Source organism: Rhipicephalus microplus, chromosome 10 (assembly GCF_043290135.1).
Source record: "Rhipicephalus microplus isolate Deutch F79 chromosome 10, USDA_Rmic, whole genome shotgun sequence".
In the NCBI taxonomy this organism is placed as follows: Eukaryota; Metazoa; Arthropoda; class Arachnida; order Ixodida; family Ixodidae; genus Rhipicephalus; species Rhipicephalus microplus.
The window spans coordinates 60455216-60519945 of NC_134709.1; the positions used below are offsets into that span (position 1 = coordinate 60455216).

At 47.0% G+C, this 64730-nt stretch overlaps 2 protein-coding genes across 2 annotated transcripts; one reads left to right on the forward strand and one right to left on the reverse strand.

The window, feature by feature from the left end:
• Nucleotides 1–2913: 2913 nt before the first annotated feature.
• LOC119180893 (uncharacterized) lies at nt 2914–29609 on the reverse strand. Its single transcript, XM_037432031.2, has 4 exons — nt 29348–29609; nt 26286–26353; nt 11011–11140; nt 2914–3819 (listed from the first exon to the last, which is right to left on the reverse strand). Exons 1-4 carry the CDS (start codon nt 29464–29466, stop codon nt 3288–3290), a joined length of 849 nt encoding a protein of 282 aa, XP_037287928.2. The 5' UTR covers nt 29467–29609; the 3' UTR covers nt 2914–3287.
• Nucleotides 29610–47056: 17447 nt separating this feature from the next.
• On the forward strand, nt 47057–48502 carry LOC142774268 (uncharacterized). Its single transcript, XM_075874659.1, has 2 exons — nt 47057–47336; nt 47559–48502. Exons 1-2 carry the CDS (start codon nt 47057–47059, stop codon nt 48500–48502), a joined length of 1224 nt encoding a protein of 407 aa, XP_075730774.1.
• The last annotated feature ends 16228 nt before the right edge of the window (nt 48503–64730 follow it).

A 64730-nucleotide genomic window follows, 5' to 3' on the forward strand; every position in this document is an offset into this window, starting at 1 on the left:
TGTAGCAAACAATTAACTTGCTTGTGCAGCCGCAATCTGCGCCAATTTCGTAGAAAAAACATCTAAACCAAGTGGTATGCTGCAGTTTAACAATGCGATACTAACCCTGTTCGTAAATGAAACTCATTTGAAGTTCGCCCAAAGTGGTTTTAACGTTTTCCGTACCATGCGTTTCGTCCTCAATCCAGGTATCCGGTATCATTCGCAGCTAACTTGACTTTGCGACCAGAGCGAATTCGCTTGCTCACCCGGCTAGCAGGTCAAGTTTCCCGTTGCTTCTTCATAATGTTCTTAGCAAAAGCGGTAGATTTATATTCTGCAGCTTACTGCTCGTAGTAATTAAGCCACATTCAAGCTTATGCACACTGAGCGATCCACGTGACGTCATGCCAGTGAGCTTAATTGCGTCACTTAATCTGCACAGACGTTCCCGCACAACATGAATGACTAAGTGCAAAAGTGTTTTGAGAGTTTTCACAGATGTTAATACAGAATAAATAGCGACACCATGAATCGGGCTACCAGGTTCACCAAGTAGTAATTCAATTCGTAAAAAACACTTCATGCTAGCTTTAGGCGATGTTTTCTAAATAATCAGTACTCAGAAGCACTCGGCCTCACCAAGTCAATGCTAATTATAAAGGTGCATAAATTTCGTATATGTGGTCACCCAAGGCAACCATAACAAACGCTTCAAATTTCAAATTACGACGAAACCTGTTTTTTTTTTTTTTTTCATTCCAATGTCCCGGCTACCGCGATACGTAGTTTCCTATGCGTGCCTATCACGCGAGAACATTTTACTCGGCGATTTATGTTACGCATATTTTTTTTAACTTACTCTTTTCAAGAATTGAGCCGCGTAGCAGAGAGAGGGAGATTGAAAGCATTTCAAACATCCACAAGTAGGTTTTGAAAACTTTTAATATATTCTGAAGTTGACGCGCGCAAAAAATAAAAAGGTACACTTATTGCGGGCTCACCGCCGTGGTGGACAGAGGTTACATTTTATTCAACTAGAGCACATTTATCATTCACGGAAGAATGTGTGCATGTGCGGAATAGGGCTGGAGTTTGGGTCATGTCCCCAAGCATACACATCGACGATTTAATTAAACTCATGGCACTCAGGAGCACAATGTGATGACCATTATTCTACCATGGCTGGTAGCAAGTAAATACGGTTGGTTCTGTTGTTTCATTCACCATCGAAGAAAGTGCGGCGAGCACGTCACGGCAGGAAGTTTAGCCAGGCGTACATCCAGTCTGTTACCCTGAATAGGGGGAGGGCGGGGGGAAGGATGTTAAGGTGGAGAGAAACCAGCACCAATCGGTGGCGCATCCAATTGTACAGGTGGTCGCCGAGACCTTCTGGCGCTAATCACCAGCAACACCTTCACTTTCACCTGATCCATCGATGCGTGTACCGATGGTCCAAGAATTTCGGGCTCCTCAGTACGGGAGGAGCAAGTCCTCTCTTTTGGGAGAATATGGTGCGGGTATCAGAGTGACCCGACGAGAACTACTGGGCAAGACGTGCAGAATAGACTCTTCGGATCTGCATGAGTCACAAGAACAGCCATCAGCCCACAGAGGAAGGAAAGGTAACAGAGGCCCTGACGTCACTCGTTGTGAAGCCGCGATGAAGCCGGTAGTCAGCCATATTCACGGTGCGAATTCTCCTCTCTTGTTTACATCCGAATGTAAAGCAGAAGGCACGACTCTCTCTCTGGCTCTGAGCACGTAAGCTGCGCAGCGCGCGTGTCGCGACAATCCGAAACTAATGGAACGGGGCTCACTCAACACTGGGCCAGCGCGACACCTTCGGCGAAATCATTTCGTCCAAGTATTAACAGCGAGTAACAGCTTACCAACAACGAAGCAAGTACAAGAGAACGCGCGCTAGATGCACTGACAACGGCGAGTGTTTTCACGTCATTAATTCAGCAACTGTACAGACAACACGATCGGTCGTGCGCCTTCTACGGTTGCATTCCGCCACGCGGCCGACGCAGCGTCCTGCCACTGTGTCCGTGTTCCGCGTGAAACTCACCGGCGTCAGCTTTCTGCGACTGTGGTGACATTGAGCACGGTGCAAGTGATACTTGACCGCGGTAGCTGTTATGTTGAGATTACAAGCAATGCTGAAGGAGAGTATACGAAGCGGAACAGAAAAGGTGTTTCAATACGCACATGCAAGTTGTTGCTGTACACACAGAACACGAAACTACGTATGTGCACATGGTCCTCATTGCGTCTTGCTAGGCTCAATAGCGTCGTCCGTTGTCACAAGCAGGAGCACTGCTCAACCGTCACTGACCTGCAAGGCGTTCGTCGTCGTTCCGCTTGGTCATGGTGCCCAACGCAATATCGCTGAACACTATACTTGCTTCATCCACGTCATCCACCGCACGACACATGGATATGCACTCGTTCTACGCACTATTGAAGCTCCGTGATGGACAAAAGGATTTGTAAACGTTGCTAAGAGTACAGTAACTGCCAGGAGAACCCTGCGTAACCAATAACGCGGCGCAGAGCACGGATATTGCCCGCCACGGCTCAGCACGAGACCTGGGGAGGCACACATGCCGCCGCCAGCCGCGGTCGCTTATTGCTAGACCAGCTCCACTGCGAAACACGTAACCACAGCAACGCCGCCATTGTGCCCAGTGAATATGGCCGCCATGATGTCATTTCCCCCACACTTTTCACGTATAGCGCGCCGGCTGGGCATTCCCTCTCCTACCTTCCCTTCCTGCGTGCATCAGCCACTGCAAAGCGTATCGAGAATGCCTCTACAGCGAGCATAGTGGTTAGTGTCGGGGTTGTATCATCATAATCATCATTAGCAGCAGCAGCCTGACAACGCCCACTGCAGGGAAAAGGCTTCTCCCATGACTCGCCAATCAATCCTGTCTTTCGCATTCTGATTCCACGTAACCATTTTGTCTTTTTTTACCATGCAGTAATATTTGTGCACGGCTCACTAAATTTTTCGCCTCTATCGAAAATGCGACCACCACGGCCCGTAGCAGACACACGCCGAGCACCGTAACACCATTACAATAGCGGCAGCTATAAGATATCGAGAGTAAGCGGGTATTTTAGCGCTCTAGGACAGGTCTGAATGGGGTTAGATCGAGCTCATTTGCGTTTGTCAGAATTCTGTTTATTAGTATGAAGAGTACCATGTCGACAAGGGTTGAATTGTGAAAAAAAAAACGTGGTGGCTCGCTGGTAACATGTGCAATGGAAATATCCGCCATAGGCCCATAGAGACGTCCTCAATCTTCTGTCTCGGATGATTTCTTTGAAGCGCTTGCGTCAGGCTTAGCAGCTTCGTGCCGTGCTTTAATGTGCTGCCTTAGATTGTGCCTATACTTGTACACACGCCCACAGTGTTGGCAACGGAAACATTTTGTCTCCGTATGAGCAAGCTTATGCAAATTCAGGTTGCTCTCTTCAAAAAAACTACGTCCGCAAACTTCACATTTATGACCCGCCTCCTTTTTGTGCACATTAAATTGGTGCCTACGGAGGTTGTATTCCCGAAGAAATGAACGCCCGCACGCATCACACCGATATTTTTTCTCAACGGTGTGCATTCGGCAATGATTTTGATACTGGGAAGGACCTCGAATCCACAAATCGCATTCGGAACAAAGATGTCTTTCATTGGCAATGTTTTTGTTGGTGTGTTCGTTAAAGTCCTCTTCACACGTAAAAGTCTCCAGGCAAAAGTGACACTCCCAGCGTACATCATGGCTTTGTCTTCGTTGCTGCTCACTTGATGAGTCCTTGGTGTTTCCATGAGAGCTGAGGGAGAGCCAAGAAAAAGGGGTGGATGTTTAAATATTGTGAACTTAAGTCAGCACGAGCGAAAAGTATATATGTCTGATTTGAATGTGATACTGATTCCTTACAAGTACCCATGACAGCGAAAGCTTTCTTTGCGAGCTTTTCACAGTAATTTGTAGCTTTGCGTCTGTCAATGCCGAAATTGCATCGTAAATGCTCTAACGCATCAATTACTTATTCCTAGCGGAATTTATTCAATACAATTTTGCGCGACATTGAAACACCCGCCTAATTACCATAAGAAACTAGCGCCTTCGTAGAGCAGTGCCTGAGTCTACTTGCGTTCAAACTTCGGTGACGCTGAAACACGTTTTCAAATAGGGGACCCCGCGGATGGTGAAAAATTAAATCATGTGGGGGCTTTGAGCTGTCCCACTGGATGGATGGATTGCATGGATTGATTCATATGGCTGTACCTTTTATCGGACGATTGATATATCGTCACCTAGCCGCAAGCCTTAGTGAATAAGACTTAGATTTATCTCTTTTTTTGCTTTAAATGGTGAAGTTGGGAACTTCTACTTTGCAGTGAAAGATTTAATTTTCACTCGTGCCTTGATTGTAGCCACCAATCAAATAATTTTCTTCTAGTTATTTCAACCCGCTTAAAGTCTATTTTGCCCTCCCTGTCACTAAACCCCAGTGCTTTAAAAAACTGGGCGCCATGATCCTGAGCTATAGGGTGAAGCTTTTCACAAAACATTATCAAGTGTTCAGCAGTTTCTTCTTCCTCTCCACACGCACTGCATACCGTGTCTACCCCTTCGTATTCTGCCCGATATGTCTTGGTTCGCAATACTCCCGTCCTGGCCTCAAACAGTAGAGAACTACCCCGAGAACTATTAATGGTCCTTTTCTTGGCAATTTCCTGCTTATAAGTTGGACAGATCTGTATTGCCGACTTATTAATCATGCCTATTCACCACATGTTGGTCTCCGTGTACATTACCTTCTTCTTAACCGATAGTTATTCTTGGTCTGGCCCTCTGCTCTTTTCTAAGTATTTACCCGTCAATTTTCTGGTTCACTTCCTCCATTTTGTATCGACATTCGTCATGTACAAGTAGCTCAAAACCTTCCCAGCCGAACGCTCCTCCCCAATTTCTCTCAATCGCTTCACAAATTTTATCACGCTGCTAGTTCGCTGCCCTCAAATGATGGTCATCCCATATCACCTATACACTCTTAGAAAAAAGGTGGTAGTACTTGCTAACTTTGGGGTCGTAATGGTTTTGTCACATATGTTACAACCCTGGTAGTAAGCGCAGTTAGTAACGGCGAGGGTGGTAACAGTCACTACCTCTGCGGTTACTACCAGCAGTTAGTAACTGTTACTACCCTAGCCGTCACCACCCATTGGTAGTAACTTTTAAAGGATTCAAGAAAAAAAGTAGTAACCTATACTACGTAGTTCATTCATTTTGGCATATTATTTCTCCACTGCTAATGTTGGCTAATCAATGTCTTACAACTAGACAAATTCGCGTAAGAAGTAGGGTGTACCATGAATGCGCAGAAAGCATAGACCGAAAAAGTTCACAATTTTTACGTATACATGTAGCAAGCAGTAAGCGTGGGGTATATATAGCCCCTACTTAACAGGGGCATGTCTGGCAGAGGAGAGCACTTGCGTTTTAGGATGAATTTTAACAAATAAAAACCTATAGCACTATAATATACTACTTGGTTACATGTGTTTATTGACGAAGCACAAGGCTTTTAAGCAGCCTTGCTTATAAAAATCATATCTCATATTTATTCATTATAATATGGCCACAAAAAGGCATTATGTACAGTGGCCGGAGCAATGTACCGAACTCATTCTCGGTGCATTTGAATGCTTTACACGACTAATGTATCTGCTTTTAAAAGGTAATAATCGTCTAGGGTGTTTGACGCGCCAAAACAATAACAATATTTGGAGACACGCCGCAGTGGATAAATTGTGACTGTTCTCGAGGCTAATTGTGACCGCCTGGTTATTTTGATCTGCTGGTCTTGTTAATATGGGCTGTAATTCACTAAGTTTGTTGTGATTGTCTATTACAACACGTGTAGCTCTTGCTTATGGTTCGTTAACTTGTACTTCTTCGTTTCGACAATATCGAATGACGTTTACATATCTCGGTGGCGTAATTTAAAACAAAATGTATTTTCTTGATCTATGGATACCTTATGCGTCATTTTTCTGTGTAACGATTATACGTCGAGACGATCCCTCTCATATATTACCAGAATCGCATTCACACACTATATTGGAATAGATAGTCAAAAGCCAGGGAGCAAAGAGGTAGTAACAGGGCAAGAAAGTTAGTAACGGCGGCAGTTACTACCTCTTTCATTTCAGTTACTGTTTACCAACGTAAGTAGTAAAGAGGTCGCAAAAAGTTAGTAATGGTTGCATGTAGTAACTGTTTACTAACGTAGGTAGTAAACAGATAGCAAAAGGGTAGTAACGATTAAAGAAAGGTAGTAACCGCTGCAGTTGCTACTTATTAGCCTGCAGTTGCTACCTTTTCACTAACTTTTTTTAAGAGTGTACTCCCTGATTTGGTGTATTACCGTGAGCTCCTAAAGCAAGCCTACCTATTCCACGTTGCTTAATGTCTAACCTTACTTGAACCTCTGATCTCACGCACAAGACTGCATTGCCGAAAGTCAGACCAGAAACCATGACCCCTTTCCATATTCCTTTCACCGCATCATACCTATTGCAATTCCACAGTGCCCTATATTTCATCACCACTGCATTCCTGGAACCTTTAATCATTACGTGTATTTCGTGTTCCCTTACGTACTCAGTCCCTTTGCTTATCCATACGTCAAGATATTTGTATTTACCTGTTCTCTCTAGCATGACCTCCTGTGTCCTAAGCTCACTACCTTCATTATTTAAAAAAAATCATGACTGCTGATTTTTCTGTACTGAATCTCAAATCTAACCTATATCCCTCATTACCACAATCTCTGCAAATCTTCCTTGTCCACCATCAGCTCTATATCATCTGCGTACATCAATGCTGGTAGTGCCTGTTCAATGAGTTTTCCCTGTTTGACGAAAGACAGGCTGAATCCAAGTCCACACCCCTCTAATTTGGCCTCTAATACTTGTAGGTACATCTTGAATAACAAGGGTGACAGACGATACCCCTGCCTAAGCCCCCGTTTAATCTATGCGAGCTTGGATACCCGCTTTTCTCATTTTATAACTGTCTTCTACTTTTATAGATATTCTTTGAAATACTAATGACCCCATCTTGCACACATAGTGTATTCAGTTTTCCCCACAGGTCCTTTCGAACCATGCTCTCGTAAGCTCCCATCATATATCCAAAAATGCCAGCCGCAGGGGCCTGTGTTCCTTTTCTGCTATTTCGATGCACGTCGTCAGTAAGAACAGATTGTCTTCCAACCTCCTTTATTTCCAAAACCTTTTCTGCAGTTCCCCCAGCACCCCCTCATCCTTTATTCATGCCTGCAGTCTTTCCTTTATAATCTTCGTCACCAGCCTGTACACCACTGATGTCACTGTTATAGGCCGGTAGTTGTTTGTGTCAGCTTTGTCCCCCTTTATAAATCATGCTCATCCTGCTAAGTTTCCCTTCATCAGGGACTTCACCAACGATTATTGCTTTCCTCGCTGCCTCTCTGAAAGTCTGCTTAGACTTGGGTAGTAATTCCTTCATCAGCATAATTGGGGTACCGTCAGGGCTTGTTAACGTACTACTAGGAACCCTCCTCTCAGGCCTTTCCCACTCTCGTCATAAAAATGTAGCCACTGCGCCACTTGATCCATCCTTGTCTATTAAGGTGCATAAGACACTTCCTTGTTGATTTTTTTTGTCATCAATGTTCTTATATATTCAATCGCTTCGTCCCCTTCGAGTATAACACCTTGAGTTGTAGTTATAAACCTCTTCTCTAGACTTGTCCCATTATTAGGTAATTTTAGATGGTTCCAAAATTCTGTAGCTGCCTTTCTGTCCTTTTTATGTACTTCTGCCCGCCACTGAGCCCGATTTCTTCCAATGTTTTATCGATCAGAAGCGATGCTTCTCTTCTACAGTGTAGAAATATGTCCCATTTTGTTTCAGCATCATCCGTCTGTTTACCCCGCTGCTTAGCATGTCTGTGTACCCTACCATGTCCGTGTTGCCTCCTCGCTGCCTAGAGGCTTCCTGGCGTTTTGATATGGCTCTCTTAACTTCCTCGGCCCACCAACTCTTGGGTCTGTGTCTACTTTTTCGGGGTGACTTGTCACGTGCCTTAGTAAGCTCTACCTCAAACAGTCTAGCCCTCAAACAACAGAAAAGCATTCCTAACGTAAGCAGTTGAAACCACCTGGAGAGCAGCCTTGAGAGCGACAACAGAGTTAGAGGCGTGATGAACAATAGTCCCCGTCTGGTGCCGGTCGGGGAATTGTGCGCACCCCGCAATCGTTCGTAGCCTCCGCAACGTCACAAGGGCATCCTCGGTTTACGTGAAGCCACAGCAAATGTCAACTGTGCCTGAATGCTCGGAGGAACACGCATCCTTACTTTAAAACCAAATATAAAATATCGTCTTTGCAATGGTTGCCACTAATAATCGGCCACAGGTGGCCCCGCATACAAAGATATCAAACAACACAAACATCCTGGGTTCCCAAATTCGGTGTTAGCGATCCTTAAAAGTCAAGCCTTACTGCAAATGTTCTTGTAAACATATCCAGAGGTGTATTTGTCCATGAGTCACTGACGATACGCGCATTTGATGGTTACACCCAGCTACACCCATTTTTTAGCTACACCCTGTTCATGGGCTCGCCTGTATACCCTTCACCAAGATCTCCTCCTGGCAGAGTGAGCAGGAGGATTAGGAGAGTGGCACACCTTCTACAACACTAAGAAGGTCTTTTGTTCGCTAAACAGGATCTCTTGCTTGTCACACCACCGACAGAGGCACGGGATGTCACCGGGCTGCTGGAAACGGTGGTATAAGGTAAGAAGAGTAGCATGTGCGTTTGTTCACGCTTTAAAGCACCTTGGTACATTACATTGGACTTGACAGCTGCATACATCACGTAGTGAAGAACATGAGACGTCGCGTAGTAACTGTACCACTTTCGCCCTGGTATGTCTCATGGCCGTTGCGACGCGATAGATGGCCTTGGGAGACAGGTGGTATTAGAGTGTTCGCTATAACAACTTAGGGACGATAGTGTGTCACGTAAATTGGTCAAAGTTCAAATTGTGGTCATAGAGCGCAGGGATGCGGCTTAATAATATAGTGTGCGTGTATAAGCTGGCCGTAGACGCTCCTGAAGTCATCTCGAACTCACTTTCTCAAAACAGGTACCCTTATTAAAATTACGGCAAGAATGACGGTTACCAAGGTTCGGGATATACGTAATGATAAAGTAGGTAGGAATGATCTAAAAAGCCCGAAAAAAGCAAACACTAATAAATCATCAAGAACACGAAAAAAAGTTTTCGGAGGTGTGTGCAGGTGTCTCATCAAAAGGACATGAAGAATAGTCACTATCAATTGTGATATAAATAAAAAATTCATAGAAGTGTCTTATGCATCCTCAATACACCTGTGCAGATCTAGGCAGTAGTGCTTCTTTATAGTTTTTCTTGAAACTGTGCAATGTTCAAAGCAAAATGACGGAAGGTAGGAACGATGACTAACACCTAAATAAAAAAATTTGATGTTTTACTGGCTAGCTATCCTGGTGGTGGGTATTGTATTTTTCCGTGTTGTTTCTAACGTGTGGAATGGCGTATTTAAGAAGTGTGACTTTTTCTGCATTTACTCATGGCCACATCAATGCAAAAACTTGATGTTTTAAACACAGGATACCAGGCCTTAGTGGTTGTCTTTGTCTGACCTGTGAATATATTGCATGTTGATCCAGAACATTAGCACTTGTGTAAGTTCCGGATTTAGTGTGGCTCTCTTCGATAAATAGGCCTCTATTTCAAATTTGTAAGGACAATTTAATAGCCAGAGTGTATACATGAAATAAACATGAAATAATTTGCTGCAGCATATGAGTGGTGCAACAGGAACTAGAAGATAAGTTCGATGAAGTGCCCTTCCATCAGGCTGCTTATGCAGGCATTGGTGAGGATAGTTCGCTGCAGTAAACAACCATTCGGCAGGCTTTTATGATATTATATATCACAGGGTGTCCCATATTTAGGCAGCGACCATTAAAGTGCAATCAAGAGCTGCGTATCTCAAGCACCAAATATTGCTCTTGGGCCTTTGAGACACAGTAACTAATGTGTAGTTGCTGGCGTTGTAGCTTCACCACAATTTCAGGTGTTAAAAGTGTCGAAGGAATATCATTACCGGAATTCACATTTCGTTTGAAGCACTTACCTCCGTCGTCCTATATATATTACATGCGCCATTTTTCTTATCCACTGATAGATGCTCAGAATGCATTATTTTTGATATTCTAAACTGCTAGAAAAGCTAAACTTACAAGAAAAAGAAACTACTTGCCTATTAAAAAATCTAGGGCTGAAAAGAATAAATTACGTGATGCCATTGCAATAAAGGCCTACTTTATCAGGTCGCACTAGCAAGTGGCACGTCGGAAAATGTGTATGGGGGTATTTGTGTAAACTTTTAATCGATAACTTTGCCAGGCATTGTCCTTTTCGCTAACAACTCTGACAGACACCTTCTTGGCAAGAAAAAAGGGACGCACTTTCTTTTCACGTTCCGCTTGCCGACACTAGCAACGAAGCGCAAGGCCACAGGGCTTCTCTTATTTTTCACAGACTTCCCATTCCTAAAGCAGTCGAGAAGTAACTGCGTACATAAGACATGGCGAATTAAGCGTTGGAGAAGATTATCAGGTCTTAATATTATTGTTGTTGTTGATGAACAGATTTTAAGTGAGCTTCAATAAAATGATATTCCTGTGTCTCACACGCGCTGACATAGCCCCTGAAATTGAGAGCCTTCAAACCTTTGAGGCGGGTACAGCAAATTACACCTTCCAGCAAGCATTACATTACCGCACCTAAAGTGTCTGTCACGAAAGCACATATTCAGATTAGACTAAGCCCAGATAACACTATAGTGTTGTCGAACCGCATGAACGAGTTGGGGACCAACTCACTGATGCTCAACTGTCTACAAATGACTCACCTGGAGACGCTTCGTACTGCGGCTGGTAGCTGCTCCGCACCCGCGCGGCTTGTACTGGGCAGTGAATCCCAGCTGCCGCCTCTGCTGGACATGCGGCGTGAGGCGCCAGTGGGCCTGTTGTCGCGCAGACCTATATTCAAAAATACGCTAGCGTTGGTACCTGTACGCCAATATTCAGTGATACTTCTTCACACTAGAACATGGATCTCAAAGAAGGGGGCATAATAATAATAATACTATTTTTGGAATATGATGCCCCAAGGTCCCCTTGTGATAGTGAGACACACCGTAAAGGAGAGTTCTGCAAATTTGAACAACCTGGATTTCTTGTACCTACCCTATATTTCAGTACATGGGCCTCAAATGTTGAGGCTCCGGCAGAAAACTGAACGAAGTACGGCAAAGGAAGAAGCGTTAGCAGGGTTTGCTCTGCAAACAGCAGTGTTTGCCAGCTGTGTTGTTTCTTTCATTGATCCGAATTAAACACGTTTATTCGAGTATTCAACTGATATTTCCTGAGCCTAGTGATTACGAGGCTCCCGCAGGTCGTGGGATTGAATCCCGGCCACGACTCTCACAGTTTCGATGAAGACCACAATGCTTGAGGCCCGGGTGAGTGAAATTTCCGGAGTCTTCTAGAACGCCATCTTCAATAACAATATCGTTGTTTAGACCCGAATAACCCGACAAGTTATCATATTGGTTGAGGCACATCACCGTGTTTGATCTCGTTGTGTTACCCAAGATCGACGTAACCAAAGGGGTGTACAGACACCCACTAGGTGCCAGTGAAAAACTCTTGCAAGGCTTATTCCTCACAAAAGAAATACACGTTATAATTACATAGTTACAGTAGTTTATAAACGAAGCGTACAGACCCGCGTGTACATCAAAGAGAGCACTAACAGCGAAGGCCAGAGAGGGCGCACAGTTTTAGGACGAAGCTGCAGCTCTCTGGCTTTCGCTGGCCCTCTCATCTCATCAAACGGCGCGTCTGTTCGCCAAGTTTGGCAACTCCTGCAAATACGTAAATAAAATGTGTGTTCTAAGCAAGAGTTCTCCTTTCCGGGTGCCGGTGTGGCAGCCTGTGCCCGCTCTTTGGTCGCATTAACCGGTGACAGCGATGGGATCTGGTTCGTGTTCTTTCCTGGTACAATGCTGGTGAGTGCTCACTTTACCGATTTATCATCTTTGCACATAAGGTCAATGACCTTATGTGCAAAGATGATAAATCGGTTGTATCGGAGCTTGTGATTGACGGTGAACCATGCTCAGGTCCGCCACTTGCAGATAGGTTCAATGAACACTTCCTTAGAGTTGGCGATTGTGGGACTACTGCTGGGGAGATAAGCAATCATACTTATGTAACTAGCAACATTTCATCCTCTGTTTTCTTGTTTCCCACATCCGAATCCGAAATATACAAACTGTTGCAAAAATTAAAAAATAATTGTGCATGTGGCGTGGATGACTTAAAACCCCAGCCTATTAAAGCAGTTGCCCATACCATAAGTAAGCCGCTTTCACATATCGCTAACACAATTCTTAGTTCAGGTATTTTTCCTGATGAGCTAAAGATTGCGAAAGTATCTGTCATCTTTAAAGGCGGTAATAAAAATGACCTTAATAACTATAGGCCTATCTCATTATTACCTATATTCTCTAAAATATTTGAGCAAGTTATCAACCTAAGACTTTCAAATTACTTATTGCAAGAAAATGTGATAATACAACAACAATATGGCTTCCAAAAGAAAAAATCTACTGAAACAGCACTACTGGATAATAAAGAAAAAATACTTGACAATTTTGAACATAAATTACTCACCATAGGGATTTTTCTCGACTTCAAAAAAGCGTTCGATTCGGTTAAGCACCATATTTTATTACGGAAACTCCCTTCATATGGAATTAGAGGAAAGGCTCTAGAACTTATAAAAAGTTATCTAAGCAATCGGCAACAGTACACCAGTCTCGGCGACACTAAATCAAACGTAGGTAATATCATTTGTGGCGTTCCACAAGGATCAATCTTAGGGCCTTTGCTATTCTTGATTCATATCAATGATCTACCTAACATACCGCTAACACCCGATGTTGTTCTCTACGCGGATGACACCAATATATTCTTCGCCGGTAATTCCCTCAGTCACCTTGAACAACACGCAAACCTGTGGCTGACACATCTATCCGACTGGCTTAAGTGTAATAGATTAGAATTAAACACCAAAAAAACAAAATATGTTTTATTCCGCCCACGCAATAAGGCTATCACAAGCGAGCCTACAATAAAATTTGAAGGGCAAAAAATTGAACGTGTCACAGCGCATAAATTTCTTGGGATAATTTTTCAAGAACACTTAGACTGGTCCTTACACACCAACCACGTTCGTACCAAGATTTCCAGATCCACGGGTATAATCTGCAAATTGCGACAACTCCTCCCTCAGTGGTTGAAAAAACAACTATATTATTCCCTTGTTCACTCACATCTCCATTATTGTCTTCTTGTATGGGGGAATACGACTAAAGCAAACACTCACAAAATTCACATCTTGCAAAAAAAAGCTATACGACTAATATCAGGGGTGTCATTCAGGCATCATACCGCGCCTCTCTTTAAGGAACATAAAATACTTACGGTAACCAGCGTCATGAAACAAAAATTGGCAATGCTTATTTATAAACAGGTACGAACTGATCGCACAGGGTTTTATCAGAGGCATCTCCCGAGAGATCACAGTCACAACCTACGGCACAGGGTGTATACATATGAGAAACCACGTACAAATTACGGCACACAAAAACTATTGTATCAAATTTCGCATTTCTTGAACGAACAACCGATTGTAGCTCCTCTAATTGACAATACAGTCTCATATGGCATTTTTAAAAAGAAGATACAGGAACACTTCCTATTTACACAAACGTAATCACCGTCACCATCTTTTTCTCATATTCCCTGAAGTATTTTCTTGTATATATCACATTAAGGTTTGCTTATGTTATCCAAACTGTGTTTCATTTATCGATCAAACATATTCCTTATTGATGTTGCTGTCTCTTGATTGTTGAAACCTCGTATTCAAGTTTAAAGTTTCTTCAGGTATTTTACATGGCTTACATTAGTCTTTGTTTATGTCCTCTACAGTTTGTTTCATTTGTCGGACACGCATATGCTTTATAGATTTCATCTCCTGCGCAAATTTTCGCTCATTTATGTTTTCCTGTACATGTTTTGCATGTAGAAAGATATTTATGCTTAATTTCTTATTGACTCGTTACTTTACACTGAGCACTGTGTTATTTTGGTGGGTTTTGGGTTTACAGGGGGCAGGCGCTTTGTCAGGCTTTTATGCCTTTTCGCCGGTCCCCTAGGCAAATTGTACTTCTTTTTTTTTTGCTTTTGCCTGAAATAAACTTCAACTTCAACTTCAACTTCAACTTTACGTTAAGATTCTACCAAGTGTTTTCAATTGGTGGTAACGTTTGCTTAAAGGGGTAGATTGGTTGCTACTTCACGGCAGCTTGAGCAATAGAAGTCTGCATGGGTTGACCATGGAGTTTAATAAATTGAGAAAACCAGCTTTAGTGCTTTTCTGGGAGATTGATTGACTGATATGTGGGGTTTAACGTCCCAAAACCACCATATGATTATGAGAGACGCCGTAGTGGAGGGCTCCGGAAATTTAGACCACCTGGGGTTCTTTAACGTGCACCCAAATCTGAGCACACGGGCCTACAACATTTCCGCCTCCATCGGAAATGCAGCCGCCGCAGCCGGGATTCAAACCCGCGACCTGCGGGTCAGCAGCCGAGTACCTTAGCCACTAGACCACCGCGGCGGGGCCCTTTTCTGGGAGAAGCTGAGGGTTGGGGTGGTGACGACACTCCGGAAGCCACGTTTGATACAGGTGATTAAGGATTCTGGCGCACATGAAGGGGAGATTTTCTCGTGCTGGAAACTCGTAGAGGAGAGGATAAAGACGGCATGTGAAGACGACAAACGAGAGCGACTACCATTGAAAAGAGAGTCCTCTAGGCATACTGAAGAAGCTGCAGGAAGAGGAGCACTATATACTATCTTTACTGCCCTTCTCGTGCCTCATGTAAGGCACGATGTCTGTACGCCTAGTTTGTTGAAAGTCTTGTAAATATGCAACTAAAACATATGTTCTTGTAAAACACCTCCCAACAGTTTTGCTTCCTCGGCGCCTGGGTGACAGCCCGTGCCTCCTCCTCGGTTACGTGAGGACACAAGAAACAATGAACGCTCCGCAAAGACTACGCAGTACAGAGCTGTGTTCGCAGTTTTTCCTCAGTGCCTTCATCTCCTTAGAGCATTGTAACAATGTGACCACCTTGCGTGATAAAAGAGTATACCGCAGTGCGACTGACTTTTGAATCTATTTTTACACTCTAAACCTCGATGCAATGATAAGGCACACAACAGGGGAGAGGGCTCGTTGACTTTTCACCATCAGCAGTTCTCCCGCGTGCATAGAAATCGCTGGGTATACAGAATTCCAGCCTATCGCCTGCGTCTAAATGTGACTGCCACAGGTGGTATCAAGCTAGCTATACTATCTTTTGGAAAATAACTTTGTTAAGTAGATGTGCTCTTTGCACTCATTTGAATAGGACAGCCTTCCTCAAGTTGACCTTTTTCATCTTTCATAGATCCTGGTGGCTCGTTGTGTTTCAAACCTGAGTTTCGAAAAATAGCACTTCTCTTTTTACCTTCGTATTCAAACACACTGCAAAAGGAAGAAGTTGCTGCAATAAGGAAGAGAAGGCTACTCGTCGAAACGTAATCTCCCGCGAGATTTTCTGTCAAAGGGCCTCTTCATCCCACAGAGGTTCTGTCCATTGAAATGGTTCATATTCTCTCCCGATACTTCCTTGCGTCCCCGTAAGGTTTTTTACGGAAATATAAGGCAGTATGCGGCAAATAGTCCGCCTCGATGAATAAGTGGCTAGGGTGCTTGGCTGCTAGCTGACCCGAAAGTCGTGGGTTTGATCCCGGCCGAGATGGTCGCAATTCGATGGAGGCGGAATGGTAGGGGTCCTTGTGCTGTGCGATGTCATGCACGTTGAAGAACACCAGATGGTCAAAATTTCCAGAGCCCTCTACTAAGTGTCCCTCATATTAATATCGTAGCTCTAGAACGTAAAACTCTGCATAATATGATTACAGATTGAATATAAAAATATAGAATTAACGTGAGGAAACAAGCGGAATTTGTGTACGCAACGCTTTAGTATAGATATATTACCACACGTGTTTCCTTCTTTTAATATTAACACGAAAGCAGCACGCCAGGGTCTATCGTGGTTCCGCTGACGTACTTCTGTCACGGATATGACGTAATATATATACTGACTATTGCAAGAAAGAGGAGCAAAAAGTTACGTCACCGGGGTGTCGAACCTACAATCCATCGCTCCGCAGCGCACGGTGCAAACCACTAGGCCACCGACCGTACGTGGATAGATTGATTTATTGATTAAATGTTATGTGGAGTTTAACATCCCGAAACCACCATGATTATGAGACACGCCGTAGTGGATGGCTCCAAAAATTTCGACCACCTGTGGTGCCTTAACGTGCACCCAAATCTGAGCACACGGAGCCTACAGCATTTTTGCCTCCATCGTAAAGGCAGACGCCGCAGCCGGGATTCGATCCCGCAACTTGCGGGTCAGCAGCCGAAAGCCTTAGTCACTAGTCCACCGTGGAGGGACAGACCATACGTTGTTCAACTTGTTGATGCGAACTATTTATATACACTATACATCGGGAACGGCCCTCAGTGTCCGGCAACTTCGGCGTATTTTCATCATCAGTAGCGGAAGGGCGCGAAGGACACGCGTTGTGCAAGCTCTAACGTTCGTCGCCCCGCGCGTTGCTATACACGCACGCCTCCACGGGGTGTGGTCACTCATAAGCGTGCGCGCTCATCTCGTTATTCGGGCTTTCTTTGAAGTTACGGCGGTTGAAGAGCGTAACGGAGGTCACTTCGCTTGCTGCCGCGGCCGCGTTTAAGAAAGGAGCTTGCTGCTCACACAATAATGAATAAGAATTGTGACAACTGTTTGCGCTTGTTCTGTGTATACCTGTGCGTCGCGAACATGGAGTGCTTATGTATCTTACACTGCTCCTAACGATAACGCTGTAATCCTAAATAGCACGTGTGTAATTGCCGACGCTCTTCACCGCTTCACAGCTCACCCTTGGCTGACGTTCTGTTCACCGCTACAAATATGCGGCGTGTGTTGCTGTAGTATGTTTTGATTTACCGGGGTCAGCTTCGCTCGATTGATTGATGGACATGTGAGGCTTAATGTTCAAAAACCACCATATGATTATGAGATACGCTATATTGGAGGGCTCCAGAGCTTTCGACCCACAGGGTTTCATTAACATGCACCCAAATCCGAGCACACGGGCATACAGTATTCTCGCCTTCATTTAAAATGCAGCAGCCGCAGGCGGGATTCAACCCCGTGACCTGCGGGTCAAAAGCCAAGTGCCTTAGCCACTAGGCCGCCGCGGCTGGGCGAGCTTCGCTCGAATCAAGGGTTTCGACTTCAACACGCCGATTGCTGCCTTCGTCGACGTCATGACGACCGGACAGTATTCAGTCTTGAACTTCTGTCCGCATTCGTAGCTCCGGTAGACAACATGACCTACCGGTAGACAACATGAACTGATAGATTTATGCGCACGTCGTGATTGTCGCAGGCCTTCTATCACTTCGGTGGTCTTCTCACAGCCACCTTTGCCTTTTCCTAATCTCTGGGGTCTTCGGGTCAGCGCCATCGCTTCGTAACCATTTGTTGTTGGCCAAGCGGTCGCATTCATTTTTAGTAAACCAGTGGCGAGTGACTGCACATACCCCATTGATGCGGCACATACCACAATATTTAAAGTTAAGTTTCTTCTCTGAAAAAGCTACAATTTGCCAAAAAGTTTCGCTATTAACAGAGTTGAAAGAGGTGCAGCGCTTCAAAAAGCTGCGCTAATATCTCCATATTTGTGGTTGGCGATAATCATTGCGAAACATTTCTTTGCGTACCGCAAGTAATTTTGACTATCTATCTATCTATCTATCTATCTATCTATCTATCTATCTATCTATCTATCTATCTATCTATCTATCTATCTATCTATCTATCTATCTATCTATCTATGCGCCTATCTGGATGCTCTCGCAATCACCCCCTTATCATGGCATGAACCGAAATTAGTAATGGAGGGTAAGATGCCGTAATACGGAAAGACTTGCTAGTTGGTTTTGCTGCATGCTGAAGTATTAGCGTGCACACACGTGGACACAGACGAAAGGAACACTGCGCGGGTCCCTTTGTCGCCTTCACCTGTGTCCTCGTGTGTGCGCGCTAAAGCATCAGTATAATCGTAAGATGGTTCGACAAATATGACGCGCTGGTCAAGACATCAATAATACCGCAATCTCGTCACGTAGGTTGTCGAACACTACGCGCTAGACAGTGGCACGTGCCACTGGTATGCGGGTATGCGCCACAGGTGACTGACAACTAGTGGCCACCCAGAAACGGCAAGAACGCACATGGGTGATTTTAACTTGCGAGCGTTAAGAAAAAGCTGACATCGGCAGCGTTGACCCAACGAATGCAAAGAATCGTTCGGGTCTCAGCAGGAATCAAACCCCAGCATGCTGTTGGCAATCAAGTACTCTGCCGAATAGCCACGCCAGTTCTCGAAATCGCTTTTCAATTAGATCCTGATGTTCGTGAAACGCTCATTGTGGTTGCAGTGCTGGCTATGCAATTTTATAAACATTACATGTTTACTCCTATGATACGTCGACTAAATGTCCTATGATGCGCCGACTATGTCACGTCGACTAAATGTCAACTGCAGTTAGGTGCCACCCGGTGAAGTCGACTTATGTAGCAGTGTCCAGGGCTACCATCATCGCGAGCACCAGCGCTTGATATCAGCTTATCGCTATGGTGTTGCTAATACTGATTATAAAATATCATCATCAAACACTGGAAGAAGAAGAAAGAAGACTGCTGCCTGGAGCGAGCGCGCGCTACTACACTTCTAATAAACCGTATTCGTTCGAAGCAGTCCCTGGTCTCGATCGTCTTAATAATGGTGCCGTGAACCAGGATACTGCCTCCTCGCCAGCAAGAAAGGTCAACCTGCCATGGAGCAGCAGAGAAGAAAAACGGCGGAGGAGCAGAGGATCGACCTGGATCGAGCGACGAGACCACGGTGGACAGTACGAGCATCAGAACGAACGATTGACAAGTAAGGAGTCATTGTTAACCGCCTCAATATGAGCAAAGAAGTTATAACGAAAAAAAGGAAAGCGCTTCGCTCCCAGATCACGCGACTGATTAACGCAGCCGAGCAGCAAATTAATGATGGAGCTAACCAGGAGCAGCTGCTTACAACGCAGGCGCAGATTAAAGCAACAAGCGACAGTATCAAGAGCGCGAACGAGCAAATGGAAAAGTTTCTAACAGAAGACAATGCCGAAGCTGAATTCAAAAGCGTCATAGAGTACGACATGAAATTAACGACGATCTTATCTGCAATAGAAATCAGACTTCGACAGCCTGAACAATCAGATTCAAGCGATAGGACAAGGCAGGTGACGCCATCAAGTACAGGACAAGAAGCAACGGAACTAGTTAAGCTACCAAAGCTTAAAATGATAAAGTTTGGGGGAAAAGCTTTGGAGTGGAACCGCTTTTGGTCTCAGTACGAGTCGGCAGTTCACCTGAGACCGAACATGAACAAGGGACAGAAGTTCAATTATTTGTTAGCATCACTAACCGGAAAAGCGGCGCCTGTATTGAAGGACTTCAGTACTCGGCAGAGAAAAATTATGATGACGCAATCAAAATACTGCAAAAAACGTTCGGCAATCGAGAACATTCCATTGAAATGCACTTGAATGAGCTATTGAGTTTGGAGAAAGTGAGGTCTGTTCAAGATACCGATGACTTAAATAGGCTAGTACAGAGAGTGCAAGTTAACATATTGGCACTCAAGTCACTAAAAGTGAAAACCGGGAGCTATGCGCCGATGTTGTCACCGCTATTGAAAAGAGCCATTCCGCCAGAATTATCAGTGCAGTTCAAGTCAAAAGAGGCTATGAGAAACAGCTCAGCTTAAGAAAACGGCGAGCAAAACAACGCAACGGGAAAAGCGTGCGAGGAAAAGCTGGACAGGCTTATGTAATTCTTAAGGGAGCAAGTGGCTTTTCGTGAAGAAACACAACGTGAACAAGAGAGGATAACTGCAAAACCAAGAGAGAACCACGGACAGATGCGCACAACTTCAAGCTTCTATAGTTCAGCGGACAGAATATGCTTATTCTGTAAGCAGAAAACCCACGCAACCGAAAACTGTCGTAGGAGCATTCCAATGAATGAAAAGAAAGCTATGCTTACCGAAAATAGAGCATGCTTCAGATGCACGTGACCAAACCACACTGCACGCATTTGCAAGGCCCAAGTAAAATGCAAGCAATGCAAGGGACGACATGCCACGTCAGTGTGTAGAACGGTGATGCAGAAAACAAGGGCAGAGCTGGTCTCAACAGCACAAGCCGAAGCGACAACGTCTACGCTACACGCAACCGAAAATATCAAGCATAAGTTCTGCTTTTGCAGACGGCTGTAGTGTGCGTAGAAGGAGGAACATGTGGCCGACATTGCCGTTTGTTATTAGACAGCGGAAGTCAACGTTCATTTATTGAAGCGGGATTAGCGAAAGAAATAGGTGCAAAGGTGTTGCGACAGAAAAGGCTGACGATTGGTTCATTTGGAGGAGACGAAAAGGTCAAACTAATGAACGTGGTGCAAGTGACGGTAGGATCACGAGAAACAAGCACGAGAACAGTGATTGAAGCGTTACAAGTCGACGTTATCTCGCACAGTTGTATACCCACTCCAACTAAGAAACTTAGCGAGGAAATGAAACAGCTAAAAATGCAAGTGGCTGATCACAGGACCAAGACGACTGCAACAGATTCTGTAGAACTACTGATTGGCTCAGACTATTATTGGGAATTCTTTACTAGTAGAACTTAAAGAATCGAGGACAGACTGATGGCCGTAGAAACTATACTGGGATGGGTACTGCAAGGGCCGTCCGAGCAGAGCAAGACAAACCTAACTCATAATCAAGCAGTCATGGTTCTGAAGGTCGAAGCTGCGGAGACAGAACTCCAGCAAGAGCTACAGAAGTTCTGGAGCCTGGAGTCAATGGGGATCACAAGAAATAGTTTGGATAACACCGAAAATGAAGTGGTCGAAGAATTCGAGAGCAAGATTGTACAACAAAACGGTCGCAAAGGCATTGATAAAGTCAAAGTTATGGTGGAACGGTCCCGAATGGATAACATCACTGGAAAAGAACTCAGTAAGCATAATTGGCACAAATGCAGACGTGGAAGACCAGCATAAAACACAATGTCACCAATGCATGGGAAGAGCCGAAATTGCGCCAATCTTGGAAATCGAAAGGTATTCATCATACGGACGGCTTATGAGAGTGACAGCATGGGTGTTCAGATTCATAAACACAAGAAAGGAAAATCACAAAGGGCCGTTGACAGGAAAAGAGGTAACAAATACAGAGAAATACTGGATAAGACAGACCCAAATATCACTGAGACAAACAAAGGGTGAGGCGTATTCAAACAATCGATCATTTGAAATTAATAGACACGAAGTCTACCTTGATGACGATGAAATCATCAGACAGAAAGGACGATTGCAGTGCAGCCAAGAATTCAACAAGCACGTAATAGTAATTCCAAAGGATGAGCATTTCACGGAACTGCTAATACGTCACGTGCATAAAATGGTATCACACGGAGGAGTTCAAGTGACGCTAGCGCAACTTCGAACTAAGTTCTGGATATTGCAGGGTAGACAAGCAGTGAAAAGAGTTCTAAACAAATGTGTTGTCTGCAAGAGGCATAACTCCAGATCGGCGACTCAAGACATACCTCCACTTCCGGCAGACAGAGTCACTGAAGCAGAGCCATTCAAAGTTACGGAAGTTGACTTCACAGGACCTCTTTACGCAAAGGACAAGTACCAGATTGTGAAGCAATATGTACTGATATTCACCTGCGCGGTAACAAGAGGAGTACACTTGGAAGTTACCAACGATTTGTCATCGTCAAGTTTTCTACAAGCATTCCAACGATTTACAGCTCAACGGGGAATACCAGCAGTAATATACTCGGACAACACCAAAACATTTATGAAAGCTGGAAAGGAAATGAACGGAATGCTCAAAACAATTAAAAACGAGGTCTTAAAGAATTACTGCAGTGGCCAACAAATTCAGTGGAAAACGGTAGCCGAGTGTGCGCCATAGTGGGGAGGATTTTACGAGCGCCTCATAAGAAGCTTGAAGACGTCGATGCGAAAAATAATATCGAAAAGCACAGCTTCGGTAGAGGAGCTACGCACTATTGTAGCAGAAGTTGAAGAAACACTCAACAATCGACCATTGACTTACGTATATGGAGAACCTGATGAGCCAATGCCACTAACGCCAGGGCAGACATCATAGGTGGACGGCGACAGCTTCAAGACGGACAAACAAGACTGTACAACGGTGACATTGAAGACTCATGGCGACGCATATGCAAACTCGTGCGCGCTTGGTGGAAAAGATGGCATCAAGAATATATCAAGGAAATAGGAGCTACGGTCAAAGCCAAGACACGGCAAGCAAAACCACTCTCACAGGGTGACATCATGTTGGTTGAGGACAAGGCTCCAAGAACAATTTGGAAAATGTGCCGGATTGAAAAACTCTGCCCTGGGCGAGACGGAATAACAAGAGCTTGTCTCCTTCGCACAGGCAAAAAAGAGCTTCTAAGAAGATCGGTGAACCACATATACCCAATGGAAGGTTGTTTCAAATAGCCCGCGAGAGCTTATCACATTTTAACTTGGGCGGGCGGGAGCCTATAAAATATCATCATCAAACGCCGGAAGAAGAAGAAAGAAGACTGCTGCCTGGAGCGAGCGCGCGCTACTTCACTTCTTGCAATAAACCGTATTCGTTCGAAGCAGTCCCTGGTCTCGATCGTCCTAATACTGATCTTCCTGTTGTCATCGCTGCACAATTTCAAAACACTGGTTATATAAACATCGGCAGCGGTTCATCCTATGTCTGCACATGAAACAGTTATACACATATTTAGCACCATTTCATGACAAGCCGCTCAATAAAAAAATTACAACACGGTCACATGTTTGGCATAACGTCGATTTCCAAGGTACGTGGCATCTGTGAAATTTTCTTCTCCTTACTTATGCATGCCTTTGCTCGAGCGGCAGCTGGTGATTTTTGAAAGCGAGAAGGTTAAGATGCTTGATTCGCATATATTTTAGCGTCGGTGTCGGCGTTGTTCAACATGAGCAAACAGACAGAATTGATCATGACAAAAAAAAATCGAGCGAGAGGAGAAGAAAATAAATACGAAAAAATATTTGATTAGAGTAAGCAATGAATGCTGGCTGCCTGCGCGGCAAGAAGATGTTTTATTAAAAACCCACACTATTGGGCGATATCGCTTCAAAAAAAGAAAAAAAAACACTATAAATGGCATCCAGTGGGAGGATACCTTTTTAAGACCGGTAATATTGCGTGGCAGAAACGAGGCACCGAAAATGTGAATAGCTGAACTTGTGTTCTAAAATGCCCCTGATATAGTGGTAAGACATACTTATTGATTGTCAGCAAAACCAAACAATGATCACCAGCAAGATTATCTGCGTAGGTGTGCCTGTTTTAAATGCGAAGCATTTCTTAGCGAACTTCGTCGACTTTGAGCGTATCTATCTATCTATCTATCTATCTATCTATCTATCTATCTATCTATCTATCTATCTATCTATCTATCTATCTATCTATCTATCTATCTATCTATCTATCTATCTATCTATCTATCTATCTATCTATCTATCTATCTATCTATCTATCTATCTATCTAGCCTATCACGTTTGGGTGCTCTCGTGGCCATCCCCTTAACTTTGCGTGAACCAAAATTAGCATGGGAGGGTAACATGGTTTGACGAATATGACGTACTGGTCAATACATGAATAATGTCACAATATCGCCGTGTACGTCGTCAAACACATCCCGCCAGACAGTGGCACACACCCACGAGCTGGTATGTGCCGCTCGTAAGCGGCTATGAGCCACAGGTGATTGACACTTAGTATCTACAGATGATTTACAAGGACACACATGGGCAATTTTAACCCGTGAGTGCTAAGCAATACCCGACATTAATAGCGTCGACCCAACGAAGGCATATAATAAATGTCAGTGTTAAACAAAAGCTGACCTAGGCAGCGTTGGCCACCCGACGAATGCAAATAATAAATTTCAGGGTCCCAGCAGGAATGGAACCAAAGCAATCTACGTGGCAGTCAAGCATTCTACCACAGAGCTACGCCAGGTCACGGGACTACGTATCAAATAGACGCTAATGTTCGTGAAACGTCAATAGTCGTTGCAGTGTTGCCTACCCAATTTTATGAATATCACATAAGTACTCATTTGATGCAGCTGTCACGTCGGGTTAACGTAAATTGTGGTTAGTTGTCATGCACTGAAGTCAATGTATGTAGCAGTGTCCAGGACCAGCATCCTCGCGAGCATCAGCGCTTCATATCAGCTTCTGGTGTTGCTAATACGCATGTTCTAGTTGACATCATTGCGCAAGTGCAAACAACCGGTTATATAAACTTCTGCAACTCTTCAAAATAAGTCTGTACGTGCCACATTTGTACATCTATTTAGCATCATTTCATAACGTGTCGCTTAATAAAAAATGCAACACGGTCACCTACGTGCTTCGCATAAAGTTGACTTCCAGGTACGTGGATCTGCAGAATGATTCTTCACAAATGCGTAGTGGGTCCTTCGATTATGCACAAAGAAGCCATTGCGCAACCACCCTCGCAATAGGCATTCTCGGATAGGTTGAAACGACCTATGTTACACGCACACACGTTCAGTTCCTCGCGGTGTGGTTGAGGCCTACACCTAGAGCCAAAGGCCGGCAAGCACTTTAAAAAGCGACGCCCAAGTGGTCAAATCGCGCTCTCGCGTTTTGGGTTTGAAGGCAAAACTCAAGAGTCCTAGTTTTTTTGTTTTGTTTTTTGCTACACTCGGGGATAACTTATCTTCACACTGGGGCGACGCCTGCGGAGTTTCTATACATTCGTGTTGCTCCGCAAAATAGTTCGGCACCTTGCAGCCTGTTTCGGTTTCGCTCGCATCGTTGACGAGTTCAAAAAACTATATACAAGAAAATATGAATGAAAGGAACACTTCAATGGTTCAGTGTACATTTTAGTACCACATCACGAGTGATTTTTTTTTTCCCTCAGAGATATAAACAGCGTGTTCGCGGCCGCACTCTGACCCACTACGTCACGGACGCCATTTTTACTTTGGAAAACTGGCAGGCTGGAAGGGTGGTGCCGTCTAAGAAACGGAAACCATTTCTGGCAAAGCCAACAGTTACTGTATTTCAGCTTCGACTTCTATCAAGTGTTGGATTATCGTAATAAATAAAGCATCAGTTACATCAGCAATAAAAAAAGTAGAATATTACTGCTAAACATGAGTACTATTTTTTTGGTGTCGTGGATGGCTTGCGCTTCGGTTCTCTAGCTTCCACAGTGCTGTCAAGAAACGTTGTCATTAAGTATAGCTTGCTTAACAGCATAGGTGTCTTGACGGGATGCTTTCATGATTCGGTGCCAATCATTTGTGAGGTAATCTTTTGCAGTGCAGAATCCACGCTCAATACCATCTTGCTTTATTGTATCAACTGCGCCTTTGTCACCCACCTCCCACCCCACTTTCTCAGAAAAACATTCTGGATATGCTCCCAAAGGAAAGATCTTTTTAGGATTCAGCTACTTCCGCTGCCAGGAATGCTCTAAATTTCACAATTGATTGATTTGTGGGGTTTAACGTCACAAAACCACCATATGATTATGAGAGACGCCGTAGTGGAGGGCTCCAGAAATTTCGACTACCTGGGGTTCTTTAACGTACACCCAAATCTGAGTACACGAGCCTACAACATTTCCGCCTCCATCAGAAATGCAGCCGCCACAGCCGGGATTTGATCCCGCGACCTGCGGGTCAGCAGCCGAGTGCCTTAGCCACTAGACCACTGTGGCGGGGTCTAAATTTGACGAAAGCATTCGCATACATACCGGAAGAGAAAGGTGTGTTCTGGCCAGAGTCATGTTCAACGCTCGGCAAGTCAGATGATGACGAAGACCTGCAGACAGACAATTGCATTGATCTCGGACTATGTACTTCCAGCCACATTTTACCGACATTGTCCTCTTTTGCATGCTGCTTTTCAATTTCTGTTTAGCACACTTCTTGTCATAGAGCCATGGTGTGCATCGCAGTAATAGGTATCAGGTTATACATAGGATATTTCACGTAACAAGGTCAAAATGTTTATTATAAGCGTTTACCCGCAAGTAAACGAGACAAACGACCCATGACTTGCCGTAATATGACACTCGTTTCAGTTTTCTTATATTGCGCTGAATGACTTAACTAAGACCAATTACGGCAAGCTTTAATTGGGGACATTAGGACGAATTGTCTTTCGTTACATTGTAAAGGGCTCTTCAAAACGGCCTGTGAAATCAAACGGCCCGTCAAAATGGTTCATTAATACCGATCTGCGTGGAATTTTTTTCCGGCCTTTAAAGAAATCCCGGGAAATAGCTTTTCTTTTATATCAGTGAAATTGCTCAAGCTCTGCCATACTGAAGCGCTGTCCATAACACTTTCGGGTAACAACCTTGCGCACAGATTGTCAACAGGTCTGCCGTTGGGTGTACTTAAAAAGGAGTCAGAATTCAAGCTTAAATTAGCCATGCCATTTAGTTTTATCGCCAAGCTTACCACGAAATAGAAAAGCGGCATTGAAATATTAAAAAAAGAACTGGCTCTGCACTGGTAAGGCGTACCCGAAAGCCCAGCCCACCCCGGCCGTTTTTATGGTGGTCCCGGGCCAAAGTCCGGCCTGGAGCTCCGGGCTTAGGGTCAGTCCCTGATGTGAGGCGACGGGCTCGGGTCGGTTCGTGCTTGGACTGTTGGTTCCTAATCCCACGTTACTTTCTTTAAATTGTCCCATCTATGTTGTGCATACATACTTGCTCCTCAGAAAGTGTCTCTAAAAACGTTTTTTTTTTTATGTGGGACAAGGTATGTGGTGAAAATATATGAATAACAAGTGCTAAACTTTTCTTTCTTGCATATGGGACTGCTTGATGGACTTAGCATCGATATGGTTAACATCTCGTTATTCTTTCTTGTATTAATTGCGTTTGACATTATTTTATATCTGGAAAGTTATTATGTAATCACAGCAGTAAATCTATATAATTATGTAAACATTTGTGTTACGTAAATTTTTATACTAAATTTATATTTGTAACTCGTTTTCGAAAAATTGGTCATAGAGCTCCAGAATGAGGCAACTTTCTTGAAAGTTCTACCGGCAGCTAAAACTAAAGGTGTGCGCACAGTCTCGTTTCATCGAATCATTATAACCCCCCGCCCCTTTTTTTCGTGGCTTTTGACGAACCGTACCTTCATTTTTCAGTCTTCAGTAGCGTAACTTTTACGTCACGGAGCTTTCGCAACTCCAGATGCCTATGAAATTAACGGAATTCGCTTCAGCGGCACGAACACAGCCTCCAGAGATCGGCGATCGGGCGCGCGAACTTGGGAGGTGATACATGAACACTGAACTCACACTGTCTCACCGCGTCAGGCCTTGAAATAGTTTGAACGCGACTGCCCGCCTAACATACCTTAGAAGGCCGGTACGCATTGCCGCGATGTACAGGTGTTCTAAATGTGAAATGGTGAGCGCGAGCTGTGGCCAACTTACTCAAAAGTGAACGCCAGCGCGCTCCACGAAGGAAGCGATTCTGTATTTACATACAGAAATGATGATCATATGTTCTGGCACATTTTCGTATAAAAATAAATAACCTCTTCTCTGATCAAGCGCGCCGGCATTCACTTTTTCGTAGCTTGGCTACAGCTTGCGTGCTCCGTTTTACTTTTGGAACACCTGTACGTACACTGTCGTCTTTTATGTAGGAAACACACGAGCGCGTGGCCTGCGCTCGGCGACAGCTGCCTACACAGCCAACACCAACCAATAGCGAAAAAAAAGGCGTTAGGTTTGGTGTCATTCATTGGCAAACAAAACAACGAGTTATGGCCGCTGGACAAGCGCTGCAAGAGACAGTAGACAGCCGTTGTAGAGAGCAGGTCACGTGATCGCGTGTTTCCTTTAATAAAGAGCGATGGTGTACCTTGTCAAGCACATAGCGCCAAAACATACTTCTCAAGTTTGTTTTGTTCAGCCTTACATTTTATCCCCTTTCATTGTTCCTACGCTAGAAGGTTTATGCGAGGTCCGTGCGTCGATGTGGTCAAGATTACTATGACGTCGTGCCTCGCCGCTTTCCCGTGTGAATGAATGCGCTCCGTCAAAAACTATTGCCGATGTGTTCATCAGATGAACACATTGAAAATAACTCCCAGGCGCGCTGAGTGATAACGAGAAAAAACTACTCACGCTGGGCAAGCGCGCAGACGTAACGTAAAACAGCGGTGCACAGCGACATGCTATACGGGGCAGAGGAAGCGACACTTGTTGCCTAGACGACGAGCGCCGGGCTGAGCGTTCCAAAGCGTCTCGGATTATTAGAGACCCCGTACACGAACGGAACGGATAATCTCGAACCCCTGGAATTCCTTCACGTGCGCCGACATCACGTAAAACGCGGGCCTCAAACATTTAAGCTCCATCGGAATACGACTTCCATGGCCTTAGTAATATTCGTAACACTTGCAGAAGCTGGCTTCAATTGTGCAGTTGAATGGGGCTTCAGAAGATACGAACACTGTCAGTAGGGAATAGCATAATGTCAAGAGAATGCTACTTTTCTTATGTCTTTCTCGTTAGGGTTCCGTAAAATTTCATAGCTACAATGACAAGGTCTAGGTGCTTTGGTTCTAGCACTGCCCATCTTATGAATTCCCCTCTAGGTGCCCGGTAAAAAGCCCCCCCCCCCCCAAAAAAAAAGCTTTATGCAAAGCAGCAATACGGCTCCCAAGGTATACATGGGTTACTGCGCGACAAAATCCAAACTTGCGTTAGCTGCAGCATTCGCAGAGACCCTCGTGCACCCCCAAATACAAGGAAAATTTCTAAATTCACACAAAAGCTCACCCCGAGAGGTACAACGAAATGGATGTATCGGTGTCAGAACCTGCGACGCTCCTGGTCGATGGCGCATCACTGCTTTCAGATACAGAAGCCGCATTTCCATCGCCTCTTCCTTCGGCCATGTCTGAAGCGGCGACTACGCACCACCGACAGTTACTACTTGGCAGGCGAAGCCGAATCACAACAAATGCGAATTCTACTCGACTAAAGAAAGGCAAGGAGTAAATCTCGCGTAAGATGCACAAGCCTCGAATGGGATAGCAAATCAAAGTTCTTTAGTGAGATAGTGCATAATCTGCTTCGACATTGTCTGTGGTGGTGCTTGATATTCGGGGTCACGTGCTTTAACGTCAAATGAAGTGAATGAAAACGCGTCTTTTGACCTTTACTAGTTGGAGTACGGAGACGCGGCGATTCGGGTGTTTTTTTGCGGTCGACAGGTGGCAGGAATATGCGCACAGCGTGAACAAGGATAGCTATATTATGCTCCTCTTGTTTTTTTTTTGGGGGGGGGGGGGATTTTATGCTTCGAATGATCCGTCATCTAACTTAATGCCACGCGTGTTGAGCGATGCACGGTGCAGATCACGCCTCAGTGTTTGAAAGGCTTCACATTTGTAGTGAATAGTTTTGTTAAGATCGAGCACAAGACGTGAACACTCAAGATTATTGCAGAGCTTGCGCGACCAGAGGCTGGAAAGTTCGACGCGTAATGTATATAAGACCGCGCTTCCCGACGATGATCAGATTATCGGCGGCTGATGCTCTGTTCACCACCGTCATTGTAGTACACTCGAGTGCATAATTTTAAAGACCCCGGGAGCACGTGCCGAGGCGTGTCGCTGCGCCTTCTGGCGGCTGCACGGCTCTGTCCGGGAGCGCGTACTGCGCACGCTCGTCCCATATCACCTGGCAGCCTGCTCTTTCGCTCGTTTCAACGGCGCGCATCTCGAAACTATGCGGACGGCGCAAGGTGCCACTTCTGCAGTCGCTGTGCAAGCACCGGTACTCCCGAGCGATAATATAGCGGCAAAAATGCCTCTGTTGTAATAGCATGGCTCGAGCACGCCACGCAATACGCTTTCTTCCTTGATGCAGCGCGGAAAACATGCAGTTTCTCAGCTTTCCTCAAACGGAGTTGCGTGATATGCTCATCTTGCAGTGATGAATTTTGTGCTCTGTCTCGGAGACGTTATGCCAGCTCCATTTCTTGGTGCGAATATTGCGCGTGCAGTGGTATGCAGTAAACCACCGAATATCGCGCATCCAGAATGAATGAATGAATGGCCAGGAAACGCGATAATTAAACAGCTTATTCTTATAAGCCAGAAAAAAAAGAAAACGATAACTATAACTGCTATCCAGGAAAGATCACTACTTTCACTATTTAATCAAACGCCCATCGGCGGCAATCACTTGCGCCACGCGAGATGGCATCGAATTGTAAAGCCGAAACCCGCAAATGATGTGCTGTCGTCCCATTAGCGCTCGACTTTTTTCATTGTCTTCACAGTGACTACAAGAGTGACACCTTGCACCGTCCGAATCTTTTCGGGATGCACGCCATTGAAACGAGCGAAAGGGCAGGCTGCCGGGTGATATGGGACGAGCGTGCGCAGTACGCGCTCCCGGCAGAGCCGTGCAGCCACCAGTAGGCGCAGCGACGCGCCTCGGCACGCGCTCCCGTGGTCTCTAAAATTATGCACTCGAGTGTACATACAGTGTGTTCTTCTGTAGCCTTACGGGACGCTTTTGTACAGGCTGTGGTTGGGCGTGGCGTTCAACAATGCCTACGCTTTTTTTTTTTTCAATGGGATGACTGATACCGCCGCCTGAGACCGCTGTGGAAATGAAGAGTCTATTGGAGACATATTTTAGGACTACCGACAATATAGCGCACAACGACTATATCTTTGAAACGCGCTCAACAAATTAGATAATAAACCTCTGTCAGAAAAAGTTTACACCATCATCAGGATGCAACATCATAGAAGGCAGTCTTTCAAGCGCTAGTGCACTTTTAGATGCGAAGCATCTCTTGCTCGGGTCTGTCCCGTGGCGTCGGCGTCCACACTCGCACTACGCATGCGCGATTCTCCTTTCTCCTCTCCAACAGCTGGGCGTTACTCTCTCGCCTCGCAATGCTTACGCAGGGAGCGTCTACTAACCTACGCTTGCTCCCTCCTCACTCTCCTCTAGGTATTCTTCACTGCGGCGCATTCGTGTTCTCTCCCCCGGTCTCTCCTTTCCCACGCTCCCCTTTCTCGCAACGCCAACGCAGGCACCTTCTGTGGTTTGAAATGGTGTTTAATGATTTAGAGTACTTAGTACTCTACTGTGGGAAAGCGGAAGGCCGTTCCCGTCACAGGAATTGCAGTGGTCGTAACAGCACCGCTGTCGACTAGCGATTTTCTTGATTGAACAAACCAACTGCTCGCGCTGCAAAACCGTTGACTGGCCACCTTGTAGGCACTCGATGTTGAACTTAAGGTAGTGCCGGTGGAAGATTTCTCCCGTGCGTTGTTGAACAATGATAATTCGCAGCGTGCGCGTTAACTAAAAGTGGACTGCGGGTCTCTGTGTCCAATCGGAGTCCCCTGTCTGTGATTGCCCAATAGCAGCGATTGGAATGTTCCAGTAGGAAACAACGGTCCATCACTGCGCGCTTTGCGCCTTCGCAGGTTTTCTTTCTGCGCAACCCTGCGATAAGCGTCAGCGTCAACGTCGCTGACAGTGCAAATGTTAGCACCCGCTGCTTCGCACCTACACAAGGTCCCGGCCCTTTATCGTAACTATTTTGCGATCTACCGGTCTTTCTGAACGATTTTAGTCCCAATGCTGTTCGCGTGCGCGTGCGTGCATGTGTGTGTGTGTGTGCGTGCGTGCGTCCGTGTGTGTGTGCGTCCGTGTGTGCGCGTCCGTGTGTGCGCGTCCGTGTGTGTGTGTGTGCGTGCGTGTGTGTGTGTGTGTGTGTGCGTGTGCGTTCGTGTGTGTGTGTGTGTGTGTGTGTGTGTGTGTTTCTCCTTTTTCTTTTTTTCTGTTCCTATATCCTCTTTCTCGCTCCTGTTCCCCCCCCCCTCCAGTGCTTGGTAGCAAACCGGCGGAGGCTCATATCTGGTTGACCTCCCGGCCTTCCTCTTCACCTCTCTCTCTTCATCTTGGACACGCCACCTGCTACTGCCTTGATCCCCTTCACGACCACGTGCCAGTATTATTCAATAAACGTTTTCACTCAGCGAGTAAAAAACATCAATTCATTTCTAAACAGATGGATATTGCTACATTTATAGCTCGTTGTCACACTGTTCATTCATCTTGCTCATAGTCACGCGAAGTTACTAGTGACTATGAGCAAAAGCTTTTCCCGGTGGTTTGCCAGAGGGTATAAATCATAATTATTATAGAAACCCCGCATTTGGCTACTTTATTCAGTAAGTATAATTGATTCTCCCGAAATTGTTTTGTTTTTCAAGTGACCTTCTTGAAATGAGTACACTAAGAAGTAATTGGTTTCGATTAGTGAATGCTACTTCTGAATGCGCATGCATATTGTATAAATGTTTACCCAAGGCATCCATACTTACACCTACGAGCAATAATGACGAGTTGAGCTGCAGTTTTCTTTTCAGTCATGTATAACGTGTTAGAGAGTTTGCTTGTTACTATGCCTTGACTTTTCCTATGTGTGATTCTTAAAGGGACAAGAAGAGAAAAGTGAGTCCCGTAACTGTCTGCATCATAGTGCGACACCTCAACAGTAGCTCACAAGGGATGGGAGTAAGGAGGGATTAAAAGGTATATATAGAGAGAGGAAGGAGAGAGCGAGGCGCAAGGACAGCAAGCGATGGAAGTAAAGAGAAGATAGATAGATATGTAGGGTTTAACGTCCCAAAACCACCATATGATTAGAGAGACGCCGTTGTGGAGGGCCCCGGAAATTTCAACCACCTGGGGTTCTTTAACGTGCACCCAAATCTGGGCACACGGGCCTACAACAATTCCGCCTCCATCGGAAATGCAGCCTCCGCAGCCGGGATTCCAACCCGTGACCTGCGTGTCAGCAGCCGTGTACCTTAGCCACTAAACCACCGCGGCGGGGCTGGAATACATAAGTAGCGTCTACTTGTACGTGCGTTAACAAGAGGGATTAAGACATTTGTGAATATCTGCTTATAAATACTAGTCAATATGTGTTTGACGGCTATGCGGCTGTATATTGAAAGAGGTGAATTGCTATTTGGTTATATGTATTGTACCAAGTCAAGTTCGCGTAGTCATGGCGCGATGGACTCGCTCTCTGGCACGAAGTGGTACCCGAAACGACCGACCCCATCCGCAGCGACCGCCAATATTGCTCAAAGTTCAGCGTTCATACTTGTACGATCGTCAATCAAAAAGCAATTATTGGGCGTATCTGAGTCACCATAACAACACGTCAATATTCTGTATGTGTGTCTCTTTACTAGAAAAGGCATACATAACTAATTCTAAAGACCGTAGCGTTTATCACACTGCGCTGACAATGTAACGCTTGCACGAAAAGGCAAGTGTTTCAAACGCTTTGCTAAGACGACACGGTTGTGGCACCTACCCGTCGCCTTGCGTTCTCCACCTTATCGCCTCCGAGGCAGGCGCGCACGCCGCCGTGCTTCGCTTTCCAAGATGTCAGATAGCGCTCATTGCTTACGTGTGACGTGCCTCGATGCACTCGTTCGCCTCCGATGTACGTTCGAGGCACCATAACACAGCGCCTCCAGAATACCATTCACCAATTTTCTTGCGCAGAACATCAAATAAACGTTTTGTTCACTCTCTCCAGATGCAAGACTATCGTCCTTCGACGACATTTGCAGTGTAACGTGAAGATACGGAGCCAATTTTTTTCGTTACATTTACGTCAAGGAAGAGGAGGAGGAGGAAGGGAAGAAATGAAAGGCAGGGAGGTCAGCCAGACGCACGTCCGGTTTGCTACCCTGCACTGGGGGATGGGGTGAGGGGATTAAAGGAGAAGAGAGAGAGAAATGAAGGGTAACGTGTGTGTAGATGTGACCTTGTCCATTGCACGCTTATAAGCGGTCGCGTAGCCCGGTCATCTTTGAAAACTTAGCAATGCCCGCGTCGCTTTGCTGGCCAGTGACGCGTAAAGCCATGAGCCAAGGATCTTCTCTTCGGAAAAAGGTCTACTGTCTAGTGTCTCTAACGTTTCACGTAGCAAGTTGCGTTCGCTCGCAAAACGTTCACATGAACACAGTAGATGTTCTATTCTCTCGTCAGTGTCGCACGATTCACATCGGGAGCTATCCGCCATTCCTATGCGAAAGGAGTACGCCTTTGTAAAAGCTACTCCTAACCACAGGCGGCCCGGTAAAGTGGCATTTTGGCGGGAGAGGTCCGATAGAACTTGAAGCTTTCTCGATGGGTCCCGTTTGTGTAGGCGGTGGTTCCTGACACTGGGGTCACTCAGCCAAGTTTCTAACATGGTGTTAGCAAACGAGTGAAGGCCCCTTGCAGCGCCGGTTCTCGACAATGGAATTGGGGTTCTCTAGGCGTCCGCGTGGGCGGATCAGGCAGCATTATCAGCAAGGTCATTACCGACAATGCCACAATGTCCCGGTAGCCACTGGAACACCACGTCATGTCCTTTCGATAAAACTTCGTGAATCACTTCTCTTATTTCATTCACTAGTTGTTGATGCTCCATTTGTCGTAAAGCTAATTGTAAGCTCTGAAGGGATGTCTTGGAGTCACAGAACATAGCCCATTTTTGAGGTCGGGCTTCCGCGATATTAAGTATAGCAGCACGTGAGGCGGCAAGCTCCGCTGCTATGGATGTTGTCCTCTGCGACAGTTTGAACTTTATAGTGACCTGGTACGTCGGGATGACAACAGCACCTGTGAAGCTGTCTGCCGAGACCAATCCATCGGTGTAAATGTGGGTCCTCTGGCCATATTTTTCGTTGAGTAGCGACAATGTCACCTGTCGTAGGACCACTGTTGAATGACGGCTCTTGTTCGTTATTCTCGGAATAGTGAGGCACACTTGTGGTTGTTATAGGCACCACGGAAGTGACGCTGGTCTCGTTGCTAGAGTGAAGCCAAAAGGAAGGCATTCTCTATGGGCAGAAATAATCTTTGAAAACGTCGCTTGTGGTCTTTGAAGTGGCAACACTGCAACAAGGTGACCAGGAACTCGGCAGGGGTGTCTTATGTGGGCTCTCAAATTGTCAGTGGTGATGTATTGTAACAGCGAGCTGTGATAAGATGGTTTTATTTACTGGAGGTGAACGATGGTCGTTTGCGGCAGCACACTGCGATCGTGCCAAGACTCTTCGTCTTTCTCCGCTTCTCTTCTCTACCTTGTTCTTCTTGTCTCTTGTCTACCTTGTCTCTTCTCTACCATGGAACCAACGGAAAAGAAACCTGGAGACTTACAAAGAGGGTTCAGCTTAATTTGAGGACGACGCAGCGAGCAATGGAAAGAAAAATGGTAGGTGTAACCTTAAGGGACAAGAAGAGAGCAGAGTGGATTAGGGAACAAACGGGTGTTAAAGATATCATAGTTCAAATCAAGAAGAGAAAATGGACATGGGCCGGGCATGTAGCGCGTAGACAGGATAACCACTCGTCATTAAGGGTAACTAACTGGATTCCCAGAGAAGGCAAGCGGGTTAGGGGGAGACAGAAGGTTAGGTGGGCAGATGAGATTAAGAAGTTCGCGGGTATAAATTGGCAGCAGCAAGCACAGGGCCGGGTTCACTGGCGGAACATGGGAGAGGCCTTTGTCCTGCAGTGGACGTAGTCAGGCTGATGATGATGATAATGATGATGATGATAATTATAGATAGATAGATAGATAAATAGATGGATGGATGGATAGATAGACAGAAGGATAGATACATAGATTGATAGATAGATAGATAGATAGATAGATAGATAGATAGATAGATAGATAGATAGATAGATAGATAGATAGATAGATAGATAGATAGATAGATAGATAGATAGATAGATAGATAGATAGATAGATAGATAGAACATTCTGGTTCAATATAATCTTACAGCTAGATCTAAGCGTCTTGTGTCTTGTACCTCCTCTGGAAAATATAAGTTAACCGAAGTGAAAAGAGAGCAGTTTGGTAACGTAATGTCTGCTGCAAAGATCTCGCATTCTGAGGACATACATCAGTACAAAATTTCGCTTTTCATAATAATTTCGGTAATAATAAAAAATTATGAAGCCCCACCCCTCGTTGGACGGTTTAGTCGGAAACACCGATAGCTATTGAAATGAAACGAATTATGTACAGATAGCGCTGTCTCTTATAATGCAATATTATCTGGGGCGAATTCGGAAAAAATAATAAATTTGTTGCTCCAGAATCAATAGGTCGACAGTTCCTATGATAAATCTTGTACAACTCTATGGTTTTGAAAGAATTCATTCCATGATATATAACGTTATCTAATATACTTTCTTTCAAGAAATCTCTCTTTAAGAAGTCTTCCTTGTCCTTCAGATACTTTCTTGTTCTTTGACTGCTTCGACGAGCTGGATTTCTTTCACAGAGGGGATTTAAATCGTTTTAGCTATAAAAGGCCCATGTCCATGTCATCTGAGTCCTGTTTTTCTGCATCTCTGTCCTCGCTTTGGCTCTGGATACCTAATAGAGAGGGTCCTGCAGACTTCAATTCGACGGCCTGGTTTCGAATTAGGTGTCATTTGATGATCGTGGAAGTTCGGCATTTTGTGAAGCCATGCCCGACTCTCCCGGTGTTCCAAATATACGAGTTATTCGGCCTGTTGGAATCCGTACAAGGACTCACGAATGTTTTCAGCAAGGCGTTCCGCGGCATTTTCTGTTGCCTTTTACACCACATCCACGATGGGCAGGAAAAAAAAGACGCATCTGTTGTGGCGTAGGGACGAGCTCCAACATTGGCAGACCCCCGACATCTGGTCGTATTGCTTTGATGGCTTTGCTTCGGGAAACAATGCCTATACCCTACAACTTCGAGAACTTGCATTTCTTGTGGCTTTGCTAAGCAACTAGGCGTATCTCCACTGTGTGGTTCATTGCTAAGGCCCGTATTCACAAACCAACCTCGGCCTTACCTCACGTTTTCCTCAACTTCCTGTACTCTCCACATGCGTTATAAAGGCACAAACGTTGTAACAGGGTGAAAGATATGCAAGGACAATACTGGTTGATGAATATATTCATGAACCAGTATTGGACCAATTGGACCAGTATACTGGTCCAATTTGTTGGTCATGCGCAATAAAGGTTTAAAACCAATAAGGAAAATTCGAGGAAATGATGAGGTTGGTTTGTGAATATGGGCCTAAGACCTTTCTTTTCTTTGCTCCAAGCAAAGACAAACAGTCCACCCAGAATTTCAGAATTTAACTTCTTTCTGTTAACTCCCCTCTCTCTCTCTCTCTCTCTCTTTTACAATATTTGTATTTCGTATATTTTATTTTGTTTTTATAAATACATTTATAAGCAGTATGGTAGTGCTCATACAGAAGTTTTGCTACGGCTTTCTTGGCCAATCTCCTGGAGGGGATACGTGTCATAATATAGAGCCAACAAACAGAGAAACACATCAAAGTAAAAGCTGCATTCTGACGGAGTTTTCAGATGGCGTTAGTCAGGACGAAACTGCTTTCCCTATATGCACGGCTTCAGGCGTGGCATCACTGGTGACTCGTCAAAGAAATCGGTCTTAAAACACTGCATACTTCGACACTCCCCAGGTTTCGTTTCACTGGAGCTTAAACACTTTTCGCTACATGTTTCGTCGCTTCCTTGTTTTGGTTTATATTTTCGTGCCAGTTTGCGGAGTCTGAAAATAGGCAGCTCGTATAGGAAGAAGACCAACAGTGGGTGTTATTCTTGTTTTGTTTTTTCACCTTTTACTTAATCTAAGTACACCAGTGTATGCTTCAGCTGATACGTGAGGGGGAAAAAGCGAAGCAGGAAAATTTACAAGCAAACACCACGTTTTACAGCAAGAAGTGCGAATCACACGTTAATCCGAGTAATGCTCCGTTGTCTTTAACTAAGGCAATTACAAACAGACAAGGTAAAAAAACTGCTTCGATTCGATATTTCGAATGCATGAATCGGCACAAGGAGGCGTTACTTTCGCTTTTATGATGTTCGCGTAGCGACACTCACGATCGGTATACCGTGCCTAACCCACTCATGACAAAATTGCTAGGCAGAAGCTTTATGCCTCATCAATCGGAAAAACTGACCGGCTTCAAGACTAGTGATGCGATGAATCATCCCGTGATGACATCACCATATGACGTCATCGCCAGACTTTGTGACCTCATCATGACAACACTATAGGGTGGGTTTCCGGCCTGACATCTTAAGCTGCCATAGCAGATTTCACTGCGGCTACCTCGGGTGAATCGAGTTGTTTATTCGGATACCAATGTGTGAGCTTGAATTCTGTGCGTTTGTTTACGTGTCTGAAAAGACAGGGGTGCGCAAGCAAGGACACAAGAAAAAGTCAGGACACCACAATCGCCTGTAGCATTTGTGGTGTGCCACCTTAATTATTACTGCTGCATGTTGGGTTTAACATTGTCACCAGTCCCAGAATGGTGTATTTTCGAACAACCTAACAGTCTTGCGCGTGAGAGTCAGATGCCCGGTGTTTTCGACAGATATGAATAATAGCTTACGATTTGAAAACCACAATACAGCGCGAAAAGACACAACAGACACATAGCAACACACACTACAAGGGCTACTAACCACTTTACTGGAAAGTTACACAGAATATGTGTTCCAACTGTGCAGGCGCGAGGGTTACATCCGGTAGGCTACAGGTCTGCTATGCAAGGGATTACACATCAACAGCACAACTGAAAGAAACGCATGTTCCGAGGCAAACAACACAACAGCTGCCTGACTAACGCAATCGCGCTTCCAGTGAGCACCAATTTGCCCAGGAACAAGTCCTTCTACGCTTAGACGTTGGTAGGCGAGGGATGAAACGGCAATCACTAGGACCCTCTGGAACGAAGTTTGTCGCCTTAATTAGGTCTGGCAATCGTAAGAGGACGTTATTGCAGACAATCGCTCGAGGTTTTCAAATTGCATGAATACTACTGCGAGGGCGACGTTAAAGAAATGTGCTCTTTTCAAGATTCTCACCGATGTTTTTCAAAGCAATGCAATCTATTAACATTCGCTCCATCGCTTCTATGAAGGCGCGTCTTCTTGCTAGTCCAACAGAATCGACGAACGATCTCTAAAAAAAAATTGATTCGCCAGGGAGACATAGCAAAGATCACAGGTAAGCTTTACCGCCCAAGTGGGGCAGTGACTACGTTGTGAGGTTTCGCTGCTGACCCGAAATCGTCGCGGTGGTCGCATTTCAATGGAAAAGAAGTTTTAGAGTCCCGTATACCGTGCGCAAACACCACAAGGTCGTCATTCCTGGAGGCCTCGTGTAGTGTGGAGGCGTAATAACAAACTGAGAATGCGCGAGAAAAAGGACTCATTTCCTTCACTTCACTTTTTATTTCCATAAGGGCCCCCTCAAGGGGGGTACTACATAAGGGGTAGGGTTACAATTGGGCGACATAATACATAATAATAATACACAAATAAACATACCGAAAATTATACGTAAACAATATATATACATTTGTAAATTATGTACATCAACCAGATATGCATATAATTAGTAGCCACACATAAACATAAGAGTAAATTAGTGATTAAGCTTTTCAGCAAATGATGATGGGCAGGTGATATCAGCGATAGAACGGGGCAGGCCGTTCCACTCAGTCAATGAACGGCAGAAAAAGGAGGCCGAGAAGATGATAATGTGGCTGCATGGACGGGTTACTTGTAATTGATTCCCTTCTATATGCAGTCTCTATATACTTGCGTTCACTTACAAATTCTATACAATAAAGGGCCGCTTAAGATGCAGTCTCTGAAGATACAAAAAAAAAAGAACGAGCGATGTACTCTCTCCTGGTGTTCCTCGGCTTTCTGGCGTGCTTTGTGACGCGAGAGTGGCTATTTGCGTGTCGCTGTTATGGTACATAATCTCGGCGGGTCCTATTGAGCAAAATATCAGTTATGAATTATCTTACGCTGCTTTTACAAGCAACTGCGCACCGTTCTTCATTGACAAGCGTGACTAGCACGCGCGATAACTGATTTCACTCAACTTTCTTTGTTTTTCAGACTGCGCCAACGGAGATAAAGACTTGTAGCCGACGAGCGCAAAATCCCGATGCGCTCAGCGCTTAGTTTTGGAATTGGACAGGTGAACAAAGGAGCGAGTGGCAAATTTCACCAGAAGGATGGGTAGTGAAAGCGAGGAGGAAATACCTTCCTCGTATTTGAAAGTGGGGTGCTTTCGGGCCCTTTCAAGCATTTGTATCCGACTGCTGAATCAAAGCTGCTTTACCCATAAAACTGACGAAATCATTCTAACCTATGACACGACGGCTTCATGTATCGCTGCTTTCCGAGATCAAGAAGCTTGACTGCCCATGTGTTATCCAGAACGAGCGCGCGAATTCCGTTGCCGAAAACAGTGCGCGGCGCAGTTCGTTCGGGCGACGAAAAACATTACTCGGCAGGAAAGGCGCAACGGCCATTGTAGACAGTGCTTGTCCGCGTCATCGCTCAAGGCTGGCCCAGCGACACGTCATCTTGACTACAGTTAGATGGTTCCCAGGGAACGGTTGCGGCTCCCCTGTGCGAGTGTGTCTTGTGCAGCCAACACCACCATGCCAGATAGTACAGCACGTCGTGCAACGTACCGACTGTGCGATTCGGTGAACGGTGCTAACTGGTGCCCGACGCTGTTCTTGGACGAGCAGACGTTGAGTGGATACGCCTGCGTTGTTTGTCGCGTCTCACGGTACACCGATAGTGTTGCCCTGTTCGCACGCCCTGTGCCAGAAGCATCTGACGGGGTGCGTCGTGCCAGATGGCGGAAGCGTCTGTCTCCTGTACACCGAGCCCACGGTGAGCGAGCCCTTGCGAGAATACAGTTCCAGAAGGCGCAGCTTCCTCCCAATGAGAAAGATAACTTGAAAGGTAAGTACCACTTTCCTGCGACGTCTCCACTGGCCTGACTGTTATTTTAGGGCCGAAGCGCGGTGGGTAGTGCGTCTCCTGTATGTAGTAGCCAGCTCTCGTTTTAGTCCTAGGAATGTCCACTGGATGGCGGTACTGGTATATGATGAATATGTGATGGAAAGATGCGAAGTGGCGGTACTCGGAGTGTTCACCAGATGTACGGACGGACGGACGGACAGACAGACTGACACATACATACATACATACATTCATACATACATACATACATACATACATACATACACACATACATACATACATACATACATGTGTGTATGTATGTATGTATGTATGTATGTATGTATGTATGTATGTATGTATGTATGTATGTATGTATGTATGGATGGATGGATGGATGGATGGATGGATGGATGGATGGATGGATGGATGTATGCATACATTAGAAGCGCTTGCAGTACGCAAAAAAGTGCTTCAAATTTAAAATAACCGTCTAAGCATTCCGCATCCGAGCTTTTGCAGAAAGTTATAACTACATTTCGCTGAAGACCGATTTGAGGCGAATATTGTACAACAGTTTGGGGGGCAAATATTGAAGCCCAACTCAGTTCGAACAATATTTTGCCACCGAGCTGTCGTGAAGCGCAGGAAGGCGCCTCGACAGCTGGCAGTAGTGAGTGGCTGCTGCTGCCTGCTCCTTGTCCCGTCTACGATAGTTGCCACAAGCAAAGTTATAATTGATGCAAACGTAATAGGCATGTTACCATGTGTTAGGAAAATATTTTTGCCTCATCGAATCCTCTACAAATGTTTATTAAAACATTCCTTTTCAGTGTTCTCAATATTGTTGTCATCATTATTAAAAACTTATATCCTACCGAGGCGCGCAAATTCCCCGAAACTATGCGCCTCCATTGAATTCTGCGGCACGTCCTGCGGGAGCCGCGGCGAAAAATGGCGTCCTGCACATCGCGTGTGGGCGAGGAGAATCGAGGAGGGTGCACGCAACGTTGGATGCGCGCGCGTGAAACAAAGAGTTGTTACCGCGCCATTAACTATAAGCAAGGAGTTTTAGGCGAAGGTTGGGTGCAGCGTCCCTTCTCAGTATTTATTCAACGTACGAGACTTCCCGTCACCCACACTCATGTAAAAAGAAGGGGCGGCCACCCCCCCACCCTGTCCTTCCCATGTGTGCTCGCCTATAATGTAAGTTCATTATTTGTTGACTTCACATTTTTTTCTCTTTTAATATGTATACCACTTATTTATATATCACCGTTCCACCAGGGTGGGTTATTTGCGCTGAATTAACTAGAAGGAGGTTATCTGATTGGTGCCTAAAGTCAAGGCACGAGTGAAAATTAAACCCTTCACTGCAAAGTACCAGTCCTCAACTTCCCTCTTTAAAGAAAAAAAAGATAAATCTAGTTTTTGGTTCCTTAAGCATTGCGGCTAGGTGGTGTTAGCCGCCGCCCGATTTCAAGGGTACGGCCGTATCGATTTATCCATTCATCAATCCATCCATCCATCAATCCATCCACTGATCTCCACAAAATAGTCACGCTAAGTGCACATGGCATTCGTCAATTCTTCGATTCTCACTGATCAACTTATCCAAGAATCATCATCATCGTCATCATCATCATTATCATCACTGATCAGGCCGCTCGCACGCGCATGGAGACACCACTGCCACGCGTTCGCGCGAGATACGTCGACTACGCTTCGTGCCTTCACGGTGGTCGTTCCATTTTGTGCTTGCTGTCCATGAACCCCAGGTCTTTCGAAATCGACGACCGGTGTCTACTGAACGCCAAGGCCACTCGAACGCACGAGCACTTGCCGCCACTAAGCAAAGAACGCCGTCCGGGCCGAAGTGGCGCACGAGTATCTACGGCTGACTACCACATCGTGGCTGAAGACCGCCGATGCCATAATGTCAAGCGACTGTCAACCGCGCCGACCTCTGAAGAGGCGACCCTGTCCAAACCGAAACAAACTGCGGCCGCCATACAACGTTGGCGCAAGTCTGGCGTCGTCCGAGCTTTTCGCGAACAAGGACTTCGTGGAAGGCGCCCGAAGAGTACCGACCGAAGTCGACGCTCCGTCCACCACCCAGAACCGGATGACGGCATCGAAGAACGGCGCCGCCTTCTGCCCATAGCCACCACGATTCCGAAGCATGGGCGTCACCTCTTGTGCTTCCACGCGGATTGGCGCAGTGAGGTTCGGCGAAACGTTCGTGGAGCCACACGCTCGCACAAATCCTCCCGTATCCGTGCGCTATCCGGGACATCCGGTACGTTACGATCGTGGCGTCGGGTGTAACGCCCTTGCCGAGTTGACTGCAGCGTGGTACACGTTACCCCGCCGTTAGCTGTACGGCGCCCCTTGCTGTAGAGGACGTTGAGGTGTCGAGGAAATCGAAGAGTACGTGTCGGCTTTCGGCGACGCTTGGTGAACGCGCACTGAAACAGAACGCCGACGGCAGACGTACCGGGAAGACGTCATCTCGAGGGTTGAAGGCGACGGTCTGTGAGGGTGACCGAAGCCAAAAGACAAATAAGCAACTGCTTCATTTCGAAGTATGCATAGGGAGACGACTCTGTTTTCTCATTTTGTGCTGTGCTCATTTGAGCGATAGAAATATATTGGAAGCCTTTTTGCCGTCGAATTTGTCATTTCTATTGTTTTCGTACTCGATCGTTGCACCAGTATTTTTAATCACACTCGTTATATTGGCTTTTATTTATTAATAATCTTAGTTGAAAGTATACCGATTCAGTAGCGTATGGTCAGAATTTCAGTGGTAATCACCTTGGAAAATCTGCTTGTCCGTTGTCTGTGTGTCCGTAACGGCACAACACATGGAAAAAAGAAGAGCCTCAAATCTGTGGCACACATTCATACTAGGATATTGGCCAAGAACCCGGACGAGAACCGGGGGAAACGAATAACTTAATTTATTAGCTCACGTCTGTAGAGGTCGCCACCCTTCAGTCATTTAGTTCGGCTGCCACTAGCAGGTGGCGCCCCTGAGATTGCATATATTCTGCCCCGAATAAAGTGGGAGGCCCCTTTTTCGTTAGCTGAGCAGATGTCGTGCGTATCGTCTCTCTCCGCTCGTGCTCTGCCACGCTGGCGCGGCACCAGCCACAAGACATGGTGTCAGAAGTGGCTGCGTAACGCCCCCTCATCCCGAACTCGCCCGTACCGCATGACGATGGCCCTCGACGGAGTGGCGCCAAAAAAGCTCAGCCTCAACCTCCAGCCGCCCGCACCGTTCGACTTCGTGAACCCGGTAACCTGGCCAGCATGGCTCAGCCGCTACGAGGACTACGCCGTCGTTTCCGGCCTGACTCAAGCATCCGGCGACATGCAGGTACGCTCGTTGTTGTACTGCATGGGGCCGGAGGCCCGCCCACTTCTTGAGACGTTCTCGCTCGACACCGCATCACTCGCCTCATTTCAAGCGGTTGCCGCCAGCTTCACCGACCACTTCGTGCATCCGGCGAATGAACTGTACGAGTCGTCGCGTTTTCACCGGCGTGTTCAGTTACCCGACGAGAGCGTCGACGCCTACTACGCCGAACTGTGTAGAATGGTGAAGCGGTGCAACTATCCGTCAGCTGAGGTGGAGCAAAGGCTTGTACGCGATAGATTCGTCGTCGGCCTCCGCGACTCGCGCCTTTCGGACCAGCTTTGCCGGATCGCGAAGTTGACGCTCAAAGAAGCATGGATGCAGGCCCGTCAATCAGAAGACGCTGACAAAGAAAAAACGTTGCCTCAAAACTGCGCAGAGCACTCCCGCGAGCTACACCTCGACGCCGTACGAGATAAGAAGTTCGCCTCTCGCCCCCGCAACTACGATAAGCGGCCTTCGCCCCCGCGGAAAGCAGAGCGCTCCTGCCAGCCGTCAACATGTGAATTCTGCGGCCGCGCGCCACATCCACGTTCTAACTGCCTTGCTCAAAACTCCGTCTGCAACTTCTGCAAAAAGAAAGGACACTTTGCGGAAGTGTGCCGCGCGCGGCAGGCAAAACAGAAGCTCGGCTCCATTCAGCTACACGCTGTCGGGACGCCCGCCGCGGCAAAGTTCGTCGACATCACCGTTGACAACTACACAGCGCAGTTCAAGGTCGATTCCGGAGCCGAGGTGTCCGCCATTCCGAGCGACTTCCCTGCATTGCCGGCCAAGCTCGACCCCGTCAACAGCCTGCTCACCGGACCTGGCGGTCAGCCGCTGCGCGTGCTGGGTTCGTACATGGCGAGACTTCGGTGGCACGGAAAAATGAGCTCTCAGCGCTTGTACGTGATCCAGTCTCTCACCGTACCTCTTCTTGGACTGCCGGCGCTTCAAGCTCTGGAAGTTGTAAAGTTTCTCGACGAACTTCAGACTCCGAAAGCAACATTGTGTGCTGAGCTCTTCCAGGGATTGGGCACCCTCAAGGACGAGTACACTATCCTTCTGAGACCTGGTGCCGTACCCTTCTCCCTAAGTGTGCCTCGCAGGATTCCCATCCCGCTACGCGGGGTCGTCCGTCACGAGCTTGACAAACTGGAGGAAGGAGGCGTGATCCGCAGGGTCGACAACCCAACCCCGTGGGGCTCTGGTCTCGTTGTAGTACGGAAAGCCGATGGTTCCTACCGGCTGTGCGTTGACTTGACTCAGCTGAACAAGGTTGTCCTTCGGGAACGCCACATCCTACCAACTGTAGAGCAAGTCCTTGGACTCCTTGGCGACGCAACAGTTTTCTCCAAGCTGGATGCAACAGCCAGTTTTCATCAGGTTAAACTATCTGCAGACTCCCAAGAGCTCACAACGTTCATCACCCCATTTGGCCGATACTGCTTCTGCCGGCTCCCCTTTGGCATCACCTCCGCGCCGGAGTACTTCCAAAAACAGATGGCCAGGATCCTGGAGGGCCAGGAAGGAGTCGCCAATATGATAGACGACATTCTGGTCTTTGGGCGCACCCGCGAGGAGCACGATGCCAGACTGAGCCAGGTGCTGTCTCGCCTTGCAAAAGCAGGCCTCACGTTGAACCAAGACAAGTGTCGTTTTGGTGTCTCCGAAGTCTCCTTCCTGGGAGTCATCGTTTCAGCACAAGGCATCAGGCCAAGTCCAGACAAAATCGAAGCAATCAAAGCCATGGTGGCTCCACCAGACATCGCAGGTGTCCGGCGACTGCTCGGAATGGTGAACCATCTTGCCCGGTTTTTGCCTTGCATCTCAGAGGTCACAGCTCCCATCAGAGCACTTCTAAACAAGTCTGCGACTTGGGTGTGGCAGCATGAACAAAATGCTGCATTCTAGAAAATCAAGGAACTCCTGACATCAGACCGTTGCATGGCCAAGTACCATCCATCATACGCCACCACAGTTTCGGCTGACGCAAGCTCGTTCGGACTGGGCGCAGTCTTGCCGCAGATACAGCCCTCTGGAGAGCGCCGCCCAGTTGCGTTTGCTTCGAGATCAATGACCGAGACAGAGCAGCGTTACAGCCAGACAGAAAAGGAAGCGTTGTCAACAACATGGGCTATCCAACGGTTTGACGAATTCGTCCGCGGCATCACCTTCGATGTTGAGACAGATCATCTACCACTCGTTTCTCTCTTCGGCAAGATGGAGCTGGACATGCTGCCGCCTCGCATACAGAGGCTCAGGTTAAAGACCATGCGATACCAGTTCCGAATGCTCCACGTGCCAGGAAAGCTGTTAGCTACGGCAGATACCTTGTCACGCATCACCCAAAAGTCGTCCCTTCCCCTGGACACCGTGGAGTTGTTTGCAGCTCAAGTGGTCAGTGGCATGTCAGAAGCCTTGCCACTAAGCCCAGAGGACGTGCGACAAGCACAAGAGTGCGATGGCGAATGCAGAGCCCTCACCTCCTCCTGCCAGAATGGTTGGCCACATAAGTCCAAACTGCCACTGCACCTCTCCCAGTATGTCTCAGCAGCAGATGAGCTCTCTGTCTGCGACGGTGTTCTACTGAAAGGCGCCAGGATGGTCATCCCGTATTCTCTTCGGTCGGCTGTTTTGACGCTGTTGCACGAAGGACACCAAGGCATCAACAGGACGAAAGCTCTCGCTAGAGAGTCCATTTGGTAGCCTGGCATTTCGGCAGACATTGCCTCTCTGGTAACTAACTGCGAGCAATGTGCTTCCACTCGGGTGAACCTTGCAGAGCCCCTGGTCCCCACGGTCCTACCTGGACGTCCCTGGGAACTTGTCGGCGTGGACCTGTTCCACCTCCGCAGCCAGACATTCATCTTGGTGGTGGACTACCACTCCAGGTACCCTGAAGTTGTAACCTTGCGGAGCACAACGGCTCAGGCAGTCATCGACGTTCTCAAAAGCATCTTTGCCCGGCATGGGATTCCGCGAGAAGTCAGATCAGACAACGGTCCACCGTTCTCTTCACGCGAGTTTGCAGCATTGGCGGCATCTTACGGCTTTGACCACGTCACCAGCAGCCCGCACTATGCGAAATCGAACGGAGAGGCGGAGAGAATGGTCAGGACCATCAAGGAGTTGTTTCGCAAAGCAACAGACCCTCATCTGGCCTTGCTCAGCTACCGGGACACCCCCGGAGTCGATGGCTTCAGCCCGGCCCAGCTCTTGATGGGACGACAACTCCGAACCAAAGTGCCGAAACAGGACTCCCAGTTATGTCCTCACTGGCCGTCGAGGAAAGACGTGAGGAGAAAAGATGCAGCCTACAAGCAGAAACAGGCCGCTGACTTTAACAGGCATCACAGAGCTCAAGATCTGTCATCGCTCCGAACAGGCCAGTGTGTCTGGGTACTACCTGATCAGGTCAAAGCTACAGTGCTTAGCCCAGCACGCCGACCACGAAGTTATGTCGTGGAAACGGAGCAGGGTGGCGTCCTACAGCGCAACCGGCGTCACCTAGGGCCTTTTGTACATCCTGCGCCGAGGGTGGAACCACCGCCGTCCGAGGGGCAGGAGCCACAGCGAACACTGCCTCCTCTGGAACCCCAGCGAACTACTACAGTGCAACCATCCTTGGACTGCCCCCTGCAGACAGTGACCGCAGTGATGGTGTGACACGAACACGTAGTGGCCGCCGTGTTGTGCCTCCGAACCGCCTGAACTTGTGATGTGCAGTGTCTGGCGTCCTCCGTCTTCCGTCTGGCCTTCAAGGGGGGAGATGTAGAGGCCGCCACCCTTCAGTCATTTAGTTCGGCTGCCACTAGCAGGTGGCGCCCCTGAGATTGTATATATTCTGCCCCGAATAAAGTGGGAGGCCCCTTTTTCGTTAGCTGAGCAGCTGTCGTGCGTATCGTCTCTCTCCGCTCGTGCTCGGCCACGCTGGCGTGGCACCAGCCACAAGACAACGTCTTTTAAAGTAATGAGAGGGATCAAGGGAAAATATGAGAAATTGACTATCAGAGATAACAGGTATAGAAAATGAAGCAGATAATTTCAGCAACAATAACTAAATGAATAAAGAAAGTAATTTGGGAACAACTAATTTTGGAGTAATAAAATGTTCTACGGTCTGAACCTGCAAGGCATCGGCAACTTTCCCGTCACTGAATCCTATAGTGGCAAAGCCTCGAAAGAAAGAACACCTTACTAGACGGAAGACGGCATCTAATGTAATAGTGTTGCTTTTGTCCGCCCAGTTTGCGTCCGCACGTTGGGCAGCATGTGCTGCAGCTTCTTCTGTGAGCGATGCAATGCGGAGTATACCTTTTTTTCTTCACCACCAAATTTGGCTACGTTCTTCACAAATGTAACAAGTGTGGGCCCTACCGCACGGATGCCTTCAGTGGAGTGTAAATTGCGACTGTGCCGTTTCTGCAAATATTGAAGTTGGTAGGCCCATCTACACCCCTCATTGTGTAGAGTGTATATGGTGTTTGTTGCAGGCGGAAGGTGTGCCAGTTTTTGGATTTTTGCTTGCACATGTCTTCGCTTGGCTGCGCGGGCAATGAGAGTGAGCTTGAGGATGCAGTGACCCCTGCCTGAGGTGTCTCCCATGTGTTCCCGCGTGGCTTGCTTCGTATTTCGTACCAAAGTATAGGTCGGGGCACTTGTCTCTGCGAACGGAGTGGCCAATTCTCGTTGGGTATGTTGGGTCAGTGAGGAGCGCCAGGCTGAGCGTGGAGATAAGCTCAGTAAGCTTACGCCCTCGAGTCGTTTCCCGTATATAGCCCTTGTGTTCACTGTGCACGTTAAAATCTCCCAATATAACAAGTGAGTTGCAGCCTGCCGCCTTGAGTGCATGTGTGAATATTTAAGTAAACGTAACTTGCTACATTTAGTATGTGCGTTGCAGGGTCTTCACGCTTTAGTAGAAGAATCATAACCATGGTGTACTTTTGCGGTGTCGTCAACACTAATTGAACGATCTGAGCCGTGTAGGTTTTGTTGACAAAAATGCAGGTATATGGTTCATTCTGAAACGTATTACACCCAGTCATATTGTCACGACGTCAGAACAGAGGTCTTGCCGTATAGATTGAGACACCAGAAGCAGGTCGATCTTTTTTTTAATTAGAACGCGCAAGCGAGTTCTTCTTCTTCGTCCATTTCGTAGTCCTTCGTGGCACATGCACAACTGCCATCGTCTTTCTTGAGCAAGCACGTGACATTTGCCTCCTTCCGAAAGAAGCATCGTCCCGATGCGCAACTTAGGTGCTCTACCAGGCGTATGAAGTGGTCGTACGAAAACGGTAACCAGGAGCTAATTAACTCGATAAATACGGTTTCATACGCACAACGTGCACGACTTCGGGCAAACGCTTTTGGCGCTTAGAACTACAATTAGTGCCGGGAACGACTTCGTAGTTCACGTCGTTCAAGCGTCGCGTGACGCTGTATGGACCAAAGTACCATCTTGGCAGTTTCTCAGGCAGTCCACGTCGACGTATCGGAATCCAGACCCACACTCTGTCGCCTGGTGAGTAGCTAACAAACTTGTGTCGGGTGCCGTAGCGTTGTGCATCTTGATGCTGCTGATGACAGATGCGCCCGTGCGCGAGCTGTCTGAATTCTTCGGCACGCTGAGTGAATTATTCGGCGTCTACATGGATGTCGTCACACTCAAGCGGCAACATGGCGTCCAATGTTGTCGTGACTTCGCGACCATAGATCAGACTAAACGGTGTCATTCCAGTGGTTTCTTGTCGAGCGGTGTTATAAGAAAAGGTCACGTACTGCAATATCTGATCCCAGTTTTTATGTTCCGTGTCAACGTACATGCTGATCATGTCTGTGAGGGTCCTATTGAGGCGCTCCGTCAGTCCGTTTGTCGGCGGATGGTATGCAGTTGTTCTCAGGTGAGCAGTACCGCTGAGTCTGAGAACCGACTCCACGTGTCACGGGGAGTCGGTTGTCACGTGCTTGCTCAAGAAAGACGATGGCAGTTGTGCATGTGCCACGAAGGACTACGAAATGGACGAAGAAGAAGAACTCCCTTGCGCGTTCTAATTAAAAATTTCGACCTGCTTCTGGTGTCTCAATCTCTACGGCAAGACCTCTGTTTTGACGTCGTGACACTGGTGGAGGTGCTGGAGCCTACAAGCGGATGCAGGACAGTCTTGCTCGGACCTGTTCACCTAGTCCAGAGACCCAGCCTCTCGTCACGACTCCGGTGCACCAATTCAGTCGGCGCCTACTAGGCCTAAGTCCGGAGTCCACACCTGTTCCGCCTCTAACCAGCATGGCAGCTCCTACCACATCCACGGCTATCCTTCCATCGCAGACCACTCTTCCCTCGCAGGTGACTCTTGAACATCCTCGCGTTCCTGAAGTTTTCCATGGGGAAGAGTACGAGGATGTCGAGCACTGGCTCGAACAGTTCGAACGGGTCGCTGTATCTAACCACTGGAACGAACAGCACAAACTTGGCCGTGCATATTTCGCCCTGGAAGATAACGCTTGCACGTGGTACGAGAACCACGAGGCTACTTTCCAATCTTGGGAAGATTTCCGTCGAAAGCTCCTCGCCACATTTTTGAACACAGACCGACGGGATGACGCACAGCAACTGATTGAGGCTCGCGCACAAAAACCCAACGAAACAGCCGCCATGTACGCAGAGGGTATGATCCCTTTGTTTCGACGAGCTGACCCTGACATGCCCGAGGCGAAGAAGGTGCGTCACCTAATGCAGGGTGTCACAGAGCCAGTGTTTGCGGGCCTCGTACGAAATCCACCTATAACAGTAGATGAATTCATAAGAGAGGTGACTGTCATCGAGCGCGCACTGCGACAACGATACCGACACTTTGACCGCCTGCCGAACCACACGGCAGTAAGTGCTGCAGCTCAGAACACTGCCGTGTGTGAAAGTTCCCTGCGACAAATGATTAGGGAAATACTGCGTGAGGAACTTCGGGCCCTCTGCGTCCCTCCTACCCAACCGCCCGTCGCATCTGTTGCCGAAATCGTCCGCCAGGAGTTGAGGGCAAGCCGTTACACTACCGCTGCCAAGTCCTGAGCCACACCAGCGAGCTACGCTGATGTGGTCCGTCATCCTCCACCGTCATTTGTGGCGACACTCTTCCAGCCAAAACCCGCGGCCGTACCTTGATGGCAACGGGATTCCATGAGACGACCACCAGTACGCCGAACTGACTTGTGGCGCATGGCCGACCGTCGACCTATTTGCTTCCGCTGCGGAGAAACAGGTCACATTGCTCGCTATTGCCGTCACAGCGATTCCGGCTTCGGGAACTTTTCTCGCCCGCTTCTTTCCGCTCTGAAGACCGTCGTGCCCACGATGCCGATCAACTGTCGACTGGCCAAGCATCTACACCGTGCCGCTGGCGATCTCCATCTCCTGCGCGTCACCGTGACTTCGCTCAGAGCTACGCGGACGTCACCAGAGGCCGTTCGCCTAGCCCGCGCCGGGGAAACTAACTGCTGCGACCTCCGGGTGCAAGGTTGCCAATCGTCGAGACACCGAAAAGTTCCCCCTATCATCGCAAGAAGATATGACGACGACCACGACGAATACGACAAATACGACGACGAATACGACGATGAATACTAATGCCGGTGAAGTTGTACGTGCTGATCTTGGCGTTTTCATTGACGGACATCACGTTACAGCACTGGTCGACACTGGCGCCGACTTCTCAATCATGCGACAAGAACTCGCCGACCGCCTTAGAAAGGTCAAGACACCGTGTACAGGGCCGCACATAAGGAGTGCTGGTGGTCAGCTGATGATTCCCACGGGTAAGTGCACCGCTCGACTTCGCATTGGGGATTCTAGCTTCGTGGCACATGCACAACTGCCATCATCTTTCTTGAGCAAGCACGTGACAATATTAGCCTCAGGCTATTCCGGGTTCTCGCAGCGCAATAACCACTAGGTATGTTCCCAAATTTTGAAAGTAAAGTTGCAAGTGCACGTGCTTTTTACGGTCGCGAAAACCCGTTAAGTTGCACATCACAATTTAGAGTTGTTGGTCTACTTCTTTATTGATCTTCCACAGTGTCGATGCCATGATGCGCTATCATTTTCGAAGGGCATTGAGCTGGGGCCTCAATAGAAGTGGAGAAGACTGCGAGTCAGCTGTTCCGAGTGTGGTGTTTCTTGAGGCGGAGTCTGTGTTTTCCGAGCGAGCGAGTTTACTAGCGCGATATGGTGCCCGGTGTCAGCGTGCGCGACGTGTTATTCGTGGGTTGGCAATGAGCCATTGCTTAAGTTGTGTAGTGACTTCATGTGTCACTTCCTGAATTACCTGCTGGATCATAACAGGAATGTGTGCCAGCTGCTTCTTAACGACTCGAAGCTGATTTGCAATGTTAGTGAGGCGCCGCTCATGATCACCGAGAGTGCTTGCACTTGTGCGTGTTTGAGTGTGAGACACAGACGTGCTGCCCGAGCACTCAGACACCGTGTCTTCGGGGCCACTAGGCAGGAGAGGAGATCGCATGGTCGCCTACAAGGAAATCACAAACCATTACCGATTGTGAAGGGCCCGGCATCCTCCCGCACACCACACTTAGCTAGCAGCAACTTGTGGCCTGACGTCTCCTTCAAACAAACACGCACCCGAACCCGGTGGCCTATAGCCACTATTACCAGGTCAATACACCGACAGGTGCAAATTATGTAAGGAAAGGGTGGACCTACCTCACATCCTGTGGGCCTGGACAAAAGCGGTCCGTCCCACAGAATGAAGAGCTGTGGAAGACCGTGCTGCACAGCTCAGACCCAGAGGAACAACTTTGGGCAATTCGACGAGCCGAGGACGCCGCCGCGGCCCAGGGGCTCCCGGCTGACACCTAGGCGTGGGATCTGCACCATCAAGGCTGCCGAATTTTTTTAGGGGCGAAGCTCCTTATGGCGTGGCTTGCGCGTCCCCCGTTGTCGTAGTGCGTAACCTGTGGCACATACCCGCATGTCCACATGTTACGAAAAACGTAGCACGGCATCGTTAACGCGTTCTCGGTGTTAACAAAGCGCCGACAGCAGAAATGTGGTGCATACTCTCGTTTAGTCCTCAGATTGTCCGCTGGATGGCGGTACTTGTATATGATGAATGTATGATAAAAAGAAGTGAGATGACGGTACTTGAAGTGTTCATTAGATGGACAGACGGACCAACTGACACATGGATGGACGAACGCACGCGAACACGAGCGCACTAACGGACGCACGAATGGGTGCACGTGCTGATGGACTGCCGCACGGACGGATGGATGGACGAATGGACGGACGTGCGGATGGACGCGTGAACGGAAGCACGGACGGATTGATGAACGCTTCGCCCCATCCATCATCATTCATTACGTGGATATGCTATAATTTTTAATGATTTTTTTTTGTTTTCTCCTCTAGCAGTCATCGTCTTGTAACTGGTCTGGCACTGTGCACGTGGGAGGCAGATACCGTAATTACTCGAACGTTACGCGAGGCTTTTTTTTTCAGCATTTTTGCTACGAAAGTCGACCCTCGCGTACACAGTGCCCAAATGCTTAATTTGTTTTTTTTTCTTCTATGAAGAAATGATATGACATCCCTCGCATTACAGTCGTGGTCGTGTTACAGTCAAATCAATACGGAGAGTACAATATACGGCCTATAGTCTAGTGGCTAAGGTACTCGGCTGCTGACCCGCAGGTCGCGGGATTGAATCACGGCTGCGTCGGCTTCATTTCCAATGGAGGTGGAAATGTTGCAGGCCTGTGTGCTCAGATTTGGGTGCACGTTAAAGAACCCCAGGTGGTCGAAATTTCCGGAGCCCTCCACTACGGCGTCTCTCATATTCATACGGTGGTTTTGGGACGTTAAACCCCACATTTCAATCAATCAGTGTAATATACGGCAAGACGCTTACGTAACCGAAGTTTTCATGTGCTTTCTTGAACATTTTGAAGGCAATGTTTAATCATAAGACTTGCAATATCTTCCAGAGCACCAAAACCCGAGCATTGCTGGAAACAGACGCCGGAGGTGGTCAACTATGCATGCTCTGGATTATTTTTCCTGTTATTAAATCTGTTTGCGGTGGTGGCGTTCGTAAGTTACCCGTCTCGAAGCTACTTTTTCCTCGTGCGATCATTGCGCACGGCGGCATTCATGGTTCCCGTTAGTATTTGTTTCTACGCCCGAATGTTTCCGGCCGGGCTCAAAGGGGCGGCGCTAATTGTCCACAGAAACTCCAGCGCAGATTCCTTATTACAATGTACATTACGGAGCGTCGCATGCCGCCAACAAGCTCTTGGTCCAGTGTTTCTAGGACTGCATAGACTGGAACATTAGAAGGGTAGACCGCGCCCTGCGAGGCCGGCACCTACCCCACGCAGGATCCTGTGAATAAAGTCTTCTCTCTCTCTCTAAGTGAAAGGCTTAGAGCTGTGAAACGTGCAGTTACGACTACAGTACACGCTGCTAACTTAACCTGCGCTTACTTCAGTGGTACCGTCCGAACGACGTTGTTGTTCGACTAATTTTCACAATTTCGACGTTGCGAAAGGCGTACTCGTGTAAATTCGTTTCGATATCCTTGTTGCGATCGCGCTGGTGGAACCTGCAGCATCCGAGGGCAGTGAAAAGCGCACTGCTATGGAGTCTTATCATGGCTGCGGCGCAAACGCTACCTCATGGGGAGTTAAAGGTATGTGCTCCGTTGAAGAAGTGGTGCTTACAGCGCAAGACGACGGCGTAATATGTTTGCAAACCATCGCCACGTTAAACATTAAACCCCGTGCAGCGGCGGCGGTGCACTACTCGCTAGTGGCCCACTACTGCGGCAAATCCGTCATCAAGGCTCGGAACAAATTATTTCGGAGTGCCGTTCAGTTCATGCGTCAATTTGTGTTCGAGCCGCTTTCTGCAGCATTCGCAGGATTACGCAAGGTGTCGTTGATGCGCGGTCGATCTGCTGAAACCACCGCCCTTTGCACTGCGGCAAGAAATGAGGTAGCGAACATTTAGCAGTTCCTACTTTTGAGAAAGCACTTTGGTCTGATATACACTCATTCGACTGTCAAGAGTTCATATGCAGAAATGGGCACGGGGCGTACAACCGTGCGCCCTATTCTTATTTTTTCTTATGCGAGTTCACGGGTGAATCGTCATCCCGCAGCCATCTTGGATTTCACGGCGCGCCACCTATAGCCCGTAAACATTGCGAACACGGTGGAAGGAGTGATTACGAATGTCCTGGCATAACCTCCGAGATTGCGGGCATGTGGTGACGGGTTACGCTGAGCGCCCGCCATCTCGGAGGCAATAATCCTGGCATAGCCGCTGCTAGTTCTTTGAAAGCGAGAGCGGCTCTTCTATCCATGGTTTTTTGGAAAGGAGTGAATTCGGTGCAATTTCTTCTTTTGTTTTTATGTCTTACTGTACACCGAAAGTTAGTTCTCCTCATGTATTCACTCAACTTTCTCTCTATTTTAGGCGGGCTTTCTCGCGAGAATACAGAGCGCTTTTCCATGGGTTCGTGCCCTGAACCTGATCACTTGACAGTTTAACAAAATCAATTTGTTATATGCAAAAGCGCATTATAAGGTTTCATGCTTTGTGTATAGAAACAGCAAAACACCGCCTCGATCAGTGGAAATCTTTTAGCAGAGTTCACAAAAATGCTCAAAGAATAACGTCCTCACTTGTGCTTCTGACGCGGTCCAAACGAATCAGCACTATACTGAAACGTAAGCAGCGTGGTATCATTCAGGGCAACCCTATACGGTGGTGTACGACCATAGCGTAGTTAATACGGGACGGCTTTACGTTCTCCCATAGTAGAGTACGTAGTGCTCTTAATCGTTAACCACTTTTTCTAACCCCCACAGCCCCAGTCACTCCGGTCCCCTTAACGGCACCCTTTTCTAGCGGTGTTCGTTTGTTAAACACGGCGTAATTTTTGTCGCCACGGCCTCACCAAGTGCGAGCACAGAACACCTACCAGTTTAGAGAACGGAAACTGTACCTTTGGGCTGTTGTATCAAAATAACATGCAAATACGTAGCGGCGGCGTACTAAACTGCAATACTCGAGGCGATATGGCGCTAGTAGTACTATCATCATCAGTAAACAGACGCATTTTTTTTTGTTGCAGGTGGGGGGGGGCACGTGGCTGGTTCGCGCTGCTCGCTTACTCTGTTTTTTTTTTTTCGTTGCCCAATCGCGTTTCGCGTCTGTAATTATCGCCAGGGGACCTAGCTGGCCTCGACTGGCAAAAACAACGTCAATCAAGTAAGGTTTGCATCGTTTATTGGGATTGTTCAAGCCGGTACAATCAATGTATACGGTCGGGTCCGAACAAAAAAGTCACTCATACATATCGAAAGCTTTCAATTCATGTGTAAAGACTCTTGAAAGCTAACAAGCATATGCATATAACTGAACATCGAAATCGCTGAATGAACGTCGCTCTCATTGTGTTGCGGCGCTCGAGTTTAATAGCGTGGCTTCAGGACAAGGGTCCGATTCTGCCGTCAGATGCGGCGCTTGCCCCGTAGTGTTGATCTTGAAGCGAATGCATGATGTGGAATCTGGAAGAAAACTTGCACATTGCCGATAGATAGCTCACGCAGTTAGAGCAATGTAGTTTTGCTAAATTTGTTAAATAATCAATTGCGGATGCGTGCATTTCTGAATCATTCTCGCTCTGCAATGCTACAGTGAGTACTTCACAATTCTGCAATGTCGCGTTGTGTCGAGAGGGTTGGCACTAGTTTTTATTCTCAGCCGTGAGCCCATATCATAGGTAATATGTATTCAGGTGATGGGCCAAAAATATTTCAGACTTGCTACATTTATTGTTAGAGTTAAGTTACACAGATACAACAGCTAGAATTGCTCATCGCAGGTAGTGACCGGTCTACTGAGTATGCAGCGAACATGTATGCTAAAACGACACTTATGAGGTGTGTGCTTACAGATCGAAAAGGCCCAATTCTAAGAAAATAAGCTTCAGGTATGCATTGTACAATTTTGTTGTCTGTACATCTTTGTTGGTACTCTTACATCACACTATCTTCTCAGCCCTGAGCACCATCTCTTTTTTTGCATAGACATATCCATAGAACTTGAGTACTCTCTACTCTCTTGCAAGCAAGCACTCTTGAAATCAATTGATGGTACATGATGTGAATCTGTCTGAATACTGGATCAATAAAGGTCGCATTTGTTACACACTTGTTATTATGTTTACTTTTTCAGTATACTTGTGCTTGAAAATGAAGTTGTTTTGTCCCTGCTACTTTTAGAGGTTAGGACTTGAAATACGTTCTATACATCTTGCAGTTTGGCTGTAGATAAGTGAAGATCATGTATGTTTCAACTACCTGTGCGATTTCCTAGATTTTTTTTCATGATCGTAGTGCACAGAATTTCACTTCGTAGTGGTAGACACTATAGTTATGACAACTTAATTTAAACAGAAGCAGATGTGCGCAAAGAAATCTGGAACGTTTTTCTGCCAAAAAAACAGTACCACATGCAATGAACACAATCTTGCTCTTCCTGACAGCTGTAAGGAAAGGACTTAAAGACGCCGAGGAACGTCAAACCAAAACTGAAGAAGATGAGCGGAGGGCAGGTGGCACGAAGGCGACAACAAGAATTGAAGAAGAAGAGAAGAAGGCACGTGCGATTACGAGGCAACTGTGCGCCAATCAGCTGATGACCAGTGGTGGCCCATAGAGGGAGGTGCCACGATTGGGCCACGTGCGACCATTACGTGGCAGTAGGCTGTGTGGCTGGGGACGAGCCGGAGCAGCGGCAGACGGGAGACAGTGGGCCGAAGCGTCGGACGCAGGCGATCCAGGTTCCGGCCAGGGAACGCGGCCGTCCACGCTGCTGCCGTCCAACCACCAGCTGGGCGGCATTGCCGGCACGAGTACTGCATCTCGGGGTGCGGCCTGGCCTGCTGTTCTCTTTCTTGCCGAGGGCATCGCGGATCTCGGCGAGGCGTCTCCACGGTCAGCCGTTCGGCACAGCGATGAACGTGGCCTGGCTAATGGTCACGGTTGTGCCGAGCATCGCGTCTCGACGCAAGCTGTTCGCCGCACGGGCTGGCCATTCCCCGCATGGAGCATCGCGTCTCCGATGCGGGTTGACTGCTCCATAGCCGCACCCATGCCATCAAGCGCCGGTGCCACAAGAGCGTCGCACATCGGCAAGGCACGGGCGAGACGTTCTGCCGGGCGAGATGTTCTGCCGGGCGAGACGCGGGCGTGTGTACGGAGGATACGGAGCCGGGCGAGGTTCAGGGTGGCCGAGGATTTAGGTGCCAGGGGAGTTCTGGCTGAATCGAGGATCGCCGAGCGGTGCCGAGCCGTACCGAGAAACGTGCGAAAAAGAGCTCGAGGTTTGAGGCCACGAGGGCGGACGAAGCGGTGCGCCGATCGAGAGGACGAGTTCCTGGCAGCGTTCTTGAGCCGGACGTGGGACCCATACGTGTAGGCCAGGTCGAGCTCCGGTGGTCTGTTCGAGGTCGAGTCCGTCGGCCTGTACAAGGTCCAAGGACAGGGCCTGCCGAACGGCTCCTGCCTGGGTGCAGTGGCCGGGAGCAGGTTCGTGGGCGAGGTCTACCGGGTGTGGTCCTCGTGAGCCATGGAATGATCCTGGACCTCAGGTGTTGCGACCCTGACTGCTGGGTTGGCCGCGACGTCCGACTCAACGGCGCTGCACACGGTAGCGCATCCGTGTGCCGTCAGCCGTTCCAGCCGTGCCACCTTTGCCCTCGCGCACGTCGACGACCACATCATGTCGGGACGACGGGGACCCAAACTGTGAGACAGCGGTTTCTTCTTACGAACCGAGAACTATACGTGCTGGACACTGAGTTAGCGAAGCCGCGAACTCTGCGCAGATTAATGGTGGTCTGACTCTCGTGCATGTTGCGTGATGCTTGGCGTATAGGGTTGGATATGTAGTTTTATTTTCTCCTGTCACTTCCTTCTTTAGTCTACAATATAAAGCTTCTTTTGTTCGCTTAAATTGTTCATGTTAATCCTTTCTTGTCCGCTATCAACAAACATAGTGACGAACGTCCCTTAACCATCACAACAGCATTCATGTCTTTGAGGAAGCTGTGCAGCAACTGCTAATCACCTTTATGATTTATTATTTTAGGAGCCCATTGAACATATGTGCAAAGCTAAAGCAATTGAGTGCAGTCTTATGAGCTTTGGTGCATCTGTTTGTAAACTTGTATGAGCTGAACACAGTTAATTAAGACAAAACAGTTCTGTGTGTTGTTAGTAAACTGTCACAAGGCACAACTAAATGTCGGAAAGCCTGTTAATGCCCATCACTGTGGGTGTGTTCATTATGTAGTGCAAATAATAATTTCCGACGATTCACAAGCCAATTATGAAGTGATCGTGAGTCGTACAGTAGTGGGCAAATTTATATAGATTCTGGCTTCCAGGGGTTCAAACAAATGACATTGTAGCCTCACAGAAGACAAGACTGCTTGTCGAAACATTTGCTTTGACCCCTTATGTTAACATATTTTTCATATTTTCAAGCTTCCATCTTTTAAGGGTCAGTTTAGTTCACCTGAACCAATTCGAACTGGTTCACAGCAGTGCACGAGAAGTTCAGAACTTGTGTGGCAGGAGTTTAGCGGTGCGGCATCACAAGTGAATGACAAGGTGCCTACAAGCTAGGTGGAATCCTTATTTTTGTTTGCTTAATTTAATGATGTGCAAACATCTCGGCAAAACAGGCCGCATTTATAGGGGTAGGTACAGCACCTACGTCTAATGCTATGTTGTTTGTTAAGCTGTGCGAGTGGCTGCACCAAACCAGCGGCGTCAGAGCAGAAGGTACAGGAAAGACATGAAATAGTTTTGGTGCTGTACCTCTCCTGCGCTTTTTGAAATGAATGGCAAGATTTAGAAGATGCCATTGCTGCGCCACTGAAACAAATGGCAAGGTGCAGCACTTTGTAAAATGGATCATTTGGTGCAGGCGAATCGAACAAACCCTTAAGCACACAAGCGTCTTAGCGTTTCACCCCCATCTAAATAAATATGGCTACAGTGGCTGGGATCAAACAGTGTGTTGTTGAGCTCAGCACCACACAATCTAACTAATAGTGATACAGTTTCGACATTATTGAAGCGTAGATTCCCTGCCACGGTAGGCAGGCAATCCTTGTAGCAAATCTAAAGCACCTCTTCACGATATGCGCGGTAAAACATTCACAAATACAGCATTACAAGTGTGAGGTGAGAGATGACCTGTTGTAGTGGACATTCAGATGTTTCAACGTGCTTGCAGAGTGGACATTCTGGGGTAGTCATCTTCTGGGGCAGTCTGGACATTCTGGGGCAGTCTGGAAAAACAAGTAACATCACCAGATATCAATGCATGAAATCAATGCATAATCAATGCATGAAATTTTCCAAAGTAAACAAATGAACTCAGGTAATTAGTAAACAGCAGTATTTTATACATATATGTAGTGGTACCTCATAACAGGTATATCACTCGGGGCTGCTTCTTCACAAGACATGTCATGTAGCAGGTTCCTTGCCCATTGTACACATTTGCTTCCATGTCAGGTGGCACAGGAGGCTGTGGCAGAAAAAAGAAATATTTCTCATTTATGTGGCGCTTCCTTTGTCACACTATGGCAAAACCAGACCCATATTTATGTGATGTTTCTCAAACGCGACTGCAGTAAACTATTAACTAGTAGGTTTTTTGCACTAAAATATGGGCTAGCTAAGAAGACACATGCGAGGCGACAGTGATTTATTCGCCTTCTTTTATCGCAACGGCCTGGTTGGTGTTACCTGGTGATAGAACTTCAGAATTAACTATTGAGTCAAGGAATCGTTCCCACGTGAAGCCATGCACGCCGCAAGTAACGCACGTTTTTCCGGTTACAGATATAGACGTTCAACAATCTTAAAATTTAATACTGCACTGCGTGACGCCTACGCAGTCATTGGCAAAAAAACTACATATGTTGAAACGATCCAACTAGCCCCGCAAGCAACCATCCTTAAAAAACTGAAGTGGTTTCTACTCACCGGCCCCTGCTTGCAACAGGTGTTCATCCGATGAAAGCTTCAACGGTCGCTTCGTTCCCCGAAAGTCACTCGAATTCCCTTCGAGAAAGCATTTGAACAAGTCAAAATAAACAGAATGAGAAAGAATGTGTCGGTCGGCAGAGGCTCGAAATATTTACAGCGAAACTAAACAGTCCGAGACGCCTCCGAACGTACCGCGAGCCGTTAACTGCCGTCGCAAACGTTGGCCGCCGCATACTTTGAAATGAGGATAATGATGTCGATAGGCTGCTACTGACATCGAGTCAGCTGGAGCAAAAACTATTACAAAAACTTGATGACGCAGAACATGTTCAAGAAAAACTACTTGTTAGAAGAAAGAAAGGTTTTTATGGGTAGCGGTACGCAAACATGTAGTATTTGATCATTTTAAAATAAAACTTGGCCCCGACGAAGGCGCCTCTACAAGAAAGTGCAATAGCGCGAGTGGCGAGACAGGTCAGTAGATCCAATCTGGGTGTTTGAAGCAGAAACGCGCCGCGGTTGATTTTTTCGCCCCGTACAGGTGAGCACTTGAACTTGAGAGTTTCCGGGGCCTGGTACGAGGCCTGCGGGACGGCTCTATGCTCTCGCATAGTAGAGTGCCTCGTGCTCTAAAGCGTTAGAAACGTTTTCTAAGCACACATTTTCCGGGACGGCTCAGTGCTCTCCAATGGTTGAGTACGAAGTACTCGAAATCGTTAAACAATTTTTCTAAACACATTTTCTAAACGCACTCCGTCTCTCATCAAGTGTAAGGCACACGGGACGGCTTTCAGCTCTCCCATAGTAGAGTACCTGGTACTCTAAATCGTTACCCACTTTTTGTGAACTCATCTCCTGCTTTCTCATGGTGTGAGGGTCAAGGGACAGTGTTTTTCTCCCCCATGGTAGAGTACCAAATACTCTGAACCGTTAAGCACTTTTAAAGGCGAAGCATTTCTCAGAGAACTTCGGCGACTTTAAGCGTATCTATCTATCTATCTATCTATCTATCTATCTATCTATCTATCTATCTATCTATCTATCTATCTATCTATCTATCTATCTATCTATCTATCTATCTATCTATCTATCTATCTGTCTGTCTGTCTGTCTGTCTGTCTGTCTGTCTGTCTGTCTGTCTGTCTGTCTGTCTGTCTGTCTGTCTGTCTGTCTGTCTGTCTGTCTGTCTGTCTGTCTGTCTGTCTGTCTGTCTGTCTGTCTGTCCGCCCGTCTATCTATCTATCTATCTATCTATCTATCTATCTATCTATCTATCTATCTATCTATCTATCTATCTATCTATCTATCTATCTATCTATCTATCTATCTATCTATCTATCTAGCCACCTACGACCTTTAGCTCTCCTGGCCGTTTCGATAATGGTATCGATACCAAACTTCGTATGGCATAACATGACTGTATGACGAACATATCTGACTAGTTATAAAAATCATGACATGTATGTCATGAATGCCATAATTCACATTTCATAGTCCTGCAGCTCTTGCGGTGGTTTCGTTCACATGGCATGTTGCAAAACTGGTATGGTATGACGTGACTGCATGGCGAACACAAGTTACAGACCCTAACATGAAAATCGTGACATACGTGTCATGTAACAAGACTACATGCCACGCTCATGATGCGCTCGCGGCCGTTTCGCTAGCGTCACATATAGGAAATATGGTATTACAGTACGTGAATGAATGACGAATGTATGTGACTGTTGCAAACATGATAAACATGAGATGCGTGTCATGTAACGGCATGACTAATGAGTACATGCTACGCTCATGAAGGATGCGCTCGCGGCCGTTTCGCTAGCTTCACACGAACCGAACTTGGTATTACGTGACGCGAACGGACGACATATGGATGATGACACATCCAAACATGATAATCACGACATGCGTGTCATGTAACAACATGACTACATGCCACACTGATTATGCTGTTCTCGCGGCCATTTCACTAACTTCACATATGCCAAATTTGGTATTACGTGACGCCAATAGATGACGAAGGTATGTTACTGGTGGAAACACGATAAGCATGACATGCGTTCCTTGTGAGAACATGACTACATGCTACAATCAAGGTGCTAATAAACCTTGACGTGACGCGGCGCGCGTGCTCGCTGGCGTTCATATCGTCGCGTCACGCCGGAGTTGCCACGCCAGGCGCCGGTCCTGCCATATACTCGCCGGCGCGCGTTGCACTGCGTTGCTCTGGCGCATGTGCGTTTCAGCGCGGCCAGCGTCCCTCCGTCACGAAAATAGGAAGACGCAGCGTTGTCCGGGTCATAGAGTTTCCTAAGATACACTAGAGGGAACTCTGGTGCTAGTGACTATGGGAGCTGCAACACACGGCGCTTCAGCGAGCATGGGAATGATGGGTAGTACACACATTTGTCTAATCTTCGTACTTCTGGCCTGCTTCTGGCTCCGTGTTTGTTCGTGTGGCTTGGAGATGTTTTTTCAAGAAAACATAAATTAGCAAATGTTCACCGTTTGCGCTACACAGCTTTATTCTTTTAGGCTTACTATTTCGAATCAAGTCACTAAGTTCAAAAGGGTTCGTTCTTTCTTTCAAAACAAAAGCGTAACCAGCAATAAACGAAGCCGCAAGTGCGATTCGCCGCCCGCAAGTACGAAGACTAGGCAAATGTGTGTACTACCTAGAGGTGTGCGCCGACTGGTCGGCGCGCCGCCGCCAAGAGTTTTCGCCACGCCGCCGCCGCCGACGCGAACTGATCGATTTTGGTCATATGATGATTTTGGTCGATGATTTTGGTCATACAAC

What these genes read in the sequence shown, in the direction of transcription:
- LOC119180893 (XM_037432031.2), bottom strand. Translation starts at nt 29,466, where the DNA reads ATGGCCGAAGGAAGAGGCGATGGAAATGCGGCTTCTGTATCTGAAAGC. An exon ending in ATTTCGTTGTACCTCTCGGG is followed by an intron (nt 26,354 to 29,347) that starts GTGAGCTTTTGT and finishes GTCTGTCTGCAG; the next exon opens with GTCTTCGTCATCATCTGACT. An exon ending in GAACACACCTTTCTCTTCCG is followed by an intron (nt 11,141 to 26,285) that starts GTATGTATGCGA and finishes TTTTGAATATAG; the next exon opens with GTCTGCGCGACAACAGGCCC.
- LOC142774268 (XM_075874659.1), top strand. Translation starts at nt 47,057, where the DNA reads ATGGAGCTGGACATGCTGCCGCCTCGCATACAGAGGCTCAGGTTAAAG. An exon ending in CACCTCCTCCTGCCAGAATG is followed by an intron (nt 47,337 to 47,558) that starts GTTGGCCACATA and finishes GCATTTCGGCAG; the next exon opens with ACATTGCCTCTCTGGTAACT.